This window comes from Gossypium hirsutum, chromosome D03, assembly GCF_007990345.1.
Source record: "Gossypium hirsutum isolate 1008001.06 chromosome D03, Gossypium_hirsutum_v2.1, whole genome shotgun sequence".
NCBI lineage: Eukaryota > Viridiplantae > Streptophyta > Magnoliopsida > Malvales > Malvaceae > Gossypium > Gossypium hirsutum.
The window spans coordinates 4,647,139-4,719,227 of NC_053439.1; the positions used below are offsets into that span (position 1 = coordinate 4,647,139).

General features: G+C 32.6%; 3 protein-coding genes across 4 annotated transcripts; 2 read left to right on the top strand and 1 right to left on the bottom strand.

The window, feature by feature from the left end:
* The first annotated feature begins 9,710 nt into the window (after window positions 1-9,710).
* On the top strand, window positions 9,711-11,473 carry LOC107950452 (linamarin synthase 2). Its single transcript, XM_041089649.1, has 2 exons — window positions 9,711-10,325; window positions 10,461-11,473. The coding sequence occupies exons 1-2, from the start codon at window positions 9,827-9,829 to the stop codon at window positions 11,375-11,377; spliced, it is 1,416 nt and encodes a 471-aa protein (XP_040945583.1). The 5' UTR covers window positions 9,711-9,826; the 3' UTR covers window positions 11,378-11,473.
* A 2,295-nt stretch (window positions 11,474-13,768) lies between these two features.
* On the top strand, window positions 13,769-15,573 carry LOC107950444 (linamarin synthase 2). The gene is made up of 2 exons (XM_016885292.2): window positions 13,769-14,419; window positions 14,555-15,573. Exons 1-2 carry the CDS (start codon window positions 13,921-13,923, stop codon window positions 15,469-15,471), a joined length of 1,416 nt encoding a protein of 471 aa, XP_016740781.2. The 5' UTR covers window positions 13,769-13,920; the 3' UTR covers window positions 15,472-15,573.
* A 4,271-nt stretch (window positions 15,574-19,844) lies between these two features.
* LOC107950446 (UDP-glycosyltransferase 85A8-like) lies at window positions 19,845-31,672 on the bottom strand. 2 transcript variants are annotated; one of them, XM_016885296.2, is made up of 3 exons: window positions 31,459-31,672; window positions 21,288-21,649; window positions 19,845-21,200 (listed from the first exon to the last, which is right to left on the bottom strand). In XM_016885296.2, the coding sequence occupies exons 1-3, from the start codon at window positions 31,602-31,604 to the stop codon at window positions 20,287-20,289; spliced, it is 1,422 nt and encodes a 473-aa protein (XP_016740785.1). In that variant the 5' UTR covers window positions 31,605-31,672; the 3' UTR covers window positions 19,845-20,286. The 2 variants fall into 2 exon arrangements, with proteins under 2 accessions (XP_016740785.1, NP_001314500.1); NM_001327571.1 differs by lacking the exon at window positions 31,459-31,672 and having other exon boundaries at window positions 20,287-21,200; window positions 21,288-21,795.
* Window positions 31,673-72,089: the final 40,417 nt, after the last annotated feature.

The window sequence follows — 72,089 nt, forward strand, 5'->3', positions numbered from 1 at the left end:
TTTTGGTGCCGGCACTATGTTGGTCAGTACTCGTTTTTAGTAAAAAACTGTGATAAGCTTGCAAGAGAGATTTTATTAGATAAAGCAAAGATTGATCGAATGAAAAGGACTAAAATACCAAAAGACGCAATTTTTAGAAAAAAAATTACATAAATAGGCCGAAATTTTGAAAATTTACAGGAATAGGCCGATTTTTGTAAAATGCTTGCGTTTTCAGGGGAAACCCAAAAAAATGCTTCCAAAAGCGTCTTTAGCATATTGACAGAAAAACGCTTCCAGCTGAAAGATTTTTGCCACATCAACATTAAAAGTGGAAGCACCAATTTTTTTATTTATTTTGGTGCCACCTATTAATGTGAAAATAAAACTTACAAAACATGCCTTTATATAGACCCAAAGTCTCATTTCCCCTTTTTTTAAAGCAATGTGAGATATGAGACATGTGTATATATAGACTCATGAATAGATTTGCAGCTTATTCCTAAATTGTGATATTATTTAGATAAAAACTCAAATTATTTAATTTAAATCTTTTTTTTTCACCAAATTTTGAGTATCACAGTTCCAAATTGTTTAAAATAATAATATGTATGGACAAAAGCAAAGATAGTAGGAGGGCCATACTCTTCCAAATTCTTTAGGATTTGGAGTAGCATGGCCCTCCTACTATCTTTGTTTTTGTCCATACATATTATTATTATTTTGTTAAAATAGATTGAAGTCCCTGTATTCTTGATAAGTTTGGAATTTAGGCCTTTTATTTTTATTCAAATAATTTAGTTTCTCTATTTTTTTAATTTAAAAATACAAGTCTAATTGTTAACATTGTTAAAATCATTTTGTAAAATTTATTGGTGCGACTACGTGACACCTTATACCCAACCCAGTTGTTGGATCCGAATATAAAATGCCACATTCCATTGTTGAAGCAACTTACTTTTCTATTTTACTCTTTTTTTTTTAAAAGGAAACGTAGTGGTAAAATTATTTTACAAAAATTTCGGCAACATTTCTACCTATTTTGCATAAAACCCATTGCAAAATTTAGATTTCACAAAATATCCACATTCAAATAATCTCCCAAATCAATTCGCAAAACTTTGATTTCTCAAAACATATCCATAAACTAGATTTCTACCTTTTTTATTTTTATTTTAATATTTTTGTTTTTAACTTAATTTTGATATTATATTTTTTTGTTTGTTTGATTTTAACAGGTTCTTTTGGTTTATGACTAGAGGAAACCCGTTGGATCCATTACTTTTTGACAATGAGATTGAAAAGACTGTTTGTAGAAATCGTAAAGAGGTTAGGGAAGTAAGGTAAAATCAACAGAATTTAGTAGACGATCAAGAGGAAAATAATATTACTGTGGAGATGGGTGATAATCACAATAATCAGCTACCTCCTGCAAAATCATGATCCTCGTACTAGGTATTATTACGCTAAACTTACTCTGATTGGGGCTGAATTGAGTATTGTGAGACCCACCATTACTGTAAACAATTTGAGCTGAAGGCAAACACAATTCAGATGGTACAATAGTATGTTTAGTTTGACAGTTTGCAAGATGAAGATCTGAATACTCATTTGACTAACTTTCTAGAGATTTGTGACACTTTCAAATTAATGGTGCTAATAATGACGCCATACACTCACGGTTCTTCCCATTCTCTTTGAGGAGCAAGACAAAATGGTGGTTGAATTCATTGCCACGAGGTTCTATCACTACCTAGGCGCAAATGACTGAAAAAATTCAGTTGAAGTACTTTCCAACAGTTAAAACAACTAAGTTGAGGAATGATATCTTTTCTTTTGCTCAAATTGATTTGGTGACATTATATGATGCATGAGAGAGATTTAAGGATCTGTTGAGAAGGTGCCTCATCAGGGGTTACCTTTATGGTTGCAAGTTCAAACCTTTTACAACGGTTTGCATCCCTCGACTAGACAACTAATTGATGCAGTAGTTGGTGGAACACTGAATAATAAAACACCCGAGACAGCTCAAGAGTTTATTGAGGAGATGAAATTGAATAACAATCAATGACAAGTAATGAAAACAAAATTGATTAAAGCAGCTGGTATTTTTAACATCGAGAGATTAATAAGTTATTCACAAAATCTTTTCATGAATGATTAAGCCAAACGATATGCAATTGAAGCTTTCATTGACAAATAAAAATGTTTTCTCATAACATTTATAATTACTCAATTTACTTTCGATTCAATAGATTTGGAGTGGGAATGACGTCAATGACGAAATTAAATGGCTTTCCCAAGGTTCGAATAGAGTAGTAAAAAGATATAGTGCCTTCCTTATTAATGGATTCAGATTTTATACAAAATATCGCAAGAGATTGAGAAGAACTCAAAATTGTGGAATAGTTGTTAATTCTTCAATTACAAGTTATGCTAGTGCTTGGGACAGTTGTTGAGAGAAATGTGGAGTATTATGGACTTCTTACTGACATTTTTGAGCTGGATTACCATGGCAAATGGAAAGTTGTCTTATTTCGGTGTGATTGGGCTTATGTTAAGACTACTCGCGGAATTAAAACAGATCAATTTGGTTTTACAATGGTGAACTAATCTCGATTGATTCACACTGGACAACAATTAATAGATAAACCGTATGTATTTTTTTCTTAAGTGAAACAAGTTCTTTACAAGAAAGATTCAACTGATGAGGGTTGGTACGTTGTGCTCCGTAACACCCCTAGAGACTTGTTTGACATGGGCAATGGAAATAGAGATGACATCGATGAAAGATCAGAAACTTTGCCTTTTCCAGAACTAAACTTAAATGAAAATATCCCTAGTACTAGTACACAATTTCAATGGGTTCGCCAGGATGTTGATGAAGATATTTACGAATTATGATGTAGTAAGATTTTACGATTTTTTAATTATATGTAATATCATAATTTAAATCTTGGTCTTGTTAAACATTTCAACTATTTTATATGTACTATTATTGTTGTAATTAGTTACTAAAATTTCAACTTTTTTATGTGTATTGCAGATAAAATGCCTAGAAGAAGATTGCGAGATCTAAGTATTGTTCAAAATACTCCAAATTTGGAAGAAACAAATAGTGAACAACAGACTGCTATTGGATCTTCGAATGTTTTGAATACACCTGACGAACCTGCAGAAATTCAAAGTAATGTTAAATTTAATTTACATGCGTGTTGACTTTTATTATTAATTTCTTTTTCAAATTCTTATATTATAATATACCATTTTTTAGCTGAAAGTGGTGGGATGCGCAAAGGTTGAAGACGTACACTACTTAAAGATTTATACGAGTTAAATCTTGTCGAGCGTGTCAAAATATCTAGAAATAATCTTGGTCAGCTTGTTGGATCAGAAGCTTAAATTTGAGCAGGATATTTGGGCATTATAGCACGAAATGCCAATATGTTGCCTACCAACTACGAGTCATGGCATCAAATGCCTGATAGTAACAAAAACGAAGCTCTCGATAATATTAAGGTAACAAAACGTGAATGTAATTTATAATACTTTGGTTTAAGTTTTATTTATATTTACTTTCTAAACTTGTGTTTTTTGTAGGAGAGGTTTGCTTCAGATAATTATGTCAAGAAGGCCTTGGGAAAAAATGGAGAGACCATAAAAGTACTTTAAAGAAAGAATTTTTTTTTAAAATATAAGCCTCGAAGAGAAATTGCGAAATGTCCCGCCGGGAATGTTGAGGTACCAATGGGAAGATGTGGTTAGATTTTGGAATTCAAAGAAATGAGAGGTATTACGTACTTCCAAACTCTTATAATTATTTCAGTTTATAGTACTTACTATATACGTAATAATAATTTCATAATGTAGGATCGTGAACGAGTTGGAACAAGCAGGAGGCAAAAACAGAAGTTCACTCACACAGCTGGGTCAAAAAATTATGCTTGTGTAGCTGAGGCCGAGGTATTTTGAATTTATTAATTGTTTCAAATATTTATTACTTTCTATTAAATAATATTTTTACTACTATATTGTAGGAACTATCATCTGGTCAAAAAGTTGGACGCCTTCAGCTTTTTGACATTACACATAGGAAGAAAGATGGATCTCCTATGACTTCTGAAGCTGCAGAAATTATGGTATGTTTACTTAATAAAATTTGAATTATTTTAAATATTTATATGGTTTAATTATAAAGGTTTAATTTGTCGTTTGTAATGCAAATAATGCTAAGTTATGTTGCATTTGTTTTTATTATATATTTTGTTTCTAGCTCTTTGATTGATTTATTAGGAGAAACTAAAGGATAAAAAGGCGGAGTATGAAGCGATTGCTCCGAGTGATAGTTCTGTTAATGTTGAAGACATTGATAACTGGATTATTACTGAAGTTTTGGGTCCTGAAAGGTATGGTCGGGTTCGATTTCAAGGATATTTTGTTAACCCAACCGGATATTTTGGATCCAACTCGCAATAATACATGCCTTCAGAGAGTCAGCCTCAAGCTAAAGTTCAGAGGTTAAGAGACCAGATGGCTCAGATGCAAGAGAGAACAGTTGAGCAAATTGCTCAACTTAAAGCGGAGGCAACATTGAGAAAAGCTGTGGTTCACAGAAAATATGAAAAACTCCAGCTACAAAGTAAAGCGGAGGCAGTAGCGAGGGAAGCAGAGCAAAGCAGAAAGTACGACGCACTCCAGCTACAGCTTCAGAATATGATGAAGATGTTTCAGCAGTTGCAAAATCCTCCATCTTAGACATTTGTTTTCTTATTGTAAGAATATTTTTAACATTGTAACTTTTAACATTATTGTAAGAATATTTTGAATTATACTTCAGTTATCAATTTATATCATATATATTTCGTTGAATTTGAAGTATCATTTAAATTTACTGTTTTTGGTTGGATTTCATGCTACAGGAAGGGTTGTATATGGATGAAAATTGAATGTTACAAATCTGCCAAAGTTAGTGGCATTTTTTCATAAACGCCGCTAAAGAACGATGCTTTTAGCGACGTTTGTGAAAAAAAAGCCGCTAAAAGTCATTCTCTATAGAGACGTTTGTGATAAAAGCGCCACTAAAGGTTATGCTCTTTAGCGGTGTTTGTGATAAAAGCGCCGCTAAAGGTTATTTTCTTTAACGACGTTTGTGATAAAAGCGCCACTAATGGTCAAGTTCTTTAGCAGTGTTTGTGATAAAAGCGCCGTTAAAGGTCATGTTCTTTAGCTGCTTAAAAGCGCCGCTATAGGCCTAAAAAAAGCCGCTAAAAGCCTGTTTTGCTGCAGTGAATTAGTTACAGAGTTTTTCAGCGAGAAAAAGAAAAAGAAAAAGAAAACAAAGATAGGGGAGATGAGGAAATTGTTCAAGACGCTCTTGAAGCTAATATTCATTTCCCCAATACCCTGTAATTTTTTTTCCCTTCCTTGATTTTTTATAGATGAATATCATGTTTTTTTTTCTTTTTGTAGATAGAAAGGGATTTCAATTTTAGGTTGGGATTTATCTGCAAAGACTACAATATTTTTCTATTCGCTAATTGCTCTATCAATGCATCAATGATTTCCCTTTGGATTTTCTCTTAATTTGGGGTTTCTTTTGTTTTGGTAAGTTTAAAATTTCATTTTATCTTTTTTTTTTGTTTGTTTTGGGTTTGAAGTTAAATTTTAACAATAATGAAGTTCATTACTTTACTGCTTGAATTTACTTGTTTGCATATTTGTTAGAATGAGAACCGGATCCAAAGGTCAAATGTGTTCTGGTTGAGGGAAGCTCATCGCGTGCGTTTTGTGTAAGTACTTGAAGAAATATTAAGCCTTCTTCTTTAGTTGGGAAAAGATACTTGTACATATCATTTCATGTTTGTAATGAAAAATGTGTATAGATATCATTCTAGGCTATGTTTCGTTTTACTAGTGTTAAGGGAGTTTTGGGGGCTAACTATTCACGAGTATCACACGAATGGATATTAAATGTGTTGTTGCTAAAATCCAGAAGGACAGAAACACTCCTCTTGTGCCAAAGGTTTTTCTTTTTCCTTTCCATTTGTAAATGCATACTATCTAAACTGCAAACTTCTTGTGCTTAGTTGTTTTTCTCTATTATAAATATCACAAACATTTGCAATTTGCTAAAATTAAGCAAACATCTGTAAATGCATACTATCTGATCAAGCATTTTCACTTTTACCATCTTTTATGGATGCGTTCCCCATTGATTTTTGCTTCTTGATATGCCAGTAATATTTATTATAATTCAAACCCAGTATGTAGAAAATAAAAAAATATAAACAATAATTTCTAGTGAGATGTGTAAATGCATAATGTGTATGTATTATTAGTAATTACCTTGCCTAAAATGAAATTTAGTAGCAAGTTTGTGTTACATACACTTTAAGTATTGTATTGAAGGGTAAAGGATGCTGAGGCATGCATATCTTATTGACTATTAAGTTCAGCTCATCATATGCTGTGGAAATATATTAATATGTTTCTACTGTGGAAATATAACTCATGGTTCATGCTCAATATCATTTCAGGTTCAAGATAGTTTCTCTGAAGCAGTTGTTGCTGCTGCACCTTGCCTCTTCTTTTTTTGATGAATTTGATTCCATTACCCTTAAAAGATGACATGACAACATTGGAGTAACTGTTCGAGTTGTCAACCAAGTTAGTATCTTTTTGCTTGCTGCATTTTATTATTTTGCCTTAACTTTTGATGTCTTTCTTATTGTTATTTTGCTTTCAAACATTTCCTAACTAAATTAGATGGTTTTGAAGTTTTGACTAATGTATTTGTGTTTGTTGCAACAAGGTTAGTTCTCATGGAATCCTATTGTATTATTTTGATAGTACCTATCCTTAATCTACGATTAATCCCCACAATGTTGAGTTTGACTCGTTATTATCTTCACGTGATCGATTTTGACATGAGATGCATACCCAAATAAGATAGTTTTTCAAGTAGCACAAAATTTTTAAAAGAGAATACATTTCTTGATTTCAAGGTTTTCCATAAATATATAAGTTTCTTATTTCATGGTTTTTCCTTATGAGTTGCATAGCTATAATAAAAATTTACTTGAATTCTTCTATAAGCAGTAGACCAGTTTTGCTTGATGCTGCATTGCTGGGACTAGGTAGGCTTAATCGCCTCCGTTTATGTGATTTTCCATCTCCGCGTGAAAGGTTGGATATTCTAACCTTTCTTTCAAGAAAGGTTAGTGATATTGTTTTTATGCCTCAGTTTTCTACGCTCTCTTTTATTTTTTTTTTGTTTCATCACAGAAACCGGAGGTATAAAACTCTTCTTCAAGTCTCTTTTATTTTTTTTGATTGTTTATTTGTATGGTTGATTATTTTTTGTTTGTGTTCAATGGATATTTGTATTGATTCTGTAACTTCTGTGTGTAGGGGAACCTACCAGTCGTATTGCAGGTCTCTTTTTGAGGATCCTTTGCTAGAATGCTTTGAGCTCGTTGATGATTTCAATTTTCAAGGTTTGTGGATTATTTTTCTCTATGTTTTATAATTTGACATTGGTCATGACTCGAATGCATTAAATTGGCTTTGGATAGGTTATTTTGTATGGTATGAGTTATTGAATTACTTCATTAAAGAACTCTATAAGGGGAGGGTGTCATAATTTGATAGAAATGTGCTTCTTTGTTTCATGTTGTTTTCTATGTATGTTAAGACATTTGATGTTGTTCAACTTGTTTTAGAGGAGTTTGGTCAAAGCATCGGTGAAATTTTTTAGAATTTTGATGTAAATCCTCTTGGTTCTGCATCAATCGCACAAGTATTACTTTTTCATTTCTTTACCTGGCTTGAAGTTTTATATGAGCATGCTAGGAAGGGTATAGGTTTATGTATTTAAACATATAAAATCTTTGAAGGCTAAACATTTATATTAAATAAGCTTCATGCTTGCCAACATACAATAGGATATGACACATTTGCTGTTTTAATGCTACCATAAAGTTTAACAGTTTTGTGGGCTTCTCGGGTTCCAAAAATAGGATAATGCTTACAAGAACCGAGTGGATATACCTTAACATATGTTCGTATCTGAATTAGATTTATCAAGTAGGATTGAGAAGTGATAAGATCGATGTTGTTATTAAGGTAAGTACCTTTGAAAATGATTTTAAAACCTCATATGTCTATGTGATTTTGACCATTCAAGTTTATGGCAGGTGCAACATCCAGGAATCCAGGATCTTATGATAACTGACATCTGTAACTTGCAAGCATTTGCACTATATATTCAGAAGAATGATATCAAAAATAGGCATATGTATTCACACTGATGTTCCTTGCAAAACACATCTATCCTTCTTTTATGTATTTTTCAGATTATGTAAATTGAGAGTATCGTTCCACTTGGATTTGGATTTCTTTTTTGTTCTGCATGTCGTTAATTATTTATCCTTTGTGCTAATTATTTATCCTTTGTGTTGTCAAGATCGGATATGAGTTTGACTTTCTAAGAGAAGCCAATGCTATGGAGAGAATTTGCTATTTCTTATACGAGAATAACATAAAGAACTATAAGTTTTTTAATAACATAAAATGAGGAATGGCTTTTGAGATAGGGATTACGAATCTCAGCTCCTTCTGTATTTATGTCGAGTTTTCTTCATGTTTTTGAAAAACATGAACTGAGTTTTTAAATGACATAAAATCAAGGACTATGGTTTTTGAATAATAAAGGACTATGACTTTTGATTTTTTATTTCACATATGAAAAGAACTAATGTTACTAAAATTTAGTAATTTTTATGTAAAATTTGAAGGTTTTTATTTCACCAAAAGATTGCTATAAATAATTAATTTGTTAAAGAGTATACCTTTTAATTAATTGTTGTTATCATGTTATTATAAAGGATAAAATAAAATATTAAAAAAATATGTTTTCTATTAAAATTGACTATTAAAATAAAATGTTATTAGAGGATTATAATATCGTATGTTAAACTCATTTTTATATTGGCGATTGTGACCTAAGAGAACAGGTGAGAGGCTAGATTAAAGCAAATATATTAGGCATTGAAATATTCTTAATAATAATTTTATATTAAAATTATTATTAAATATTATTAATAATTATATTAAGAATGTTATTAAATTATATATTATTTTATTAAATTGTATTTAATAATAATTATGTTAAAATATGATTAAATTATTTATTTTTATTTTTATTAAAATATATTTAACAATAATCATATTAAAATTTAATAACAATAATCATCTACCTACAAAAATTCTGTTTAGGGTACTTTGGTCATTTAAGCCTTTTTCTTTATACTATTACAACATCTATTCCATTCAACCAAACATAAGAATTCTATTACAACTTTACTGCATTCCATTCAACCAAACAATTGAATTACTGATTACAACTATATTCCATTACAACTCTATTTTTTTACAGCTGTATTCAATTACAATCCTATTCCATTACAGTGAACCAAACGTACCGTTAGAGATATCATGCAACGAATATACGAAAATAAATTACAATAGTTTTACAACTAAACAAAACTCGAAAAATTGGAGATATCATCTCAATTTAACACACTATAATAATAAATATAGATAACTAATCAAAATCCATTAAAGATTTAGAGATAAAATATTCATACCTGAAACCACTAACCAAATCCGATCTCTTATAATAAACTCCTTAAATGGAGCAATAATTGCCGTCAGCTTTATCTTGTTTATCTCTATCCCCTCACTTTCTGTATATAAACGTCACAAGTTAGGAAGGAATAATCATACATGGTATCTTCAATTTTCACTAGCTACTTGACTTCTTTGCTTAATTATTATTTGCAGAAAGATGAGTTCAATTAAATCGCATGCAGTATGTCTTCCATTCCCAGCACAAGGTCATATTAACCCCATGATGCAACTGGCCAAGCTCTTGCACTCTAGAGGCTTCTATATAACCTTTGTCAACTCCGAGTTCAATCATAGACGGTTGATACGGTCTAGAGGGGAAGAAGCTGTTAAGGGTCTGCCTGATTTCCGGTACGAAGCCATACCCGATGGGCTGCCACCTTCCGATTCCGATGCGACTCAGTGCGTTCCAGCAATATGCGATTCCACACGAAAAAATTGTTTGGCTCCATTCTTGGAGCTACTATCTAAGCTTAATTCATCACCCCAACTGCCCCCTGTTACTTGCATAGTTTGTGATGGAATCATGAACTGTGGTACCAAGGCAGCTCAACTCATTGGGGTGCCTTATGTTCAACTCTGGACTTCTTCAACCGTTAGCTTTCTGGGATTTCTGCACTACAAAGAACTAGCTCAAAGAGGCATTGTTCCATTCAAAGGTTACAAATTTTATGTTTTCTTTGTGCTTTATGTTCATTCATAATAATCTCTTTGAGGTTCTATGTGTTACACGCACGTCCATGCATATTCTTTTGCATATTGAAACAAAGATATGCTTTTTATTTTCCTTGTAGATGAAGGCTTTGTTAGTGATGGGACACTTGAGATGCCCATTGATTGGATCCCTGGTATGCCTAACATGCGCCTCAAGGACCTTCCAAGCCTCATAAGAACCACCGACCCCGAAGACACCATGTTTAATTACGTCATGGAAGTATCACAAGAATGCTTAAATTCATCTTCAATAATCTTCAACACATTCGATGAGTTCGAGAAAGAAGTGCTACAAGTAATTGCTTCCAAGTCCCCTAATATTTATGCAATTGGTCCACTCACCTCCCTAAGTAGGAACCTACATAACTCACTAAATTCAAGCCTATGGAAGGAGGATACAAGTTGCATCGAATGGCTTAACACAATGAAACCCAAGTCGGTGGTGTATGTGAATTATGGGAGTGTAACAGTGATGTCGAACCATCATTTGGAAGAATTTGCTTGGGGACTTGCAAATAGTAAATACCCGTTTTTATGGGTAATTAGGCCTGGTGTTGTGATGGGCGAATCAGCTATTTTGCCAAGAGAATTCATGGAGGCAATAAAAGGAAGGGGCTTCATAACAAGCTGGTGTCCCCAACAGCAAGTGTTGTCCCACCTAGCAATTGGTGTTTTCTTGACACATTGTGGATGGAATTCTCTGTTGGAAGCTGTATCCGAAGGAGTGCCTTTAATATGTTGGCCTTTCTTTGGTGATCAACAAACGAATTGTCGATATTCGTGCACCACATGGGGCAATGGAATGGAAATCAACCCTGACGTAAAGAGTAAGGATGTGGAGGCTCTTATTAAAGAGATAATGGCAGGAGATAATGGGCAAAGGATAAGACAAAAGGCATTGGAATGGAAGAAAAAAGCTAAATCTGCCATTAGCGTTGGAGGATCTTCTATTACCAACTTTGATAGAATGATCAAGGAGGCCCTACGTCAAGGTTGAACATTAAAATCAGAATACTATTGTGTTGTATGTTTTATGTATGTTTTTCTTAATTTTATATTACATTATTAAATAAATTGGTTAGCATTTGATAAATCAATATTATACTTTTTTTAATTCCACAAGTAAACTTAAAAAAATTGTTATGTATTTGGTTTATTTTATAAATTTATTTTTTAATATTTTACTATAGGTTATAGGATAGTTATCATTACTCTAAACCTACTTCTAAAGTCCAACAACCCAATTAACCCTGTACAAAATATCTCCTTAAATATAAATACAAAATAAATTATCAAATGTCAAGATGAATCCAAAAAATTTAAATTTCTTAAAGTCTCATGCCCAAAATCTCATTACCAAATATCATAATTTAAATACAAGACATTTCACCTTCTATAACTATTGTTAAGAAAATCAATGAAATATCTTGTCAGGTTGCTAATTGACTAGTCAAATAATGTCTTCCTAATATGTTAATTTATTTATGTTGATGTTCTTACACCTTATGTGAGGAGACTATTTTTAGAAGACATATTAGGTGATTCTCATGTATAAATAATTTGATTTAAAACCGTGTATTGCTTTCTCTTATCTATAAAAAGAATATAAGACATTTAATAAATATATCATTCTATATTAAACATATTATAATGTTTATTGAAAAGTATTATTTTTTAATATAATGTGCCAAATTGTAGATCATAATGGGATTTCCTTTGTCGTTTCACCTGTTACTTTTATTGCCTCACTTTTATTTTTTATTTGTCTTCTTTTTCTTTGTTTTTCTTTTGGGTCAAAGAAGAAACCAAACATCATAAAGTTCTCTGTAGAGAGAAAAACAGATACAAAAAATATATATATATATATATATAATAAATCTATTGTATTATATTAAATGTATTGAATTTGTTGGGAAGGCGATCTTATCCCTTGGAGAGAGGTTTTAAAGTGTTATTTATCGGATAATTAACTGAAATTTTAACAATAGTAAATATTATTTTTGTGTAGTAGTTTTATTTTTTTCTCCTCCGAGACTTTTGAAAAATACAAGAGTGAACACCTCAAATTGGTAGAGATACAACTTGTTTGTAGTTTGAGTCCTCCAACTCTCAAGTGTATTTTATAATTAATATTACGCATTGATAATTATCCCGTGAGCATTGCAAGTTGTATTTTCACCAAATGAGGTGTTCTCCTTTTATAAACTCTTTAGGATCTTTGATAGAGGCGAAAGACGAAACCTTACTGAGAATATTACTAACCATTATTGAAAATTTAACTATATATGCCTAACAAGTGATACTTGGAATACTTTTTTCGAAAAAGTTAAAAAGGTTGTTCAACAATATTGAATTTAAAGATACTATATAATAGGATGAAAAATAATAGTTATAATGTTTTTATCTATATTGTTTTTATCCCTCAACAAATTATATGTATTTCACCACGTAGGGAGGTTTGATAATGGGTAGCTCATGAACTTGCAAGGGTTGGAATGGGTATGGAAGGGACTCTCTGTTGAGCTCCATTTTGCTTTTGGTAATAGCAACACATTGTTTGATGTAACGTTTTACCAATATTAATGAATTTATTTCTTTTAATAGTAATAAGGCTAAATTATACTAGTAATCACTTAAGTAATAGTAAATTTTTTGTCATTCAATTATAAAAGTTACAAAATTGACATGATAACAACTTTAATCCTCAACATTTATAAATTATGTCCGTTTAGTCTTTATTTTAAAAAAATTTAACCCTAAACAACACATTGTGTAATTTGATCTCTTTTTTATTAATTTTTTGTAATTTTGTGACATTAAGGTTTAATTTTAAAATAATAAGATTGTTGTAACAAGTATTACACACATACATATATTTCCATCGAGGTTATAACTTTTTAATGAGTTTCTTATTTGCTCGTTTATGAATTTATGAACCTTTATGTATTAGCATAAGTAAATTTTAAGAAAAAAAAAGAAGGTAAAAAGACCGCTCCAGTCATCAATTTCAATATTGAGTAAATTGGTCTCTCTAAAAAAAATTGAAGCAATTTAATCATTGTGAATTTCAAAAGTAAACAACTAAGGATAATTTAAAATTTTTTATTGCCAATACGAGAAGGGATTGTATGAACTGTGATTTCCTTATATTTATCTAATTGCATAATGATAAATTAGATTTTTTCTCTTGATTTTTAATTTTTTTCTTCCTAATAAAAATCAAATCCAATTAAAAATGCTAAAAATCAAGAAAAAAAAATCTAATTTATAATTCTCCTATTGAAAAGAGATAAAGATGACATGAAATCACAATTTTATACTATCCTTCCTCTTGCCAATGCAGTAACCTATCAAAATTCTTGAGAAGCAGCTGATATTTTCTCAGCCTCATCCATGACAATTATTTTACACCACAATTGCCAACAGCGTTATCCTGTTTTTCTTTATCCCCTCCACAAGTTAGGAAGGAATACTCATATATAGTATCTTCAATTTTCACCGCCTACTTGACTTCATTGCTTAGTTATTATTTGCAGAAAGATGAGTTCAATTAAATCGCATGCAGTATGTCTTCCATTCCCAGCACAAGGTCATGTTAACCCCATGATGCAACTGGCCAAGCTCTTGCACTCTAGAGGCTTCCATATAACCTTTGTCAACACCGACTTCAATCATAGACGGTTGATACGGTCTAGAGGGGAAGAAGCTGTTAAGGGTCTGCCTGATTTCCGGTACGAAGCCATACCCGATGGGCTGCCACCTTCCGATTCCGATGCGACTCAGTGCGTTCCAGCAATATGCGATTCCACACGAAAAAATTGTTTGGCTCCATTCTTGGAGCTACTATCTAAGCTTAATTCCTCACCCCAACTGCCCCCTGTTACTTGCATAGTTTGTGATGGAATCATGAACTGTGGTACCAAGGCAGCTCAACTCATTGGGGTGCCTTATGTTCAACTCTGGACTTCTTCAACCGTTAGCTTTCTGGGATTTCTGCACTACAAAGAACTAGCTCAAAGAGGCATTGTTCCATTCAAAGGTTACAAATTTTATGTTTTCTTTGTGCTTTATGTTCATTCATAATAATCTCTTTGAGGTTCTATGTGTTACACGCACGTCCATACATATTCTTTTGCATATTGAAACAAAAATATGCTTTTTATTTTCCTTGTAGATGAAGGCTTTGTTAGTGATGGGACACTTGAGATGCCCATTGATTGGATCCCTGGTATGCCTAACATGCGCCTCAAGGACCTTCCAAGCTTTATAAGAACCACCGATCCCGACGACATCATGTGGAATTATGCCATGGAAGTATCACAAGAATGCTTAAAATCTTCTTCAATAATCTTTAACACATTCGATGAGTTCGAGAAAGAAGTGCTACAAGTAATTGCTTCCAAGTCCCCTAATATTTATGCAATTGGTCCACTCACCTCCCTAAGTAGGAACCTACATAACTCACTAAATTCAAGCCTATGGAAGGAGGATACAAGTTGCATCGAATGGCTTAACACAATGAAACCCAAGTCGGTGGTGTATGTGAATTATGGGAGTGTAACAGTGATGTCGAACCATCATTTGGAAGAATTTGCTTGGGGACTTGCAAATAGTAAATACCCGTTTTTATGGGTAGTTAGGCCTGACGTTGTGATGGGAGAATCGGCTGTTTTTCCAAGAGAATTCATGGAGGCAATAAAAGGAAGGGGCCTCATAACAAGCTGGTGTCCCCAACAACAAGTGTTGTCCCACCCAGCGGTTGGCGTTTTCTTGACACACTGCGGATGGAATTCTTTGTTGGAAGCTGTATCCGAAGGTGTGCCTTTAATTTGTTGGCCTTTTTTTGGTGATCAACAAACGAATTGTCGATATTCGTGCACCACATGGGAAAATGGAATGGGAATCAACCCTGACGTAAAGCGTAAGGATGTGGAGGCTCTTGTTAAAGAGATAATGGAAGGAGATAATGGGCAAAGGATAAGGCAAAAGGCATTGGAATGGAAGAGAAAAGCTAAATCTGCCATTAGTGTTGGAGGATCTTCTGTTACCAACTTTGATAGAATGATCAAGGAGGCCTTACGTCAAGGTTGAACATTAAAATCAGAAAAATTGTTGTGTTGAATGTTGTGTATGTATTTTTTTAAAAATTTTTTTTATAATACACTATTAATAAATGGGTTAATATTGTGTAAATTGGTAATATACTTTTTTTTAATTCCGTAAGTAAACTTAAAAAATTGTTATGTATCTAATTTATTTTATAAATTTATTTTTAATATTTTATTATATTTTATAGAACACTTATAATCACTCTAACCTTACTTTGTAAATTGTAGATCATATAATTGAATTTGCCTTATTATCTCACCTGTAACTTTTATTGCCTCACCTTTATTTTTAATTTTTCTTTTTTTCTTAGTTTTTCTTTTGGTTCAAAGAAGAAACCAAACATCATATAGTCCCCATGTAGACAGGGAAACAGATACAATATAAATTAACACATGAACTTACTTAAATATGATTCTAAAATTAATCTATAATTTTTTTCTGCTTTTATATTCTGATTGATTTATTTCTTGATCCATATAATTTACAATGGGAAAATTTTCATTTAGGTTATTATTTATAAAATTTTAAATTAGTAATGATAAAATTACACTTTGGCCCCCTTAAAATGATAAAAATTTGATTAATTCTTTGAAAATTATAAAGATATAAACTAATAAAATGGTGAAATTACATTTTTATTATCATAAAATATCCAATTTAATTCCGCCCTGAAAAACTTTTCTATTTCCACCACTGCTTTATATTTAAATTAATTACTTCCTTTTAAGAGCTTGAACTAGAATGTCACATTATTCTCTCTCTATATATATTTTTACTTTTAGATTTATAATATTTTATATTTAATAGTATATTTTATTTCAAATGTTCCATATTTATACTCAAAGTCATTTAAATTTTGGGTTTGTTTCATAAAATTTTAAGAAAAAAATAAAAATAAAAATATAAAACATAAAACTTTTATAATTTAAAATTTACATTTATCTAACAATCTATTTATATTTAATAATTAATTTTAAGTGATATATCAAACAAAATTTATAATTTAAATTCAATATATGTAATTTTTTAACACTTAATTTTTAATTTATTTTTTATAGAAACATTTTAATTTTTTTATCCATATTCAAATAAATGTGTAATTGAATTTATGAACTTTGAAACTTGAATTGCACTTCATATGTATAGATAAAGCTTTGATTGTATACATTTAAAGAAATGAATACATACATTTATTTTCATATTGGATTAATATTGGTTTTTTGTGCATGCAATATATCAACATAAAATTGTGTTAATTCGATAATATTAGTCTCTGGTTTGTGAATTTTGAATTAAATTAAAATTTCATGTATAAAATTATACAAAACAAAAGCTCATGTATGACATTGCACATTGGATCAAAATTCATGTAAAGCTTTGATAGTTTTCTGTAAAAATTATTTAGAGAGTGCGTTTGGATGGGTTGTAAGTAGTAATATTAATTATTGTAATAGTAATATTAGTTACTATAACGGTGATAATATATATGTTTGGATTTAATCATAGTAGTGAAAGTGGGGTAAAATATAATAAGAAGAAAAACTGATTATTAAACACATAATATTAAAATTTATATGGAAGAGAATTTTTGAAACTATTTGATATTTGTAAAGTTAATAATTATAAATTATTAAGTTTTTTATATAAATATTTTAATGAATATAAAATATTAAGATGGATGGTATTGTTTCAAATAATATTTTTCATCATTTTTATATAGTTATTTAATTTAATAAACTTATATTAATTATATAAATAAATATAGTTTTGTTAGTCTTATCTTATAAAAGTATATTTGTATATACTTTTTTTAAATATTTACTTATTATATAATTATTAACTGAAATAAAGTAATGAAAAAAATTAATATCACGAGATATATAAATACTTTTGTCTTAAAATATTTTCTTAAAAAAATAAAATGATAAAAGGACAAAAAACTGAAAGGACGTGATTGGAAAAACGGAGGCTGCAATGGAGATGAAAATTTTTAATCTTAGCTCACTAGTTGATCCCAAGGACCCTAAATTAATTTTAAGTAAATTATTCATATAGTCACTCTAAAACTATTTCTTTTTGTCAATTAATTTTTTATCAATGAAAGCTATTGACACTATTTTTTTTGATGAAAACAGGGGTCGACTTGGGTTTTGAAAAATGAAATCGAATGTGGGAGTCGCCGCCAATCCTTTTTGATAAGGTGTGATCGGATCACCTTGAAAAGTGGTTGTTTTTAATAAACGATTTGATTTTATTAAAACAACGATTTTGGTCCACGAAATTCAGAAAAACGAGTTCAGGAGTCGGTTACGTACGAAGAAGGATTAGCACCCTCGTAACGCCCAAAAATTGGTACCTAGGTGATTAGTTAATGTCTTAATGTCGAAAATTGAAAACTTTGAAGAAATTTTAAAATATGATCCTTATTTTTTAAGAGAAAACTTATATAAATCAAGTTACTAGTTAAGACCTTTTCGTTTCAGAAAGAGAAAACATCACACCCAATGCGTTAGGGCACGATATTTTACCTCTTCAGAAATAAGTTTGTCTAAAAACTCGCACAATAAAATTTAAAAGGGTATTCAATTGTTTAAGTCAGATAAGAAAAATCGCAACCCAATACGTTAGGGCACAATTTCTCAAAATACTAAACATTGAATATTGTCTATATTATTATTATTATTTTAGAAAAATCCTTATATCGAGAAAACAACGTGTCATATCCAATGCGTTAGGACACAACGTATTGAATTCCCGATAATGAGCTTTTTGATTAAAGAGCATTATTGATTATTTAGATTCAACGAAGAAAATCAAAACCCAATACGTTAGGGCTCAATTCTCTCGAAGATCTCAAATACCGAGTATTACTTATATTTTTTTAAAAAAAATTTGTTTTGGATCTGGGTGAAAATTGACGTAATAGAGTAACAATTACGATGATGTAAGCAAAATAATGCAAGCAATGGCTAGAAAATAAAATAAATATAAAGACAAACTAATATAGTACACAATCACAAGCATATAAGCAATAAAATTAAAACATTCTTTCAAAACAAATAATGAAAATGTAAATAAAGAAATAAACAAAGAAAATGTATAAAACTATAAAACTATATATGTATATACATAAAATTATGGAAATATGAAAAATATATGTATGTACATATTTTAAAATTATTATATAATATATATATAAGTAAGCATATACATATATACGTATGTAACTATCATAAAATATAAAAAGTATATATATAGATATATGTAAATCATAAAATATAAAGAACATATATAAAATACATATTTAAAAATATGAAGAATATGTAAATATATATTTTTACGAAAATAAAATACATATATAGACATGTATATAGATATGTATAAAAATTATGAAATATAAAAATATATATAGGTACGTATATGTATATACATATTACAAAAATGTATGTACGTTTGTATATATAAATTATAAGTATAAAAATATATATAAGTATGTATATATATAAATCAAAGGTATGTATGTATATATAATTAAATCTAAAATTAAAAAGGTACAAATGAGTAACTAATAATAATGATAATACAAGATAATAGTAACAAATTTATTAATTTTAATAAGGAAATAACCAAAATAAAAAAGGGTAAATTGAATACTAAAACAAACTTTTGGGGTCTAAATCTGCAAATAAACAAAAGGTGTGGTGCAGGACCGAAAAGAGGTACGTTTAAGGAACGAGGGACCAACTAGGAAATATTTCCAGCCCTCAGACGCAACGTTTCGGTCTGGACTAAGATGGAACACGCAGAAAATTGAGAGGCCAAATTAAAAAAATAAAAAAGACAAGATTGCACAATAATACAAAATCAGAAGGACTAAAGCAGTAAATATCCCAGAAGAAAAAAAAGCGCGGATCCTGGGGCAGGCAGGTCGGGTCTTCGGGTCTTAAGTCAAAACCACGCCGTTTTGCCACTGGTGACCTCGGCTCAAAACGACGCCGTTTAATGTTGCTATAAAGCCCAATTTTTTTTTAAAATTTTCATTTTTCCTTCTTTCTCAAAATAAAACAGACAAAAGCTCTCAAATTTCCTCTCCCCCTCTCTAGCACTGCCCAGAATCCGGCGAGGAGAACCGCCGTCAACGCCGTTGCGCCGGCCACCGGGAAAATTCAAAGGTAATTTTTTTTTACTTCTATATGTTATTTATGTATATAGTTTAAAAATAAAAGAAAAATAAAAAAAATCGAATACAAACAGTCGAAAATCGAAAACAAAGAGAGAAAAAAAATAATAAAAAGAAGGACCTTTCGTATTGCCCTTGTTTTTGATCTCTTTTTTTTGCTGATTTGCTTGAATCCTTGTTTGAAAGTGTTATGTTTTTATTTTTTGTTCATCAAAAGGGAAAAAAGAACCCCCCATTACAGATTTTTCATGGTTTTTATAGCCATTTTTTTACAACGTTTTTATATTATTTTTTTGTCATTTCTTACAGGCCACTTGAAGGCGGTGGAGCAGTGGCGGTGATGGCAGAGGGCAGGTGAGCGGCAATGGGACGTGCGGCGCCTGGGGCTAAGGGGCAGAAGGCTGCGGCGCTAGGAGCGGCGGTGGCAGGGCAAGTGGGCAGAAAACCTCTTTTTAACTGTTCCAACTCACCAAAGCAAAATACAAACTAAATATGAGCTTCACATGCATACCTCACACAACTGCATTCACTTACAAAGGAAAAAAAGCAGAAATAGAGACATTGAATGATCCCCATTCATTATTTAAGTAATTTCCCACTGACAATAGTATTTCCAGTTAACCATGTTTGAGAGCTTCCTTAACAAATCTGTCGAAATCAATATAAGATGATCCCCCAACTTCAACCGCTTCTTCCGCTTTCTTCTTCCATCCCAATGCCTTCTCTTTCTTTTTCTTTCCTTCCTCACCTTCCATCATTTCCTTAACTAAAAACTCTATGTTCTCTCGCTTCACATCATGATCCACCTCCATGCCAATGCCCCAATGAGTGCAAGCATATCGACAATTGGTTTGCTGATCAGCAAAAAATGGCCAACAAACTACTGGCACACCTTCTGATATGGTTTCCACGGTAGAATTCCACCCACAGTGTGTCAAAAAAACACCGACTGAAGGATGTGAAAGGACCTCATATTGGTTGCACCAGCTTGTTATCAGCCCTCTTTCCTTAATCTCCTTCAGGAACTCTAGATCCAGAATTGCAGAATCACCCATCACGACATCTGGTCTAACGATCCATAAAAATGGGTGTTTAGAGTTAGCCAACCCCCATGCAAATTCTTTGAGATGCTTCGCCGACATGACAGTAATGCTTCCATAGTTCACATACACAACTGAATTGGGTTCCCTTTCGTTAAGCCATTCAATGCAGCTTGTATCTTCCTTCCATAGGCTTGGGTTCATTGACTTGGAGGGATCGGCATGTAGGTGCCTGGCAACCAAATGAAGTGGTCCTACTGTATAAATTCGAGGAAATTTGGCAGCGATGGCGTCGAGCACTTCATGTTCGAACTCTTCAAATGCGTTGAAGATTATTGCTGAAGCTTTTAGGCAATTTTGAGCTTCGGATCCTAAATAATCAAACAAAATGTCATTCGGATCGTTGGCTCTGACGAAGCTTGGAAAATCTCTGAGGCGAATGTTACTCATTCCAGGGACCCAGTCAATAGGTTCATCGAGAAATGTTTCACCTGACACGACAAAGAGTCAAATTTGAGTTCCTTTTAGACAATTTTCTTAGCTATAAAGTTACAAAGTTGAAATAAGAAAGTACTTACTTTGGAATGGAATAATGCCTCGTTTAACCAGTTCACTGAAGTGAAGATATCCCATGAAACTACATGCTGAGGCAGTCCAAAACTGAACTTCTGGTATGCCAAGTTGTTCAGCAGCCTTAATAGCAAAGCTCATAAGTCCATCAGAGATTATGCAAGTAACAGTGGGCACTTGGGGCGAGGAGTTTAACTTAGCTAGTAGATCTACGAATGGTGCCAAGCAATGCTTTCGTATCGAATCACACAGAACTGGAAGATCCTGTGTTGCATTTCGATCGGACGATGTCAGCCCTTCCGGAATTGTTTCGAACTGGAAATCAGGCAGACCTTTAACAAAGTCAGGGCCTTTGGACCTGACCAAACGCCTATGGTTGAACTCAGTGTTAACAAAGGTTATGAAGAAGCCTCTAGAGTGTAAGAGCTTAGCAAGTAGCATCATGGGGTTAACATGACCTTGTGCTGGAAATGGGACGATTACAATGTGGGGTTTACTGGTTTCAAGTGAACCCATCTTTGCAAAGCAATAACAAAGTTGTAAAATTAAGGTGTTTGCAGAGAAGCTTTCCTTGCTTTCTAGCTTCTCTAAAGCTTGACGAGTAGCAACATGCAATATATAGGAAAAGAATGGCGTGAAAGAGTTACGCTACGTCCTTTGTATTCTTTTTTCAATAGAGAAACTGTGGGAAAATTAATTATTTTTAAATTTTTTGTTTTATTTTCAATCTAAACCATACATTTATAAAGAATTTTATATTTTATTCTCAAATCAATATATATCTATTGGAGAATTTTATTTATATTTCTTATATTTTTTATTTTTAAATGAGATATTTGAAATGATTAGTTTGACTCGAATTCTTTTTAAAGATATTAGCTTTAATGTCACATGCGTTGCATGTAATTTTACTCATTTAATATTTAAATTATTTTTAAAAATATTGTACTTAATTACAACAATTAGCATAAAATAATATTTCTTACTTGAATTTTTGAATATAACTAAAATATATGAACTTAACAATTCAAATATATAATAGAGAATTTTCAAGTAATAATTAAAGCATTTTAAAGTGGTAATTAACATAGTTAACTCTATTATTGATTAAGTGATAATTAATGTGCTTAGAATTCTATTCAAATAATAACTATATTTTACATCAAGAAAATTAGCACAATTTTAAAAAATAATATTAGCATAATTATAATTATCTGTAACGCCCCAAAATTTTATTTTTGGGTATTGTGAATATGACACCCAAATATCTGCCTGCTTCAGTAGTTAAGTGTTTTAAGTGTGTGAATGAGGTCCCAAGTTCAAGCCACGCCCTTTGGCGAAATTTTGGAATTTTTTCTGATTAAAGCCTTATCCTTGTTCAGTTGGCTTAAGTTTACGAGTTGGAGTGTTGGAGGTTTTGTGTTAGAATCTTTGCGTGAGCAAGAATGTTAATCTTTTTACTCTGTTTCTTGAAAGAGTTGTGCAGAAGATGGATTCTGAGTAGTGGATTGTTAGTGGGTAGTTAATTGAGAGAAGATATGGGAGTTATCAGGATTATTTTTGTTTTTTATCATTATTATTTTATTCTTTTCAAAATTCATTTCTTTTTCTATCTCTCCAAAATTCTGATGTCAACTTTCTTCTTCACTTTTCTTCTTCAATTTTTTGCGTCTTCCTGTTGGATTTTTCGCAGCCAATCATTGCTCTTGCGTTCGTGCCCTTTTTCATCTAGTAAGTGATCTCTTTTGGCCTTCTTCCTTTGATTTGGGGTCTAGCAACGTCAGTTTATGGTAGTTAATCGATGTAGCATGTGTTTATGAGAAGATCAAGGTGCTGGGGTTTCCCAATCGGCGCTTTAAATGTACGGATTAACGTGCAGATTCATGTTGCTCGACTGAAAGTAAGATTTTAGTCGATTTAAGTGGGTTGTCTATCACTTTTGGTTCGGTTTAATGTCGTTCTAAGTGTTTAATTATGGGTTCGTTTGGTCAATTTTAGGTATTGGAGTTCTCGGGAGTGTTTTTTCAACGAAACAAAACCAGGTGCGTGCCCGAAACACAAAAATAAGGGATTCGGTGAAAAGCCGAAATTGCTTGCTATTTGGACTGCAACAGTAGGCTAACTTTGAAAAATCACCATAAATTATGGAAATCGAATTAGAGGATGAAAAAAATATAGGATTAAATATATTTGAGTCTAGTTTCTCATAGAAGAAACTAAGGGTGGGTTTGGATGGGCGATTGAGTGCGGTGCGGTGCATTTAACTTACTTTTTGTCTCACGCTACAGTATCGCTACAGTTTCTAATCTCACCGCCACCACTGTTTTTACACTAACCACAGGTAAACGCACCGCCCATCCAAACTTACCTTAAGTAAGCAAAATAATTTCATATTATGAGATATTTGAATTTTAGTGAGACAAGATCAGGATAATTTCAGAATCCCCTGTCCTGACTTTGAAAAATTATTCAAAATTGTATAAAATAATTATGGGTTATAATTTATATGCTTAAAATCCTGAATGAGTCTATTTTCAAGAGAAACAAACAAGAACATCATCTGAATTCTGTATGAGAAGATAATTAATTTTTAGTGCAGAAAGGTCGAAACTATCAGACAATTGAATAGGGGAAACTTTAAAGAATAAGTTGTATGTATTGGCTTAACCAAAAATTTTGAAAATTTTATGGTAAGAAGATATGTGAGTCTAGTTTTAGGTAAAATTTGCGGATCTTGATTCGGAATTTTGCAGCTTAAGATACAAATAATTTAGTAATAGTGACTCAAGTAGACAGCTTTGAAGGATCATATGAGTAAATAGTAGAAACACATATGAATAATTAACTAGCACGGGTTACATTAAAATGGATCACGAGGCCAAGGCCAATTTGGGTCATGTGGGCCACAGGAGCGTGTGGGCCAACACAGGCGAACATCATGGGCTTGTAGGCCCATTTTCACTGTTTGACTGATAAGTTTGCAAGGGTCACCAAAGTTGACTGTGAACCTATAGTAGGGTCGGTAAGCTTACCTAGACCCCTAATTGACTGAAATGACTGTATGACTGATATGATTAAGCCTGATGATGTCCCACTAATTTGATACTGTATGCCCTGTTTACATGCATGATATTATGTTATAGCATGTCATATCTGTATATTGCATTGCATTGAGTTGGGGGATTATAATGTTCGGAGGAAGTGTACTGAAAGGCCTTGAGCCTAATTTATTGGCAGCTCAGCTGCAAACTACTGTCTAGTGCCGCATTCGGTACTACTTAGAGTGTAGGGATGAGTGGGTTGATTATATCCCCACATGGAGTGCAGGGTTGGTGTATGGGTATGATTTTTGTGACTACATATCTATTACTGCTACTGATACTGTGATGGGCTAAAGCCCTACTGCATGATTGTTTTTGTACTGAGATGGGCTAAGGCCCAAACAGGACTGATACTGATACTGAAAAGGGCTTAAGCCCAAACTATGATTATCTGTTTACTGTCTATTCATTTGTATGGGGATTACACACTGAGTTTATGTAAACTCACCCCTTCTGTTTAATCTGTACAAGTAATCCCCAGATTTAGGCGGATCGGTGCGGCGGAGGACTTAGTGGTGGCCACACGACTTCTTTTACACTGTTTATTACCTATTTATGATTTTACTTTTATTTGGGAGTATTTTGCTATAATTATGGCCTTTACGGATATTGGTTTAAATTTAGTTTTTATACGGTTTTATAATTTAAATCTGCTAGTGTTAGGTAAAACTCGAGTTTTCAAATGAAATTAATGTTTTATCAAAAATACCACGAATACGCAAACTGTTTAAAAGCTTCCGCAATAAGAAAATGTTTTGAAATTAAATAACGATTTGTAAATGAATAATGTTTTGGAAACGAACGACACGATTTGAAATTAACATAAGATAATGAAAAAAAAGGTTAAATAGAAAAAGAGATTTAGCGACGACATATTTTTCGAAAAGCACTACCTTGTGACATCGTTAGATTCGGCCATAACGTTTAGGCCGGGTTTGGGGTATTACATTATCACAAATTTTTGCGCTATATTTTATGCTTAGAGTTATTTTCAAGTAACCATTTTTATTAAATTATAATTATTTTCAAATGTATAATTATCAAAATTTATATTTTGTTTCAACTTTTTTAACGAATAATTCTAAATTAAATATTATTTGTTTTTAAATGTGAATTTAATAATATGATGAAAAAAAAGATATTCATCAATTCAATAGTTTTTCCAAACTCATACTTTTATATATATTATATATATGATAGATGTAATCTACCTGCTATAATAAAAAAATAAATATTTTTAAAATTATCGGAGTTGATTTAAATTGTTATTGTATTATTGATGGACTACAAGTGGAGTAATAGTACATTAATCTTAGACCATGTTTGGTTCGATGGAATTGCTATTCCATTCCGTCCCTATTCTGTGCGCAACATTAATTCACTAATTTGGTTCATTGTTTAAGTGATTCCACAAAATTCTATTGCACCTTTATTCCATCAACTCTTGTAATAGAAATTCAGGGGCTGGGGGTCTGGATTGCTATTCAAAATCACCCGTAATAACATTTTTCCTTTTTTGGACCAAAATAGCCTACCTCTCTTCTTCATCGTTTTCACTTTCACTTCAGCAGATTTCTTCCTCGACATTTATCCCCAAAGTGAACCCTAGAAGTTGGCTCCTTAATCGACGACAAATCAAGAATTCATTCGCCATCTTCATCTTCATTTTCATCTTCCTTATAGTTGAACCTCCTTATTTATAGTAAGTGCCTTTGATTCCTTTTTTTTTCTCTGATTTTTTTAGTTAAAGTTCTTTCACTTCTTTCAACTTTTCGTTTTCCCCTTTCATATTTGGATATAAACTAGCAAAGCAGATTGTAAAACCTGCAAAGCAAATTATTCTTGGATGATTCGGTGATAAGCAGCTATTTTGGTTCACCGAATCCTCCATTCGACAGAATTTCATTCATCTCCCATTCACAAAATTAGTCGATTCGTTGATCCGATTATTTTAGGGAAATTTAGGGTTAGAAAGCTAAGCTTGTTTTTTTCGAATTGTTAGGCATTTCTGTTTATTGTAAGGGATTTCAGGTTGCTTGTCTCAATAGTAAGGGTAATTTTCAAACTGTGTTCTTAACCTTAAATGCTACTTTTTCTTCCTCTTCTTTCATTCTTTTTCTTAAATTTTGTTAGTATAATGTTATAAGTTGAAAGAAGTAAGAGCATTTATTTCTTTGTATTTTCTGCCCTCTTGGAATGTACCGTATACATTATGTTGTTGTGGTTAACTTTAAAATTTTATTGGAGTGTTTTGAATACTAGGAGGATAGAGGATTGGTGGGAAGAATGATAGAAAATGAATGTACTTTTTCATTCATATGCTCTCTAAGAATGATTTAGAAGTGGAATGCAAGAAAATGATATACCTACTTAGTTTTTGTCTGTAATCTCGCCATCCTTTTTGTTTTGCTGGATTAAATATTTAAGGTTTTAAGCTGTAATTAGAAGATGTCATAGTTATAATTAAGATGTCCTATTGCTGTATCGTGATTAAAATGCAAGTATTCATGCTTTAAGTATTTATGTTGTCTTAAAACATTATCTGAAGTGGATTAAGTGTTGTAATTTAAACGGTCTTAATAATGAAATTGTGGTATCTTACAATGATAAATTGAGAGGAGTTATAGTTGTAATTTATAGTGCTTGGGTGCCGTGGTTAAAATGTATAACTCTGGGATTGATATTGATGATGTGCTAGTAATGAATAAATCGAGTTTTATTTTCCAAATGACATGTTATTTTAGAAATACAAATTGAGTGTTGCTAATGGTGAGTTTTCTTTACACTCCTTTATTATTTCCATGCTTGAAATTCTTATCAATTTTACATGGATGATTCGGCGATAGTTAAATAGGGAAAAAATTGTTCTTTACAAATTTCATGGTTGCTACTGTTTTGTATTGGTTAAACTTGTTTATTTTAGATTTAGTTGTTGTCCAATTAGTGCAAAAATTTCCTGTAGCTCAAGCAAAGTAGATGATGTTGCTGCTTGTTTTTGTACTTTTAAAGCCCTATTTAAGTATTGAAGTGTTTAGTAGTTGGAAATTGAGATGTTTTATTGCTGTAATTGAGGTGTATAAATGTTGTTAATAGAGATGTTAAAGTGCTGCAAATTGAAGTGTTTAAATGATGTAAATTAAAGTGTTAAAATGTTGCAAATTGAAGTATTTAAATGCTGTGAATTGAAGTGTTAAAGTGCTGCAAATTGAAGTGTTTAAATGTTGTAAATTGAAGTGTTTTAAGTACTGAGGTGTATAAATGTTGTTAATTGGGATGTTAAAGTGTTGTGAGTTGAGGTGTTTAAATGCTGTAAATTGAAGTATTTAATTGTTGTAAATTGAGGTGCTAAAATGATGTAAATCGAAGTGTTTAAGTGTTGCAAATAATATATGATTTAATAACATTCTTAATATAATTATTTCAACAAACGAAACAAAAAAAAAAGAAAGTAAAATGCTACAAAAAAATCATGTTATGGTAAGAATTTAATGTATATGGAGTTTTAGATTTTATTTAAATAAAAATAATAACCAAATATTTTAAAAGACATAATTTTTAAGATATTTAACGCACTATATACCTATAATCGAATTGAGTTAATACAAAATAAAAGAAATTAATACCTTATTTTCTTTTCTCATAAAAATTATTAAATTCATATATTTTTTTCCTTTTACTAATTTTAACTATGCAATCAAAATAATATATATTTTTCTATTCACAATTATGAATTCAAATAAAACATTAGTTAATTAAAATGTGAGATGAATACAAACTTTTTAAAAGGTAAATTGATAAAACACATTCGTTTCTTTCTTTTTTTCTTTTTTGAATTGAATACAAACTTTTTAAAAGGTAAATTGATAAAGGTAAATAAAACGTCAGTCATCAATTAATCAAATCCACAAAAACACATTCTTTTCTTTTATTTTTCTTTTTTTCTTTTTTGGGTGATTGATAAAGAAATAAATTTCAAGCTTTTTACTTGCAAAGATAGTTGTAATTTCTATTTTGTGCTTCGTAAAGATTCTTAATATGTATTATTCATTTTTCTTTGATAGTGTGTTATTGCTTCCTCTTCTTCTATGGCTTGTTTGATTGCTTCCTCCACACACAGTTGAGCGTTTTGTATTCACTGAATCACTATAAGTTCTTTCGCTATTAAATTCTTTGATTTTATTTTACTGTTATTGAAATTAGCATTGGAGAAATGTGACCCTTTTACTACGATTTGAAGATATGTAACACTTTAATACCTTGCAGTAATGACTCGTCTGCCTTTAATAGTACAAAGTGTAAGGCGTAAAAGAATTGGTCTTGCATTGTGTAACACCCCAAACTCAGCCTAGACATTATGGCCGTATTTGGTGTGTCACATTGAAGTGTCTCTCAAAATTTAGACTTGTTGATAAAACTCGTTTCTTAAGTTTGGAAACCTCTTTAGTAATGTTTAATGGAACACTTAACCAAATGTTTGCCTTATTAAATATTATTATTATATCAAGTTGATTTAAAACGTGGAAGCATTTGAAAACTCTAACGTTTAAAGTTCGTGCCTTTGAAAACATTAATTATTTTGAAAATTCATTTTCACTTAACTAGTAGTATAAAATATGTAAGCAAAAGCCCAATTAAAATTTAAAACCCAAATTAAAGGCTTTATTACAAAACAAAACCCAACTTATAATTTAAAGTAAAATAAAAGCAAGTGTGAACAGCAGCAGTTATGTGGCCACCTCTGAGCCCCTCGCGGAACCAAATCGCCTAAGACTGAGGATTACCTACACAGCTAAGAGGAGAGGGTGATTTTACGAAAATCAGTGTGAAATCCCCTATCAGTCAATCAATATACAACATGCAGTAGCAGTTTGGGCCTAAGCCCTATACAGCAACAGTATGGGCCTTAGCCCAATACAATAATAGTGTGGGCCATAGCCCAATACAATAATAGTATAATGCAGTAATGCAACTCATCTCAATCCAGCCAACACACCACTCTGTACCACCAACACATCATGTGGGGATAAAATCAACCTACCCAGCCAACACACCAATATCGCAGCAAAGCTGCCAGTAATAGTGATGCAGTAAAGCTGCCAGTAATAGTGATGCAGCAAAGCTGCCAGTAATAGTGACGCAGTAAAGTTACCAGTAAAAGTATATGTGGCAAAGCCACTAGTACAGTATACTTCCCCTATATCAGAAACCCAACCCCGTGCAGTATGTCATGTCATAAACTATACATGTATGCAGTATGTCAGACTCAGTAACAGTCATATATATATTATAGAGCAAATCGGTCCTACACATATTTCAACTCCTAAGGGTATAGCAGTCATTTTACCCTTTGGGGGTATTTCGGTCATTTTACCTTGCCAGGGTATTTCAGTAATTCTACCCTGCGAGGGTATTTTAGTTATTTTACCAGTTGAGGGTATTTTGGTCATTTTACCCTTTAAGGGTATTTCAGTCATTTTACCTTTTGAGGATATTTCAGTCATTTTACCCTTCGAGGGTATTTCGGTTATTTTACCCTTCGAGGGTATTTCGATCATTTTACCTTTTGAGGATATTTCGGTCATTTTATCCTTCGAGGGTATTTCGATTATTTTAGGCCCATTACGGCCTAAGCCCATGAAAACAATCATGGAGGCCTCTACAATCTAACACCGTGTTTCATGAGCTTGATTTACCACACGAGCGTTTGCACGCCCATATGGTCTCAGCACCGTCTTTTCTGGATTTTTGACTTTTGTCGATTTGCAGTTGAGAGAAAGTGTGATTACACACCTGTTTGTGAAAACGTACTAAGATCTACGAATACCTAAAGTCTGCATTCATACAAGTTTTCCATTAGTTACAATCAATAGGGTTAGTCTCCTTCTTTTGCATCTTTAACAAAAAAAACAAACTAATACTTGCCTCAACTGACAAAAGTGGCTTAGCCCACCTAAACCATTGACAAAAATTGACTACAATCTTCTTGACGGATATCTGTATTGCAAACGGATTCATTAAACAAGATTGTAAAATCATGTGGTTGAAATCCGCACATGATAATTTACAGAACCACAGAAACATTCGGCCTACACCTAGAAGGAAGGCTAGCCTACCTACTTACCTTGATCGAGTGATGAGAGAGAGGTTTCGACGACTATAAAACACTTGAAACTCCTTCACTCTTTGAGGAAAATGAACTGTGAGAGAACAGTTGTCAAGTCGAAACAGAATTGAATAGATGAAGAGGGAGAGAAAGGCAATATTCGGCCAAGAGAGAAGCAGAAAGAAAGGCAATATTCGGCCACAAAGAAAATAGGAAAGAACCAAAGGCTATTCGGCCAAAACAAAAAGAGCGTAAAGGGAAAAGCAAAAAAAACAAAACGAACAAACCCGAGAGGTACTTTGAAGTCTTTGCAAGATTCGACACTAAAAGAAAAATGAGAAAACAAAAAATGCTCACCCACCAAGGCAGACAGAGAGAAAAATAAATTAAAATAACAACCAAAAGCCCCTCAAAAGCCAAAAATGACCCCCAAAACTCCCCCTAGCCGAATTCTCAAGGTTGAATAATCCCCAAACGGCACAACACTCCCACTTCTCAAATTCCTTGATTTTCTCCTAAAAACTCTCCCCTTATCCTTCCTTGATTCACTCCACTTATTTCTCCTATACTCCCTTTATGACCAGTTCAAACTCTATTTAGCAGTGTTCTAGTCCAACTCCACCACCTACCCAGCTCAAGTAGTAAAATAAATACTCCCATGCGTAACCCAGGACTTGAACCTCTGACCTCACAGTTACACCACAAGCCACCTTGCCATTAGACCACAAGCTATTTTTGTGTCATAAAACTAATACTAATATTTATAAGGCCTATATGCGTATGTCCAGATTCATTTAAGAGCAAAACTAAAAATTATGCAAAAGCCAAGACTTGAACCTAAGCAATGCTTTCGTATTGAATCACACAGAACTCGAAGATCCTGTGTTGCATTTGGACCAGACCAAACGCCTATGGTTGAACTGGAAATCAGGCAGACCTTTAACGAAGTCAGGGCCTTTGGACCAGACCAAATGCCTATGGTTGAACTCAGTGTTAACAAAGGTTATGAAGAAGCCTCTAGAGTGTAAGAGCTTAGCAAGTAGCATCATGGGGTTAACATGACCTTGTGCTGGAAATGGGACGATTACAATATGGGGTTTATTGGTTTCAAGTGAACCCATCTTTGCAAAGCAATAACAAAGTTGTAAAATTAAGGTGTTTGCAGAGAAGCTTTCCTTGCTTTCTAGCTTCTCTAAAGCTTGACGAGTGGCAACATGCAATATATAGGAAAAGGATGGCGTGAAAGAGTTCATTTGTATTCCTTTTTCAATAGAGAAACTATCAGAAAATTCATTATTTTTAATTTAGGCTCTTTATAATTTATAAAATTTTAAATTAGTAATGATAAAATTACACTTTGGCCCCCTTAAAAATAATAAAAATTTGATTAATTTTTTAAAAATGATAAAGATATAGACTATTAAAATGGTAAAATTACATTTTTACTATCATAAAACATACAATTTAATTCCGCCCTAAAAAACTTTTCTAATTCCGCCATTGTTTTATATTTAAATTAATTACGCTTGAACTAGAATGTCACATTATTCTCTATATAATTTTTTTTTTTACTTTTAGATTTATAATATTTTATATTTAATAGTATATTTTATTTCAAATGTTTCATATTTATACTCAAAGTCATTTAAATTTTGGGTTTGTTTCATAAAATGTTTAAGAAAAAAAATAAAAATATAAAACATAAAACTTTTACAATTAAAAATTTATATTTATCAAACAATCTATTTATATTTAATAATTAATTTTAAGTAATATATCAAATAAATTTTATAATTTAAATTCAATATATGTAATTTTTAACACTTAATTTTTAATTTATTTTTTATCCATATTTTTCTTCCCTTATTGTGGGAGATTCGGCCCCACCTTTGAATATTCAAATATTATTGTTATCATATAATAGTTTATAATTAAACTATTGTTGATATAATAAATTTATGTATTTATATTCCAACTCCATTATATATTTGAAGTTATTGTTTAAATTGAAGATTTTATTTTTCAAAAATAGTTTAATAATTTTTAATATTTCCAGGAATTAATTTATGAACCATTTTAATTTTAGTTGGAATAACAAAAAAAGAAAAAGAAAGAAAAAAAACTATAATATCTTCTTTCGTAGCTAATTTTTGTACCTATTTTTTTTATAGAATTTACAATTATTTATACTAAATTATGTCACATGTTGCGACTCTTTACCATTAGATCAGACCATTGCCACTATGTTACGTCTTTTTAGTTAATCAATTTGAATATAAATCATAATTATTCTCAAGTTAAGATGGATAAATGATGGACAAAACCGGCTGTCAGCGTGTTGTAATGTTCTATGAATGTTGAGGCTAAAGTCTTTGTCGTATTGATGGAGTTTGTCCTTCATTGTCGACAATGGATGTTTTTTTTCTTTTCCCCAAATTGTATGGTCCCATTTGTGGAACAAATTAATAAAATTTTCCTTTCAAATGATAATAATTAAATATAGAGGTAGTTGCATCAGGTGTAACACCCCAAACTCGGCCTGGACATTATGATTGAATCTGGCAATGTCACATGATAGTGTGTTTGAAAACCGATGCTCGTGTTGAAAAAACCGTAACTTTGCTTAAAACATTTTCCGTTTAGATCTCGTCGTTATCTTTTATTAATCCTAAAATAGTGATTTTTATTCAGTCGTTAGTTTGCAAAATATTATATGTTGCAGAAGCTTTTTAAAGTAGTTTGTGTCCTTGTAGGTATTTTGCTAAAACACATGCATTTCTTTTAAAAACTCGTGTTTTATCTACCTCTAGCAGATATAAAACATAAAGCAATATAAAATCCAAAATTTAAGCAAAAACTCATAGCGGCCATTATTACAGAAAAATACCCCAAATAAAGCCCCAAATAAAGCTTTAAAAAATAAACCTAATTAAATACGAAACAGTAAAAAGGAGTCGTGTGGCCACAGCTGAGTCCTCCGCTGTTCCGATCCGCCTAAGTCTGGGGATTACCTAAATAGATGAATCAGAAGGGTGAGTTTACGAAAACTCAGTGTGTAATCCCTACATAAACAAGCAGACAATATGCAATCATAGTTTGGGCTTAAGCCCATTTCGGTAATAGTTTCAGTTTCAGTTAGGGCCTTAGCCCATTACAATACAGAAGCAGACGTGCATTTGGCCCTTGGCCCATTACAATATCAATACTCAGTACAGTGACAGATATGCAGTGTCAAATCCTACCCAGCCAGCTTCTACACTCCAGCTCTGTCCAACCCTACACTCCATGTGGGGATATGATCAACCCACCCATCCCTACACTCTAAAAAGTACCAAATACGGCACTAGACAGTAGTTTACAGTTGAGCTGCCAGTAATTTAGGCTCGAGGCCTTTCAGTACACTTCCTCCGAACAATATAACCCAACCCCAATGCAATGCAATATATATATGACATGTTAAAACATAATAACATGTATAAAATTAGGGCATACAGTATCAAACCAGTGGTACATCATCATGCTTAATAACATGCATAATCGTATCAGTCATACAGTCATTTTAGTCAATTAGGGGTCTAGGAAAGCTTATCGACCCTACAGTAGGTCCACAGTCGACTCGGGCGACCCGTGTAACCTTAGCAGTCAAATAGTGAAAATGGGTCGACGACCCATGTTGCATGCCCATGTGGCCCACACGGCCTAAAATGGCCTTGGCCGTGTGGATCTCATGGCTTGGCCCAATATTCCCACACGCCCGTGTAGTTCTCCTGTGTGGGGCCCACGCACCCGTGTGGTCCACACGACCTAATTCAGCCCGGCCCATGAATCGTACATGGCCAACCTCATCGATCACGCGCCCATATTCAATCACACGGCCTACCACACTGGTGACCGCACGCCCGTGTGGCGTCGACAATCACATTTTTTGGCTTTTCACCGATTTCTGTTTTCAGAGTTGCGTTTACACACCTGGTTTCTATTCGCTGAGAAGGAAAACACCGAGCCTTTGAAACCTACATTTGACCAAACAATCACCAATTAATCACTTATACCCTTACTCAATCAAAAACACACGAGTTGACCAAGTGTTAACTAGCAACAATGTTACCTTCAATCGAGTAAAGAGGAAGGTTTTGCCCACTTAATCACCAATTAATGATCCTCCACCCCTCGAATAACTCCTAGGCACCAACCAAAATCAGATAAGCATTGATTCATTAGGCAATAAGATAACAATATACTATCTACCCTTACCAACAACGTAAGAAGAGTACCAATTACGAAGTGCAAGAACTTATTAGCAAGTAGATATTGATAACCAGAAAGACAGCACAGGAAAAATAGTCAGCTGTAAGGGAAAGAAAAGAATCGACAAAAAGAAATGAAAGGAAAGAATGAAAAGAGGGGGAAGACTCGGCCAAGGGAAGAGGGGAACATTTTCTTACCTTTTTCTAAATAGTAAATATTTTGGAAAGCCAAAAGAGAGAGACCACAAGAACACTAATTCGGCAGAAAACAATAAGAACATAATCAACACAATGAAGGTAGAAAAGGAAATCGGCAAGGAAGAGAAACTAGCAGAAGTTTCAGCAGAGAACTTTCAGAAATCAAAAAGAAAATTTCGATAATGGGGAAACAAAACAACAGAGAGCAAATTGTTAAAAATGAAAGAGTGAGGGGAAAGTCGAACTTGCAACTACAGTTTGAATGCTCTCAAACTCCTCACTCCTTAATTTTCTCACCATATCCCTTAATCCTCTCCCCAAAATCGTCCACCTCTCCCTCAACCACCTAATTCAAATTCCACTCAAACTCTTCAATATTTCGACTAAACTAGAACACCCACACGGCACAAGCAACAAAATAAAACACTCCCTTGCATATAACAAGACTCAAACTCAAGACCACCAACACTTTACCACTCCATTTATCCACTAGACTAGCAAGCCCATTCTGACATATTTCACCAACATTTATTTATAAGCCTACTGATTAGAGATAGGAGTTTATTCATTTAAGAACAAAAATTTACTCAAGCTAAGAGTTGAACTTAGGACCTCCCAAACACTCCCAGAACACTTAACCACTGAAGCAGACAAATATTTGTATCACAAATATACAAAAATAAATATATAAAGGATTTTTGGGGCGTTACATCGGGTATCCCCGAACTATGATTCTCATTTTAATTTGGTTTCCAAACTTCAAAAACGCTTTTAATTACATATTCAAACTATCAATGTTATATCAATCATGCCCTTCTATTATTAAAATCATTAATTTAATCAGTAAAGGACACTTCAAATCTTATGTGACATAATTTAAAATGAAAGTTTTAAAGAAAAGTAAAACATTACCACATAAAATTTTAAAGTTAAAACTAAAAATAAAGTAAAACCGGAAAAAAGAGATAGTGAACAATAAAGCTTTTGTAAAAGTTTCAAAAACCTCAAAATCAAGATTTTTACAACATCCATTTTTACAATATTCATTTTTCTTTAAAAATTTCAATTTAATCTATGCCATATAATATTTGGTAATTAATTTAATGGTTAAATTAACAATTTTAGTAAAAGGACATTATTGATATAACCACAATAGTTTGAAGATGTATTGAGTGTTTTAAAGTTTGGGGACCAATTTAGAATAAAGGTTCTAGGTTGAGAATATATGGTAAAACAATTGAAGTATATTTAATATTATTGATTTGATGTGTTTATTTATTTAATTTATTTTTATTCAAGATCTAAACTATTTTTTATTTTAGTTTCGTAGATATTACATATGGGGTATTATTATTAGTTTCAAAACTTACGTTTAATATTCTTAATATGATGTAATTACCTATTTAAATTTTATTTTACTTTCAATTTAAACTAATTTTTATTTTAACTTTGTACATGTTGCTATTAGTTTCAAACCTTACGTTTCATTATTTATTATACATTATTTTTTTAACACATACGCGTGTTCTAAATGCACAGTTTCTATGCACATACATGTTCTAGGATATTATAATCGTATTTAAATATATCGTGTCTTATTTATTATGTTTTAAAGTTTATTAAATGTATTTTATTTATAATTTTATATTATGTTTAAAGTTGGGTGAAAGTACCTTTAAAGTCCCTATATTATAGAGTTTGGATCAAATTAAGCCCTCTATGATTAAATGGATCAATTCAATTATTCTACGATTAAAAAGAATCAAATAAGGCCAAATTGGAACAAATTTATAATTTATTGTTTATAAAATGACATAAAAATATATTTTTTTTCATTTATAGTTCATCTTCAAACAAAAAAATTCATCTATAAAATCATAAGAAGCTTTCAAAATATAACTTTGTTAAATAGTAAATGACATCTTTTAAACAATAAATGTTAATTATGTTCCAATTTTGCCTTATTTATTTTTTTAATAGTACAAAGACTAAATTGATCCATTTAATAGTAGAGGGATTAATTCGATACGACCCCTATGATAGAGGGACCTGCTAGATACATTTAGCTTTAAAGTTGTGACTTAGCGAGACTATTTCGAAAACTAGTATCCTTTAAAATAATGTTTCTATTCCACGATCTAACTTGATTAATTAGTTAACATGACCCGTCAACTGACAAGATACTAGTGTCATAGATAAATGGTAGAAATATTCATTCCAATAAAAAAAATTAATATTAAAAATGATAAATACACAATAGTTACTTATATTTAATAGAAAATTTATTGAATTACTTTTTTTCTTTTAAGATTATACCATCCTTTTAAGGCAGTAGCGGAGCTAAGGGGTTGGTAGACCCCTACCCCTTACAATGGGAAAATTTTCATTTAGGCTCTTTATAATTTATAAAATTTTAAATTAGTAATGATAAAATTACACTTTGGCCCCTTTAAAAATGATAAAAATTTGATTAATTCTTTAAAAATTATAAAGATATAAACTATTAAAATGGTAAAATTACATTTTTACTATCATAAAATATACAATTTAATTCCGCCACTGTTTTATATTTAAATTAGTTACGCTTGAACTAGAATGTCACATTATTCTCTATATAATTTTTTTTTTACTTTTAGATTTATAATATTTTATATTTAATAGTATATTTTATTTCAAATGTTTCATATTTATACTCAAAGTCATTTAAATTTTGGGTTTGTTTCATAAAATGGTTTTAAAAAATAAAAATATAAAACATAAAACTTTTATAATTTAAATTTTACATTTATCAAACAATCTATTTATATTTAATAATTAATTTTAAGTAATATATCAAATAAATTTTGTAATTTAAATTCAATATATGTAATTTTTTAACACTTAATTTTTAATTTATTTTTTATCCATATTTTTCTTCCCTTATTGTGGGAGATTCGGCCCCACCTTTGAATATTCAAATATTATTGTTATCATATAATAGTTTATAATTAAACTGTTGTTGATATAATAAATTTATGTATTTATATTCCAACTCCATTATATATTTGAAGTTATTGTTTAAATTTAAGATTTTATTTTTCAAAAATAGTTTAATAATTTTTAATATTTCCAGGGATTAATTTATGAACCATTTTAATTTTAGTTGGAATAACAAAAAAAGAAAAAGAAAAAGAAAGAAAAAAAATATAATATCTTAAAAAAAATATAATATCTTCTTTTGTAGCTAATTTTTGTACCTATTTTTTTATAGAATTTACAATTATTTATACTAAATTATGTTACATGTACGTGAAAACTATTATATAATAAATTTATTAAAATTGATATGAAAATTAAATATTGCTTGGAGTAAATTTGATGAGAATTTGAGTTTAAATCCCATTATATATATTTTCTTGGATTCTATAGGAAAAAGACAAAATCCTTAAAATATTATTTACTATTTTGTTAAAATAATGGTCTTTAAGCTAATTGTGTTGAGACCCGATAGAACAGTTACACCAACTCAAATAAATTTTTTATAAATAATAGAAATATAAAATCATACTCAATAATTAATATACATAAAGATTTTTATTTCCATTTATGGAATAAAAAACATACTCAATTATTGAAGTTCAATGAATTTGGTGTGAAGAAAGTAGAAAGGGCCGGGCTGCCTCAAATAAAACTTTTCTGCCAATTTGTTTGGCTTCCAACATGACACGTGCCAATTAGGAAATACGTACGTAAACGGAAGGTAAGAAAACAACAGGTTGCGACTCTTTACAATTAGATCAGACCATTACCACTATGTTACGTCTTTTTAATTAATCAATTTGAATATAAATCATAATTATTCTCAAGATAAGATGGATAAATGATGGTATTTGTAACTTTCACTTATCACTAGTAATTCTTTTTCGAAAAATGGGTTGATAGTAGATATTCGATTGGTGACTTTTTTTCAACTTTTTAATTGATTTCTATTTGAAGAGTTTTTTAAAATAATAAATGCTTTCACGAATCGATTTAAACTCTGTTGTCTTTTAAGTCTTTACCTTAGAAAGTTTTGTCTTGTCTTGTACAAGCTTTTTAGTCTTGCTTTTGTAAGTAATTTTAGAAATGATTTTTCGTTGTCCTCTCCTGTTTGGTGGATACTCGGTTCTTTTGTTGGTTCTGCACATCGCTTTGGACCATTGGGGGTTGATTTCTTTATCCTGATAGTTGCTTGCAATAACTTCAAATATGCCGTGCTTGAGTTGTGACAAAACCGGTTATCAGCGTGTTGTAATGTTCTATTAATGCTGAGGCTGAAGCCTCTGTCGTATTGATGGAGCTTATCCTTCACTGTTGACAATGGATGTTTGTTTTTTTTTCTTTTCCCCAAATTTTATGGTTCCATTTATGGAATAGAGTAATGAAATTTTCCTTTCAAATAATAATAATTAAATGAAGAGGTAGTTGCATCGGGTATCCCCGAACTATGATTCTCATTTTAATTTAGTTTCCAAACTTCAAAGCGCTTTTAATTGCATATTCAAACTATCAATCTTATATCAATCATGCCCTTCTATTATTAAAATCATTAATTTAATCATTAAAGGACACTTCAAACCTTATGTGATATAATTTAAAATGGAAGTTTTAAAGAAAAGTAAAACATTACCGTAACTTTTAAAAGTTAAAACTAAAAATAAAGTAAAACCGGAAAAAAGAGATAGTGAACAATAAAGCTTTTGTAAAAGTTTCAAAAACTTTAAAATCAAGATTTTTACAACATCCATTTTTACGATATTCATTTTTCTTTAAAAATTTCAATTTAATCTATGCCATATAATATTTGGTAATTGATTTAATGGTTAAATTAACAATTTTAGTAAAAGGACCTTATTGATATAACTACAATAGTTTGAAGATCTATTGAATGTTTTAAATTTTGGGGACCAATTTAGAATAAAGGTTCTAGGTTGAGAATATATGGTAAAATTAACTCTTAAATGTATTAACCTTCTAAAACAATTGAAGTATATTTAATATTCTTGATTTGATGTGTTTATTTATTTAATTTATTTTTATTCAAGATCTAAACTATTTTTTATTTTAGTTTCGTAGATATTACATATGGGGTATTATTATTAGTTTCAAAACATACGTTTAATATTCTTAATATAATGTAATTACCTATTTAAATTTCATTTTACTTTCGATTTAAAGTAATTTTTATTTTAACTTTGTATATGTTGCTATTAGTTTCAAACCTTACGTTTCATTATTTATATACATTATCTTTTTAACACATACGAGTGTTCTAAATACACAGTTTCTATGCACATAAATGTTCTAGGATATTATAATCGTATTTAAATATATCGTGTTTTATTTATTATTCTTTAAAGTTTATTAAATGTATTTTATTTATAATTTTATATTATGTTTAAAGTTGGGTGAAAGTACCTTTAAAGTCCCTATATTATAGAGTCTGGATCAAATTAAGCCCTTTATGATTAAATGGATCAATTCAATTATTCTACGATTAAAAAGAATCAAATAAGGCCAAATTGGAACAAATTTATAATTTATTGTTTAAAAAATGGCATAAAAATAATTTTTTTTCATTTAGAGTTCATCTTCAAACAAAAAAATTTATCCATAAAATCATAAAAAGCTTTCAAAATATAACTTTGTTAAATAGTAAATGACATCTTTTAAACAATAGATGTTAATTATGTTCCAATTTGGCCTTATTCGATTTTTTTTAATAGTACAAAGACTAAATTGATCCATTTAATAGTAGAGGGACTAATTCGATACGACCCCTATAGTAAAGGGACATGCTAGATACATTTAGCTTTAAATTTGTGACTTAGCGGGACTATTTCGAAAACTAGTATCTTTTAAAATAATGTTTCTATTCCACGATCTAACTTGATTAATTAGTTAACATGACCCGTCAATTGACAAGATACTAGTGTCATAGGCCGCACAAATAAGCCGGCGACCAAGGCACACTCTAATGTTCCCTCTTGTTCATTGGGGGTCATTCGGCCCGATAAGACTGATCCATTGCTTGGAAGAGATTTAAGGCCTATCTACTTGGATCCTGGTTAAATTGTAAACATTGTATTTTACCAAGGTAATTATTGTAAATCCTAAAGGATAAACATGTATAGGATTTAAATCCCTTAGAACTCTCATATTGTAGATGGAAGAGACTAAAGTTCTAACCCTATGACACTGGTACTTTTTAGGCTTTGTCGAGTCGACATTGTGAGCAGAAGCTGATATTGTTCTCTTTAGATACTCCACAAATTCCTCAAGGTTTTTCCGTTTGAAGGTGCAACTCCTGAAGTTCGAACCTAGGACCCTTATATTATATTCCTTCTTGCAACCATCTTAGCTTGATTAAATGGTATGATGGTTGTGAAAAAGGATGGGGAGGTCTTAGGTTTGAATTTGAGGAGACACACCTTTAGGGACAAAGACTTCAGAGACCTATGGCGGGTGCCCAAAGAGGATAATACTAACTTATGCTTACAACTTTGGCGATTGATGGGTTGTGACATTACTAGGCACACTACAATAATTTTTTCTATTAGTGGCGTCTAATGTCATTAAAAATTATATTCATATCACTATTTATATTTGGTGACGTAAAATTCATTGTCATGATGTTCCTCCTGTTAAGTGTGTCACTAAAGGTTAAGAGAAACATTTATTATTTTTCACTACGTATTGTCAAGAATATGGTGATGATATTGTATAATGTCACATTTTAATTAATATTCAATGACAACTACTATCATCACCAAATTATATAAGATCTCATCATTGGTTATTCGTATCATCATCAATAATGAAATAACATTCTATATATAGGTGACGAAAGCAACATCGTCATGGTGTTAATGACGTACTATATCGTCACTTAATATGATCAAATAATAGCATGAATGGCGATAATTAGTAGTTGGTTATAGTTGATTTCGTCACTAAATCATATACATAATTGACATTGGTTATAAAAATTATCACAAAATAAGCATCGTTGCATAGTTAATGGCGTAATATATCATCACTTATATGCTAAAATAATATGCAAAAAGGACTCCTATATGGGGAGGTCTTGGGTTTGAACTTGGGGCCCAAGTCCGGGGGACAAAATCTTGAGAGATGACAAAAATAGAGTAATCTCTTGAATTTTATTGATAGACCTCAAGGGTATATATATACAATAGTAGTTATGTTGGAATCAAATTGCTAAAAGATAATATCTCATAGTAATATTCTATGGGGGTGCTTAAAGAGGACAATACCAACTTGTGCATACGACTTTGGCAATCGATGGGTCGTGACATTACTTGATAAAACTCTAGAATAACGTATTTTTATGTATTAATTATGTATTTATTCTGAGTATGATTCTGCTAATTTGAGTTATTTATTATCTTTTATCTCATAGGGATTAAATTTGAGGCAAAAACAAAATTAAGGGCCAAAAGCGTGAATTTAGAGATAAAATGGGCCAATGTGCGACACAAGGAAAAGTTAGTGCCAAAAGTGCAAGCATGGAGGAAACAAGGGTTGAAATGCAAAAAGAAGAGATTTTATTTTATCAGACTCTATTTTAATTATATTAGGATAATTAATATTAAGATAATTATTAAGGATTATTTAATTTTAGGATTTTATTTTATTTATCTTTATTTATCTTCAATTAAATGTATTTATCTTTTAGGAGTTTAAGTAGGATTAGACTATCTCTCCTAGCACTATAAATATGGGGTGAAGTGACTCAAGAAGCATCCATCTTTTTCTGTAAACACTCTCTCCCCAAAAGTCTAGGCTTTTGTTCTTCTCATATTTCCTTTCAATAAAATCTCCATTTTCATTTTATTTATTTTCTTTTCCACCACAACCATGAGCCACTAAACCCATCTAGCCGAAAGTTGTCGATATTCCCCAAAAAGGGTTCTTGAGGCTTAGAGTCCGTACTTAGCCTCATCGCTGAGTATTCATCGTTTCTCCGCACTACGGGGGTGACACTTCCATCTATCTCCCTTAAGAAGTAAGCTTTTCAACGTATGCAAAGGCGGTCGCTTTGTATGTTTTGGGAAGGTTGCACAGTCGGTTCGTTAGCTTACTGCGTCAGAGGTTCGTGAGCCCAAGAGACAAAATGGCGTGGGATTCGCCATTGAGAAGCACTGATCTAGCATAAGACGATCCCACAGAAGCCATTATTGGCTAGAGTCAGGTTCCACTAAATCGTAAGTCTAAATCCTTGAGCTGGTAGTCATAGGCATCCTCTTCCACTATAACTGGCTTATTCAATTTGGGAAGGATCATCAAAAAGCCGAGGATTGAACCCAATGTGGAACGAGACAACTAGAGGCTGGAATCTCCCATAAGAATTTTCTTTCTCTTAACTCTATTTTTAATTTCTCAAATTTTTGATTCAATATTCTTAATTCTGTTTTTATTTTATTTTATTTTTTTAGATCCAAACCTTTAATTTTTTTATTTTATTTTTTTCCAGGAACGCAGGTTTTCTTGGGCAAGATTCTGCTTGGGATTTCACGGAACAAGATATTGTACAAGTCCAGTCCTTAAGGATTTTACCCTACTTCCATTTTACTATTCTTTTTCATTATTTATTAGGGATAGGATATTTTTGGTGCTTTCAACGACCGCATCAAATTTACTATTCTTTTTTCGTAACTTGTTTTTTGTTTCTTATGACCAGATCTGATCCAGGTACTCTTGCGTTCGATTCAGAAATTGAGAAGACTACTAGAGCCAATCGCAAGGAGACAAAGTTACGGAAAAATCAGTCAGCGATGGTTGGAACTCAAAGTAACCCACCGCCAGAAATCGAAGTCGACGACGAAGCTGAGACTAGGGTTAACAAAAACCCTACTCAAACACTTGAAAGTGAAAAAGCAGAAGTCGACACACTAGAAGAAGTGTTTAACGCTAGGGTTAACGAAAACCCGAATCTAGCATACCAACCAATGGCTCAAACGATTCGGCAACTAGCCGAAGCTTCGACAGAACAACCGCCATTGTGCATCGCGTATCCTACTGTGGATACCGATTTTGAGTTGAAGTCAGGTTTAATCCAGTTACTGCCAACTTTTCGTGGGTTGCAAAATGAAAATTGCCACAAGCATCTGAAAGAGTTTCATATGGTTTTTCTTAGCATGAAACCTTAGGGGGTAATTGAGGATCAGATTAAATTGCGTGCTTTCCCTTTCTCCCTAGCAGATTCTGCTAAGGAATGGTTATTTTATTTACCCCCTGGATCTATTACAACTTGGGTTGATCTATCTCGTTTGTTTCTGAACATGTTTTTTCCAGCGTTTCGAGTAGCTGAACTAAGAAGAGAGATCGTTGGAATAAGGCAAAAAGAAGCTGAGTCCCTTTACAATTATTAGGAGCGGTTTAAAAAGTTGTATGCAAGCTGCCCACAACATGGTATAACGGAGCAATCTCTCCTCTAATGCTCTTTCGAAGGTTTGAAGCCCATGGAGATGAATATGGTAGATGTCGCTAGTGGAGGAGCATTGGTCAACATGACTCCCCAACAAGCGAGAGGCTTGATCTCCACGATGGTTACAAATTCTCAGTAGTTCTGAGCCAATACTGAACCCCTAGAAGGGTTCACCAGCTAAGTAATTCAACCTTAGAGGATAAAGTTGATAGACTTACTAATATGATGAACTCTCTTATTATAAAAAAAGCGAAGACAACCCGGTTATGCAGAATATGTGCTACACCTGATCATGCAACTGATGCATGTCCCAATTTGTATGATGATACCATGGCCCATCTGGATACTGTGGGAAATTTTCCTGGGCCGCCATAAAGGCAATACGACCCCTACGCTAATACCTACAACCCAGGGTGGAATAACCACTCCAACTTAAGTTATGGCGCCAATCCACGAAATAACCAGCCATACCAAAATCGATTTCCGCAAAAATCGTAAGGTTCAGGTAATTTTCTAAAAACCATGGTCAATAAGTTAGCAGTTAATGTTCTTAATTTTCAACAACAAACTCTTAATTTCCAAAAAGAGAGGAAGGATTTCCAACAGAAAACTGAGACGTCCATCAGAGAGTTGACCACATCGATCGAGAAATTGACCTCTCAAGGGAAGCTGCCGTCACAAACAGAACCAAACCTAAGACAAAATGCAAATGCAGTGACGTTACGAAGCGGAAAGGTACTGGAACTGATTCCTGACAGGAATCTTGACCAAGAAATCGCCCAGGAAAAACTAGAGAAAGACGAACAAGTCCGATCGAAGCCTCCATTGCCTAAAATTCAACCTCTATTTCCAGAACGATTTAACTAGTGTCGAAGAGGTAAAGAGGACAAGGAAATCCTTGAAACATTTAGGAATGTCGAGATCAACATTCCGCTTTACACCAATAAGCGAAAATTAATAGGTAATGAAAGGGTGAATATTGGTGAGAATGTATCTGTAGTGTTACAGCGGAAAATGTCGGCAAAATGCAAGGATAGGTGCATGTTTGCAACACCACGTAAAATAGGCCATCTGGGGATTAAGAAGGCTATGTGTGATCTAAGGGCTTCTATAATTGTAATGCCATATTCTATTTATGAATCACTTAACGCGAGTTTTTTAAACCAAAATAGGTGTTATCATTCAATTGGCGGACATGTCTGTTGTGCATCCAGAAGGAGTCCTTGAGGATATTCTAGTAAAATTTAACGAGCTTATTTTCCCTGCAGATTTTTATGTGATCAAAATGGAGGAGGATAGCACTCCTGGATCTTCAGATCTCCTGTTGGGTATACCGTTCCTTAGTACAGCTAGTACTAAAACCGACGTTCAAAGTGGAACTTTCACGATAGAGTTTGATCGGGAGATCGTAAAATTTAATGTCTACAACGCCATTAGCCATCCAAGCGAAATCTTGAGCGTAAATTGTATTGACACAATTGACTCTTTAGTGGAAAAGAATTTTGAGTCAATTTATGGAGATAATTATAAACTTGATAAATTTGAATTTGTCAATGAGTTATTATCTCCAAATACTAAACTGTTACCTTCTGTTATACAGGCACCAGAGTTGGAGTTAGAACCCGTAGGAAAGGCAAGGAAATTAGACATCCAAGAGTTAGAAGAAATTTGTAATAATGCCTACGAGAATGCTCGCATTTATAAAGACAAGACAAAGTTGTTTCACGATAAGAGAATAGCTCAGAAGCATTTTTCGGTAGGACAAAAAGTTTTACTTTATAACTCCGTTGTAGAAGCCCAAATTTGCCAGCCCATACCAGCAAAACAAAACCAAACAAAATGTTAAAAAGTCCAGATACATTAAACCCAAATTCAAGCCCAATTGCCCAAACCCTAAGCCCAAACCTAATAGCCCATAACAAATTTTTAACAGCAGCAAACCCTAGCCCCTACTGCCCTAGGTGCACCGCAAGCCTCTGCCAACCTCCCCCGCATGACGCCACTGCCGCTACTCGCCTATCGCCCCATCCACGCGTCTGACACCTGCAAAATGAAGCCACACGCAACAGCAAGAAAGCCAAATAGCAAAGTGACAAAAAAATAGAAATAACAAGTTGTAAAATGGCTATAAAAAGCCACAATGAACAATAGTTCCTTCTTCTGGACGTTTTACGAATATCAGAAATAAAAGAAATAAAAGGTCGCTGTTTGTGTTCTTCTTCTTCTTTTTTGTCGATTTATTATTATTTTTTATGAAATCGCTTTCTCTTCTTTTTAAAAAAATAACTATTAATAAATAAAGAAATAAAAAGGGAGAAGAAGGGTCACCTGAATCGCCGCAAGCCCCGTCGCCGGAAGTCCCTCCTTTGTCGCCAGAATCGGGCTAGAACGGGTGTGAGGAATCCTTTTTTTTTTTTGGGTTTTCTTTGGATAAGAAGGCTTGGCCTTTGAGCGCGCCGTAAAACGGGGCTGAAACACCCTTTTGCGCAACACCGGCCACCGGCCACGGCAGCGCTTCGGCGGCTCATGGCCGGAAGCCTTAACCGGATTTTAGGGGGGTTTGAGAGAGAGTTTGAGAGACTCTCAGTTTTTTTGTTGAAAAAAATGAAGCTAATGATTTTTTTGTTTAAATTTTGATATTTATATGGTGTTCAAAACGACGCCGTTTTGATTGTAAGAAACAATAGCCAAAACGACGTCGTTTTACGTCTGACCTGGTTCGACCCGACCCGAATGGCAAGGAATCCGCGCGTTTTCAAAGTTCAAGGGATATTTGCACTGTGGGTCCTTCGCTTTGTCGTACGCTTTCAATTGGATCCTTTCTGTTCCTTCTTTTGAGTTTCTTAATCTGCCCCGATGTTTTTGCGCTTATTTCATTTCAGTCCTGAGTCACACCTCTCATTTATCTACAGTTTGGACCCCCCAGATTTTGGTTTGATTTTATTTTCATCCTTTAATTCGTTTATTTACTTTTAAAAAAGAGAAAGAGAGTTCCTTTATTATTTATTTTAAGTTATATATATATTATTTATCTAATATTGTTCTTATTATTTGTATTATTTGATTCAAGTCAATATAAATACATGTATGCATTTTTATAATACACGTACATATTTTTCCCAATTTATATGTATACATACTTATACATATATTCTTTATATTCTATATAATTTTTTATTTCCATATATATATACATACGCACTCATATATTTTTGTCTATATACATCTTTCTATTTTCACGAATATATACATACTTATATATTTTTTATATTCTATAATTTTTATGTACATATATACATTTCTTTTAAATACGTATATACTTTTTAGGTCTTATAATGTTAAAATACATATATACGTATATACTTTTGATATTTTTTTAAATATATAAATTGTCATTATTTACTTACTTATATTTTTATTATTTTCAAACTTTGATGTGTACTTACATATATATCTTCTTACATTCTTTACAATTTTATCTATTTACGTTTTCATCATTATTTTAAAATATTTTAATCTCACTTGCTTATATGTTTGTTTTCTTGTATGTCGTTGATTTGTCTTTTTTTATTTATCTTATCTTTGATGCTATTGCTCGTATTATTATTTTACTTACATCTTCATCATTGTTATTCTATCACGCCCATTTTTACTCAGATTTGTAAAAAAGGAAGATTTCGAAAATAAAGGCAATACTCGATACTTGGGATCTTCAAGAGAATTGGGCCCTAACGAGCTGAGTTCTAATTTTTTCGTTGAATCTAAATAATCGAGAATGCTCTTTAATAAAAAAATAAATAAAAGCTCATTATCGGGATTTCAATACGTTGTGTCCTAACGCATTGGATATGACACGTTGTTTTCTTGATACGAGGATTTTTCGAAAATAAAGGCAATATTCCGTATTTCGAAAATTCGAGAAATCGTGCCCTAACTTACTGAGCTTCGATTTTTCTCGCGTTGATCCTAAATAACTGAATATCCTTTGAAAATTGAAATAAATGAGGTTTAAATAAAAAATAAAAGGCAAGCTTACTCTCAAAAATACGAGGTGTTGTGTCCTAACTTACTGGATGTGACATCTTGTTACTTCGAGATAAGGAGGCATTTTCCATTTTGATTTATTTGAGTAATTTTAAAAATAACACAATATAAAGAGGGATCGTATTTTTAAATTCTCTTCGAGTTTTTTTTTAATTTTCGACACCAATACATTAAGTAATCAACTAGGTACCAATTTTGGGCGTATCGAGGGTGCTAATCCTTCCTTGTTCGTAACCGACTCCCGAACCCATTTTTTTGAATATCGTAGACTAAAATTGTGGTTTTAATAAAATCAAACCGTTTATTAAAAACTACCACTTTTCAAGGTGGTCCGATCACACCTTATCAAAAAAGATTGGTGGCGACTCCTTTTTTTCGTTTTCATTTTCAAAATCCAAGTCGACCCCGTTTTTATCAAAAAAATGGTGTCAACAGCTTGGCGACTCCACTGGGGACACTTAAAAAGAGAGTCAAGCCACGTGTTGATTATTTTTGTCTTCTTGTCGAAAATAAAAAACTTGGTTTAAATGTATGATCATTTCGTTGCATTTCATTCGTCTTTATTTCGGTTTTATCATTGTGATTTGATTGCTGTGGTTGTTTAAGTTTTGTATACTGCTGCATTGCATTGCATGATCGGTTGATCTTACCCTTTTAAGTGGGAGTGAGAAACTAGTCCTTCGTGAGGTCTTCACCTCCGTGCAGGATAGTGGATCGCTTTCGGGATACATCCGTACCTATGTCTTCATGAGATTTTCATCTCCGTGCAGCCATAGGGAAATGTATTCCCTTGAACTGAACTTGGTCCGTATGAGCCTATAAGGGGTGAGGATCGAGGAATCTGCTGGTTCGGGTACCTTTGCTTTAGAACCATGCCACATGTAAAAGACTTTAGGAGCCCCCTAGGTAGAGCCACTCCAAACCCCTAGTGATCACCCGAACAGGTGCTCTATTTGTTTCTTTCTTGCTTATTTTTGCTTTGTACTAACCGTTTCGTGTTGATGTGGTTATGGTTACATTGCATTTTTCATCATAAAAGAGGTGTTGATTCACGTTCAGTATCTAAATAGAGAGCTTGTCATAAGAAAATGCGTTTCATGATAAAGTGGAAAATAATACGGTCGTCCTAATATGTCTAAGAAAACGTAACGAGGGAAGGATAAGTGCGTAACTTTGCTTCGTTGCTAGAAGATTCAAACTGACGAAGATTATTCGAGAGCTACTAACGGAGCTAATGACGTGAGGATAAATGACCAATGGGGCACGACCCAGATCAAGCAAACATGGTGATAGAAGAGGCATCCATTTGGAGAGTTCGTGAGATTCGATCTTAGCATTTGGACGTAAGGATCGATGTATTCACTTCGAGTATTAGGGTAATATGTAAATATCTGTTTTATGTAAAGATTTGTTTTCTAGAAAAGTTGTTCTAATTGAATTGAACCAAGAATCAACGTCTCTTTTTGCATTCATGCATCTGCATTACATTTCATTGCATGCACCTTTTCATTCATTAACATTACAATTCATTGCATACAATAATTTTCCTAAAATCCAAAAGCACATTGAGTTCAGAAATCTAGTACAGAGCCAGATCAATGATAAAGAATTAGAATTCTTTGAAAATATCGATGGTTCAGGAGGTAAAGATGTTTGTGCCTTTGAAGAAGGTACTAAAAAAAACCTATCAGGAATTTGTTTCTATATCCCTAGAGGCGTTCTGGACAACGGGAATGTGGAGGAGATTCTTGTGTTTTCAGGACCAGTTCAGAGTAATATTCAGAACACTCTTATTGCTCTAAGCCTGGGAGCAATAGAAAATCCTTTTGTGAAGAAGGCACATGTCCACTATTCTTTATTTCAACGAAATGCATCTTTGTGTCTTGTTTTGGCAAACATTCTTTTGTTCCTTCCATTTCATTCATACTCATACCACACAAATAATTCCCCTTTGATTCATTAGTTCTTTGAGTCTTCTTTCGTTCCCTAGAACATGTCTCCAGATATCAATGATATGAGCGACACTGCTACTGACTCAGAACTTTCTTTTGAGCAAGATATGTTTCTAGAGGAACCTCCAAACTTCGAAGATGATCGAGACTGTAGCTTATCTCCTGATTTGTTAAGGATGGTAGAGCAAGTCAAAAAATAGATCCTAGCTTACAAAAAAAAATCAGTTGGAAATTGTGAGCTTAGGAGAAGAGCAAAAGGTGAAAATCAGAGCCTGTATCACTGCAGAGACAAAGCGGGACGTCATTGAGTTACTCTGAGAATTCAAAGATGTTTTCGCATGACCAAGATATGCCTGAGCTACCAAGGCGTGTGGATGCTGTTGAGGCTAAGAAAGTATTAGAAAATGTCCATAAAAGTGTCTAAGGAACACATGCATTGATTTTGCAAAGGCCAAGTAAATCATGAGATTTAGGTACCGCTGGTCCACCATGGAAGGGGATTGCATCAGTTATACCAAGAAACGCCACAAGGGCCAAATTTACAGAGATAAGATTTATGTGCTTCCTTTATCTCTTCATGTTATGACTTTTCCATTGACTTTCTCTATGAGGGGCATGGATGTTATTGGGCCGACCTCGCCAAAAGCTTCTGGAGGTTATCGATTCATCTTTGTGGTCGTCGATTACTTCATAAAGTGGGTAGAGGTTGTTTCATATGCCAATATCGCAAAACTGACAATCAGCAAATTTCTTGAAGAATCATATGTCAATATGGAATGCCAAAAAGGATCATATTAGACAATGCATTGAATTTGAATAACCGTACAACATTAGAAGTTTGTAGTCTGTTCAAGATTAACACCATGTCGCCCCAAAATGAACAGTTCAGTGGAGGCAAAAAAAACCAAAAACCAAAAACCAAAAACACAAAAACAAAATAAAAGAACAAAATAGACAAAAAAACAAAAAAAAACCTCTATTGGGGCACCTCATTTCTCATTGGTATATGGAATAGAGACAGTCTTACCCATCGAAGGTGATATTTCTTCCCTTCGAGTCTTGTCAGAATTAAAATTGGATGAAGCAGAATGGATCCAAGCCCGATATAATCAGTTAAATTTGATCGAAGAGTAAGGGTTGAAAGCTATCCGTCACGGTCAGATGTACCAAAAGCGAATGATACGAGTTCACCAAAAAAGGTTTGCTCCAGAGAATTCCATGAGGGGGACCTAATATCGAAGAAGATCCTTCTCATATAAAAGGACTTTAGAAGAAAGTGGATGCCAAACTAGAAAGGACCTTATGTGGAAGGCCTTATCTGAAAAAGCATTGATATTGACCAAGATGAATGGCAAGAACCTGCCTAATTTTGAGAATTCTGATTCAAGTAATAAATACTTCACTTGAAAAAAAAGAAACACAAAAAGGAAAGAAAAAAGAAAAGAAGAAAAATGAAAAAGAAAAAAGAGAGGCCAAGGTGAAAACCAGCAAAAGGCACCTTGAGACCAAAAGGGGTTTTGAATTGAAAACCCAAAAATGGGTAGTTCAAATTTCGATCAAATGCGGGGCATACGGTAGTCTTGCCCTCTCTGAATTAATAAGAAGGAGAGATGCTACATCTTGGGGCATCAACAAAGTCTTTTAGGACTTCTAAACACATGTCAAGTTCAAAAGGGTCCTCAAGAAGTTTGGAGCAGAGAAGCTCATACTACGATATCGGGGGCACCTATTTCCATTTTATTCATTTTTTGTATTTTGACAAAATACGCCATCTTGATTAATTTATTCTCATTTTGTATTCTATCAAATTTTGCTATCTTGATTAATTTATTCATTTAGAGCTTTGCTCTCAACAAATTTTCATCTTATCTATTATGATAATCTTTTTCATCTTATACATCTCGTATCTCAGCAAAATTTGCTATCTTGATTGATTTGTTTGTTTAGAGCTTTGTTTTCAACAAAATTTCATTTTGTCCATTTTGATAATCTTTTTCAAGCATTTTTCATTGAAATAACGATTAATGGACTGACAATACTCATGCAGAAGGAGTTCTGCATATTACTCTGAAAGTTTCTAAATAATACGATGACCTGAAATAGGACTATTGTTTAGAACTGACCAAACCTGAGGGTTGAAAACATTTGAGAAAGGATAGTCTAATTTGAGACTATTTCTTTGAATCTTCTGTTAAAGATACTTGCTGAATGCGAAAACATCAGTGATAGAACCTTGATGAACAACAAGGAACGACAACCCAAACATTAAAAAGGGATCATTCTCGAAAAATGACATTCTGCATTCATGCAAATATCATACATACAAATCTAGTTAGGAGCATTTGATTCATTCTAATCATAACATCCTAAACACTAGGCATAAATAGGTCTATGAAATGGATTTTACAGGTCATGTTCCCCAGAGAACAGATCAAAGAAACAGATCCTGTACCCCTGAAGTTGCAGTGGGATGGATTGAAGACATTAAAGCAGATCTTGTCTTCATGTATTGGCGTGAAGTAGATCGAAGATTACAAGTCCTGTCTTCCTATATTGGTAGGAAGTGGATCGAAGATGCAGGTCCTGTCTTCCTATATTGGTAGGAAGTAGATCGAGGAAAGCAGATCTTGTCTTCATGTATTGGCGTGAAGTAGATCGAAGATGGTAGGTCCTGTCTTCCTATATTGGTAGGAAGTGGATTGAAGATGCAGATCTTGTCTTCCCATACTGGTGGTGAAGTAGATCGAAGAAAGCAGATCTTGTCTTCATGTATTGGCGTGAAGTAGATCGAAGATGGTAGATCCTGTCTTCCTATATTGGTAGGAAGTGGATCGAAGATGCAGGTCATGTCTTCCTATATTGGTAGGAAGTAGATCAAAGAAAGAAAATCTTGTCTTCATGTATTGGCGTGAAGTAGATCGTTGATAGCAGGTCCTGTCTTCTTATATTGGTAGGAAGTGGATCGAAAATACAGATCTTGTCTTCCCATACTGGTGGTGAAGTAGATCAAAGAAAGCAGATCTTGTCTTCATGTATTGGCGTGAAGTAGATCGAAGATGGTAGGTCCTTTCTTCTTATATTGGTAGGAAGTGTATCGAATATGCAGATCTTGTCTTCCCATACTGGTGGCGAAGTAGATCAAAGAAAGCAGATCTTGTCTTCATGTATTGGCGTAAAGTAGATCGAAGATAGCAGGCCCTGTCTTCCTATATTGGTAGGAAGTGGATCGAAGATGCATATATTGTCTTCCCATACTGGTGGCGAAGTGGATCGAAGAAAACAGATCTTATCTCTCTGAAGTTGCAGTAGAGAAGATCTTATCAAACCTTATCTCTCTGGCGATGCAGTGGGGCAGATTAAAGCTATGATGGCAAATCTTGCTTCCCCGACATTGCAATTTAAAAGATTGAAGCCAAAACGGTGAATCTTACTTCCCAGGCGATGCAGTGGGGCAGATTAAAGCTATGATGGCGAATCTTGCTTCCTCAACATTGCAATTAAAAAGATTGAAGCCGCAACGGTGAATTTTACTTCCTTGGTGGTGCAGTAGATCAGATTGAAGCTACGACGGCGAATCCTACTTCCCTGACATTGCAATTAAAAAGATTGAAGCCGCAACGGTGAATCTTACTTTCCTGGTGGTACAGTGGAACTGATTGAAGCTACAATGGCGAATCGTGCTCCCCGACATTACAATTAAAAGGATTAAAACTACCGATCTTATCTCCCTAAGCAGTAGTGGAGTAGATCGAAGATGGCGTATTTTACCTCCCTAAGATTACAGTGGAGTACATTGAAGCCAGTAGTTCTATCTCCCTGGGCAGCATGGAATAGGTTGAAGATTGTAGATCTTATCTCCCTAAGCAGTAGTGGAACAGATCGAAGATGGCAGATTTTACCTCATTGAGATTACAGTGGAGTACATTAAAGCCAGCAGTCTTATCTCCCTAAGCAGTAGTGGAGCAGACAAAAGAAACTAGATCTTATCTCCCTAAGTAGTAGTGGAGCAGATCACATCAAGTCTTATCTCCCTAAGAAGTAGTGGAGCAGACGAAAGAAACCAGATCTTATCTCCCTAAGCAGTAGTGGAGCAGATCACATCAAGTTTTATCTCCCTAAGCAGTAGTGGAATAGACGAAAGAAACCACAGATCTTATCTCCCTAAGCAGTAGTGGAGCAGATCGCTTCAAGTCTTATCTCCCTAAGCAGTAGTGGAGCAGACGAAAGAAAACCAATCCTATCTCCCTGAACTTGCAGCGGAGTGGAATAAAACCACAAATCTCATCCCCATAGAGTTCCAGTAGAGTAGATTTAAGTCGTATCTCTCTGAAGTGCAATGAAGTGGATTGAAGCTATAAGTCGTATTTCTCTGAAGATGCTGTGAAAAGGATCGGAGAAATAAGACGCAGTGGAATAGAAAGAGGCTACTTGAAGAAGATGAGCACAAAGAAGTCAAGACTCGGTAAGCCCGGGCAAATTTGGTCTTTCTTGGTCTTTGCTCTGTTCTCGTTACATGAAAACGAGCAAAGAGGGGCAGCTGTAGAAGCCCAAATTTGCCAGCCCATACCAGCAAAACAAAACCAAACAAAATGTTAAACAGTCCAGTTACATTAAACCCAAATTCAAGCCCAATTGCCCAAACCCTAAGCCCAAACCTAATAGCCAATAACAAATTTTCAACAGCAGCAAACCCCAGCCCCTACTGCCCTAGGTGCGCCGCAAGCCTCTGCCAGCCTCCCTCGCATGCCGCCGCTGCTGCTACTCGCCTATCTCCCCATCCATGCGTCTGACACCTGCAAAATGAAGCCACACGCAACAGCAAGAAAGCCAAATAGCAAAGTGACAAAAAAATAGAAATAACAAGTTGTAAAATGGCTATAAAAAGCCACAATGAACAATAGTTCCTTCTTCTGGACGTTTTACGAATATCATAAATAAAAGAAATAAAAGGTCACTGTTCGTGTTCTTCTTCTTTTTTTTTGTCGATTTATTATTATTATTTTTTATGAAATCGCTTTCTCTTCTTTTTTAAAAAATAACTATTAATAAATAAAGAAATAAAAAGGGAGAAGAAGGGTCACCTGAATCACCGCAAGCCCCGTCGCCGGAAGTCCCTCCTTTGTCACCGGAATCGGGCTAGAACGGGTGTGAGGAATCCTTTTTTTCAGGTTTTCTTTGGATAAGAAGGCTTGGCCTTTGAGTGCGCCGTAAAACGAGGCTGAAACACCCTCTTACGCAATGCCAGCCACCGGCCACGGCGGCACTTCGGAGGCTTATGGCCGGAAGCCTTAACCGAATTTTGGGGGGGTTTAAGAGAGAGTTTGAGAGACTCTCAGTTTTTTTGTTGAAAAAAATGAAGCTAATGATTTTTTTTGTTTAAATTTTGATATTTATACGGTGTTCAAAACGACGCCATTTTGATTGTAAGAAACAATAGCCAAAACGATGTCGTTTTACGTCTGACCCGGTTCGACCCGACCCGAATGGCAAGGAATCCACACGTTTTCAAAGTTCAAGGGATATTTGCGCTGTGGGTCCTTCGCTTTGTTGCACGCTTTCAATTAGATCCTTTCTGTTCCTTCTTTTGCGTTTCTTAATCTTCCCCCATATTTTTGTGCTTATTTCATTTCAGTCCTGAGTCACACCTCTCATTTATTTACAGTTTAGACCCCCCAGATTTTGGTTTGATTTTATTTTCATCCTTTAATTCGTTTATTTACTTTTTAAAAAGAGAAAGAGAGTTCCTTTATTATTTATTTTAAGTTATATATATATTATTTATCTAATATTGTTCTTATTATTTGTATTATTTGATTTAAGTCAATATAAATACATGTATGCATTTTTATAATACACGTACATATTTTTCCCAATTTATATGTATACATACTTATACATATATTCTTTATATTCTATAATCTATATACATTTTTTATTTCCATATATATATACATACGCACTCATATATTTTTGTCTATATACATATTTCTATTTTCACGAATATATAAATACTTATATATATATTTTATATTCTATAATTTTTATGTACATATATACATTTCTTTTAAATACATATATACTTTTTAGGTTTTATAATGTTAAAATACATATATACGTATATACTTTTGATATTTTTTTTAAATATATAAATTGTCATTATTTACTTACTTATATTTTTATTATTTTCAAACTTTGATGTGTACTTACATATATATCTTCTTACATTCTTTACAATTTTATCTATTTACGTTTTCATCATTATTTTAAAATATTTTAATCTCACTTGCTTATATGTTTGTTTTCTTGTATGTCGTTGATTTGTCTTTTTTTATTTATCTTATCTTTGATGCTATTGCTCGTATTATTATTTTACTTACATCATCATCATTGTTATTCCATCACGCCCATTTTTACTCAGATTTGTAAAAAAAGGAAGATTTCGAAAATAAAGGCAATACTCGATACTTGGGATATTCGAGAGAATTGGGCCCTAACGTGCTGGGTTCTAATTTTTCTCGTTGAATCTAAATAATCGAGAATGCTCTTTAATAAAAAAAATAAATAAAAGCTCATTATCGAGATTTCAATACGTTGTGTCCTAACGCATTGGATATGACACGTTATTTTCTCGATACGAGGATTTTTCAAAAATAAAGGCAATATTCCGTATTTCAAAAATTCGAGAAATTGTGCCCTAACTTACTGAGCTTCGATTTTTCTCGCGTTGATCCTAAATAACCGAATATCCTTTGAAAATTGAAATAAATGAGGTTTAAATAAAAAATAAAAGGCAAGCTTAGTCTCAAAAATACGAGGTGTCGTGTCCTAACTTACTGGATGTGACATCTTGTTACTTCGAGATAAGGAGGCATTTTCCATTTTGATTTATTTGAGTAATTTTAAAAATAACGCAATATAAAGAGGGATCGTATTTTTAAATTCTTTTCGAGTTTTTTTTATTTTCGACACCAAGACATTAAGTAATCAACTAGGTACCAATTTTGGGCGTATCGAGGGTGCTAATTCTTCCTTGTGCGTAATCGACTCCCGAACCCATTTTTTTGAATATCGTAGACCAAAATTATGGTTTTAATAAAATCAAACCGTTTATTAAAAACTACCACTTTTCAAGGTGGTCTGATCACACCTTATCAAAAAAGATTGATGGCGACTCCCTTTTTTCGTTTTCATTTTCAAAATCCAAGTCGACCCCGTTTTTATCAAAAAAATGGTGTCAACATCTGTGTTAAAGTTATTCCCAGGTAAACTTCGATCACGATGGCAATGACCTTTTATTGTTACTGAAGTGTTCACACATGGAGCGATTGAAATAGAGAGTAAAGAATCTTCAAAGCAGTTCGTAGTCAATGGCCAGCGGTTGAAGCCATTTTATGAGAATTTTCAAGCCCACACGGTTGAGAAAATCCATTTGGAACCACCATTGAACCAATAACGGCGTCAAGCTAACGACATTAAACAAGCGCTTGTTGGGAGGCAACCCAATTTTTATTTTTATTTATTTTTTATTTTATTTTCTTTACTTTAATTTATTTATTACTTTAATTTATTTTATTTTATTAATTATTACTTATTTGGATACTAATAAATTTCTCTTCTTTTGCTTAGATAAAATAAAGCGAAAATGCGAAGAAAAAGGGAAAAAGCTAGAAAAATAGAACCAAACAACCCTATCCATGGTACCAAACAACCTCTATTCCAGATACTATTCTAGCCCAGAATGCCTGCAGCCAAACTACCCTATTCCTGCAGCCAACCACCCTTATCCCTGCACCTAAGCACCACCCCTCAGCACAAATTAACCCCCCAACCCTAAAATTTTAAAACATTTTTTTCTTTCCTTTTCCCACAAAACCACCCTAGCCGCCGCTCTTCCCTCCACGATTCTCCCTCACTATCGATCGCCACCACCACCATGGTTTGGACCCGTAGCCGTGTCGCTGCCGAGCCCTCCTTCACCATGAACCCACGACGGTACCGTTTCTCCGCACCTCAACCATCATATACGATCGACAGTAACAACACGAGAAGTTTTTCTAAACTTTTCTACCTATTTATTTCTTTTCGTCCACATTGAGGACAATGTGCTTTCAGTAGGGGAGGTACTCTTTGTTAAAACTGTCATTTTCTGCTGTAATTTTGGTTGTTGTTGCTGTTGTTGTTGTTGTGATTATTTTTGGCTAGTGTTGCTGCTTGAGGCTCCATTTTGTCCATATTTTTTTTTATTTTTTTAGAATCTCTTGCCTCTTTTCATTATCAAGATTTTTACCAAGAATTGCCTACTGTTGACCTACAAGCATGATTCTTATTTTCTGAGGAAATTACGGATTTTCCATAATTGATGCCATCTCTACTGTTTTATTCTTATTAGACTAAAAATAATTGTGATTCATAGAGTTAACTTTATCTTGCTTTTCGTAAAATTAATCAAGTTTAATACAAAGTGGACACTTAATATGTTTGCATGCTAAAATATGTTCATGACTATTAAGGTAATTACTGAAACTTATTTTTGACACTTGATTCTTTTCTCTCTAAAGTCCTCATAAAAAAGTTATTATTAAAATGTCATTTAATGTTTTCGTGGTTATGAGTGCAGCTTAAAAACGTGACTGACTAAGTAACCGGGGTAGGGTGCTTAGGTTGTCATCCTATTTCGCTTCAAAAGGTTGTGTGACGTGTTAGGTAAAACTTCGCTAACTGGAATTAATTTTTAAGAACATGTTGGGCTGAGTAACCGGGGTGAGGTGCTTGGCTGTCATCTCTCTTCTCGTCAAAAGGTTCGATGTGTTCTTAAGAAAAAATTATAATAAATTAGGAGTCTGCTGGGTTGAGTAACCGGAGTGGGGTGCTTGGCTGTCATCTCTCTTCGCGTTAAAAGGTTCAGTATATTCCTAAAGCATAAATAATATAAATAATAAATAAAAATCAAAATAAATTAAAAAAGGGAAAAAAAAGAAAAAGAAAAAATATATAATTTGGGGACTAAAAGAGGAAACAAATAGGGTGTCTTGGTAGGTTTGGTAATTTACCTAATTTTCATTAAATAATTCAAGTCGATTCTAATTTTTTTGTGTATTCATTGGAAAACTTTTTCTGTTTTACTTAAAGCAAGCTTAAGGTTCTCTTTATTTTTCAGAAGCATTTTTGACTGATTTTTTATAAAACTTTGGAGTGGTATTTCTTTTATGGCAGAATCTAACTTTCACAGTAGAAGGAACCATACTTGAGGATAAGCATGGGCTAAGTAGGGGGAATTTGATAACACTCTAGAATAACGTATTTTTATGTATTAATTATGTATTTATTTTGAGTATGATCCTGCTAATTTGAGTTATTTATGATCTTTTATCTCATAGGGACTAAATTTGAGGAAAAAAGCAAAATTAAAGGCTAAAAGCGTGAATTTAGAGATAAGATGGCCCAATGTACAACACAATGAAAAGTTGGTGTCAAAAGTGCAAGTATAGAGGAAACAAGGGTTGAAATGCAAAAAGAAGAGATTTTATTCTATCAGACTCTATTTTAACTATATTAGGATAATTAATATTAAGATAATTATTAAGGATTATTTAATTTTAGGATTTTATTTTATTTATCTTTATTTATCTTCAATTAAATGTATTTATCTTTTGGGAGTTTAAGTAGGATTAGACTATCTCCTCTAGCACTATAAATACGGGGAGAAGTGACTCAAGAGGCATCTATCTTTTTCTATAAACACTCTCTCCCCAAAAGTCTAGGCTTTTGTTCTTCTCATATTTCCTTTCAATAAAATCTCTATTTTTATTTTATTTATTTTCTTTTCCACCACAACCATGAGCCACTAAACCCATCTAGCTGAAAGTTGTCGATATTCCCCAAAAAGGGTTCTTGAGGCTTAGAGTCCGTACTTAGCCTCCTCGCTGAGTATTCATCGTTTCTCTACACTACGTGGGTGACGCTTCCGTTCATGTCCCTTAAGAAGTAAGCTTTTCAACGTATGCAAAGGTGGTCGCTTTGTATGTTTTGGGAAGGTTGCACAGTCGGTTCGTTAGCTTACTGCATCAGAGGTTGGCGAGCCCAAGAGACAAAATGGTATGGGATTCGCCATTGAGAAGCGCTGATCTAGCATAAGACGATCCCATAGAAGCCATTGTTGGCTAGAGTCAGATTCCACTAAATCTTAAGTTTAAATCCTTGGAGCTGATGGTCGTAGGCGTCCTCTTCCACTATAACTGGCTTATTCGGTTTTGGAAAGATCATCTAAAAGTCAAGGATTGAACCCAAGATGAAACGAGACAACTAGAGGCCGGAATCTCCCATAAGAATTTTCTTTCTCTTAACTCTATTTTTAATTTCTCAAAATTTTGATTCAATATTCTTAATTCTATTTTTATTTTATTTTTAATTTCCAGATCCAAACCTTTAATTATGTTATTTTTTTATTTTATTTTTTTAGGAACGCAGGTTTTCTTGGGCAAGATTCTGACTAGGATTTCACGGAACAAGATATTATGCAAGTCCAGTCCCTGAGAATTTAACCCTACTTCCTTTTTACTATTCTTTTTCATTATTTATTAGGGATAGGATACTTTTGGTGATTTCAATGACTGCATCATTACTAGACATGGAAGAAACATTTCGATTTGTTATTTGCTCAAATATCAACCGCAAAAAAGCTTTATAGTCATATGACCCTGGTTTCGAAGATTGAATTTCTCTTTATTGAGAGCTCATCCTTAGGTAATTTCTAAGCGATAAGGGAAGCCCTAGGATGCTTTTAAAGATCGAAATAAGAATGGTAGCACTAAACCAAAAAGGAGTTGGTCTTGAATTAGGAGATTTTGATTTTGACTTGGGATTAATTTATTGGCAATCATCCTTATTATGAAAAGTCAAAGATATGAGTATCAAATATTGGAAAGTCAAAGATATAGGTATCGAAATATTGGCATAAGAAATCTGAGATATTTGCAATATTTGGTCACTAATTGTATAGTGACTTTGCAAGTTGATCCCTGAACCACAACTATAAATAGGCCTAACCATATCTCATTCATAGTATCCTATATTTGCCATTCTCTACTTAAGGCATTGTTCTCTCTCTCTCTCTCTCTCTTTGTAAATTTTCACTTGTATTTTGGAGTGAAATATATTTGGTAGTTCCCAAGGACATAGGCAAAATTTGCTGAACCTCGTTAAAATTCTTGTGTTTTCTATGGTATTATTCTGTATATTTTGTGAGTGTGATTGTAGTGATTTATTATGCTATTAAATTACGATTGAGGGATAGTCTGGCTAGGAAAGACCTGGTACTAAGCGATCATTGTGATCCACTTCTCTTTCCTGGGAATTGAACTTAGTGTAATTTTTTAGTACAATAATTTTACTCATTTACACGCTTTTGCACAATAATTGGTATCAGAGCTAGATTCGTACTAGGGGAATACGATTATTCACGGCACTGTTCACGTACAGTAGTTGGGATTGAGGAGAAAAATAGAAAAGGCATCGTCATCAGCAAACACTGCTGTGACTAATCAAAATTTGAAGTAGAGAAATTTGATGGTACCAATAATTTTGGTATGTGGCAATGTGAGATCGTGGATGTCTTATGTCAGCAAGAGCTGGACATAGCCCTTGAAGAAAAAAATGACAAGATGGATGACAAGGAGTGGGCCAAGATCAAAAGACAGGCATGTGGAACAATCTGCCTATGTTTGGTCAAAGAGCAGAAGTACTCTGTCATAAGGGAGACATCAGCGAAGAAGTTGTGGGATACACTAGAAGAAAAGTTTCTAACAGAAAGTCTTGAAAATAGGCTTTATATGAAAAAGAAACTTTATCAATTCACGTATGCACGCGGTATGTCGATGAATGACCATGTGAACTCATTCAATAAAATTTTAGCAGACTCGCTAAATTTGGATGAGAAATTTGAAGATGAAGGCAAGGCATTATTGTTGTTGAATTCTCTTCCTGATGAATATGATCATCTTACCATCATATTGCTTCATGGGAAGGATACGATCACATTTGATGCAGTCTGTAGTGCGTTGTATAGATCTGAGACTCGAAAGAAAGATAAAAGAGATTACAGAGATACAACTGCAGAAGTCTTAACAGTAAGAGGTCGTTCGCACAGCAACAAATCTGGTAAAAAGAGTAAGTCCAAAGAGATATCTACCAAAGATGAATGTGCTTTTTGTCATGAGAAAGGGCATTGGAAAAAGAATTGTCCTAATTTACAAAAGGGCAAGGGTATTTCTAATGCATGTGTAGCAAAGCATGATGAGGAGTCAGACTTTAGCTTAGTTGGCATTGCAATGGCATGTCATACAGATGAGTGGATTTTGGATTTTGGATGTACTTACCATATGTGTCCTAATAAGGACTGGTTTTCTAGTCTTAAAGAACTAGAAGGTAGAGTTGTTTTTATGGGCAATGGCAGCGCTTGTAAGACAATGAAAGTAGGTACGAATCACAATGGCTCAATTCAAGTCTTGACAGATGTTCGCTACATACCTAGCTTGAAGAAAAATCTCATCCCATTAGGGGTCCTAGAATCTAAAGGGCTCACAATCACTTTGAGAGATGGATTACTAAAGGTAGTAGTTGAGGTATTGATGGTGATGAAAGGCACAAGAAGGAATAACATGTACTATTTAAATGGAAGTATAGTTATTGGATCAACATAAATAGCTTCTGTGAAAGATACAGATTCAGAGGCTACCAGGTTATGGCATATACTGAAAAAGCTTTGCAGAGTTTGACGAAACAAGGCTTGTTGAAAGGTGCAAATTCTTGCAAATTGGAATTCTATGAACATTGTGTTCTGGGCAAGTAGACGAGGATAAAATTTGGTTCAGCAATTAACAATACAAAAGGAATTATGAACTACGTTCACAATGATGTGTGGGGACCTACTAAAGTGGCTTCTTTGGGAGGTATGCATTATTTTGTTACTTTTGTTGATGGTTATTTAATAAAAGTATGGGTGTATCTAATGAAAAGAAAAAATGAAGTTTTGGATGCATTTCTGAAATGGAAGAAGATGGTGGAGACCCAGACTGGTCGAAAGGTCAAATGACTTCGATTAGACAATAGTACTGAATATAAGAAGGATCCATTTCTACAAGTATGTCAAGATGAGGGCATTGTGTGACACTTCACTGTTCGGGATACACCACAACAGAATGGGGTGGCAGAATGTATGAATCAGACTATACTAGAGAAAGTTTGATATATGTTGTCCAATGCTGGATTGGGCAAGGAATTTTGGGTTGAGGCAGTTACATATGCGTACCATCTAATTAACCGGTTGCCATCAGTTGCAATAAATGAAAAAACTTCTATGGAGAGGTGGACTGGTAAACCTGCCACTGATTATAATTCTTTACATGTTTTTGGTTCCACTTGCATATTATCATGTAAAAGAATCTAAGTTAGATCCAAGAGCAAAGAAATCATTATTCGTGGGTATAACTGGTGGAGTAAAAGGATACCGTCTCTGGTATCCTAATACAAGGAAGATTGTTTTCAGTAGAGATGTGACTTTTGATGAATCAACCATGACGAAGAACAAGGATTCACAAAATGATGACAAAACCAGTAATACTTTGCAGCAGGTGGAGCTTGAAAAGGTTAATGATGATCCAGCTAATATTGAAGGAACAAATGATGAAGAATTTTTGACCCAAGAACTTCTATAGTAATAATATTCAATTGCATATAGGAGGCCAAAAATATAGATTCGTATGCCTGCTCGCTTTGATGATATGGTGGCCTATGCACTTCCAATTGCAGATAATGATGTTTCTTCTACTTACACAAAAGCAAGAAGTAACATTGATGGTGTAAAGTGAAAGCAAGCTATGAATGAAGAAATGCAGTCTCTTTATAAAAATAGGACTTGGGAGTTGGTGACACTGCCTAAAGGAAAGAAGGCAATTGGATGCAAATGGGTATACGCAAAGAAGGAAGGATTTTCTGGTAAAAATGAAGTTTGATACAAGGCTAGATTGGTAGCAAAAGTTTACGCTCAGAAAGAAGAAATACACTACAATGAAGTGTTTTCTCCAGTTGTGAAGCATTTGTCTATTCGGATTTTGCTAGCCTTGGTTGCGTAATATGATCTTGAACTAGTTCAGCTCGATGTGAAGACCGTATTTTTATATGGTGATTTGGAAGATGAAATCTATAGGACTCGGCCAGATGGATTCAAGGTTGCTAATAAAGAAAATTGGGTTTGCAAACTGACAAAGTCGCTTTATGGATTGAAACAATCTCCGAGGCAGTGGTACAAGCGATTTGATCAGTTCATGAAAGGGCAAAGGTACACAAGAAGTAAATTTGATCATTGCGTGTATTTTCAGAAGCTCCAGGAAGGAATTTTCATATACTTGCTCTTATATGTTGATGACATGTTGATAGCATCTAAGAGTAAAGTTGAAATTGAGAGATTAAGACTCAACTCAACCTTGAGTTTGAGATGAAAGATCTAGGTGAAGCTAAGAAGATTCTTGGCATGGAAATATGTAGAGATAGAGCTCATGGCAGAGTTAGTTTGTCTCAGAAGCAATATTTGAAGAAGGTACTACAGAAGTTTGGCATGAACGAGCAGACAAAAGCTGTAAGTACCCTGTTGGCTTTTCATTTCAAGCTTTCTGCACAACTATCTCCTTCGACGAATACGGAACAAGAATACATGTTACAAGTTTTGTATTCTAATGCACTAGGTAGTTTGATGTATGCAATGGTGTGTACAAGACCCGACATTTCACAGGCAGTTAGTATAATAAGCAGGTATATGCATAATTTTGGAAAAGGACATTAGCAAGCTGTGAAATGGATTCTACGATATATTCAGAAGACCATAGATATTGGATTACTGTTTAAGCAGGATACTACACTTGGTAAAGGTGTTATTGGGTACGTTGATTCTGATTATGCCGGTGTTTTGGACAAACGAAGATCAACCACCGGTTATGTGTTTACACTTGCTAGAGGACCAATAAGTTGGAAGTCTACATTGTAGTCTACAGTTGCGTTGTCAACCACAGAAGTCGAATACATGGCTGTAACAGAGGCTGTAAAGGAAGCTATTTGGTTACAAGGTATGGTTAAAACATTGGGATTGGTTCAGGAACATATTAACGTGTATTGTGATAGTCAAAGTGCTATTCATTTAGCAAAGAATCAAGTCTATCATGCATGTACAAAGCATATCGACGTACGTTTCCATTTTTGTGCGGGAAATTATTGATGAGGGGAAAATTCACCTTAAGAAGATTAAGACTGCAGATAATCTCGCAGATATGATGACCAAGGTGGTAACAACAATCAAATTCGAACATTGTTTGAACTTGATCAATATTCTGCAAGTTTAATAGTTGAAGAAGGCACTATCAAGTGTTGTTGACAAATGTAGAGAGAATTGTGTAAAGATAAGATTATTCGAATCAAATCTTCAAGGTGGAGATTATTGGCAATCATCCATATTATAGAAAGTCAAAGATATGGGTATCAAATATTGGAAAGTCAAAGATATGAGTATCGAAATATTGGCATAAGAAATCTGAGATATTTGCAATATTTGGTCCCTAATGGTATAGTGACTTTGCAAGTTGATCCCTGAACCTCAACTATAAATAGGCTTAACCATATCTCATTCATAGTATCCTATATTTCCAATTCTCTACTTAAGGCATTGTTCTGTTTCACTCTTTTTATAAAATTTCACTTGTATTTTGGAGTGAAATATATTTGGTAGTGCCCGAGGACGTAGGCAAAATTTGTTGAACCTCGTTAAAATTCTTGTGTTCTTTATGGTATTATTCTGCATATTTTGTGAGTGTGATTGTAGTGATTTATTGTGCTATTAAATTACGATTGAGGGATATTCTGGCTAGGAAAGACCTGGTACTTAAGCAATCCTTGTGATCCACCTCTCTTTCCTGGGAATTGAACTTAGTGTGATTTTTTAGTACAATAATTTTACTCTTTTACACGCTTCCGCACAACATAATTTGAAAATTGGAAAACAAGAATTGAAAATCAATATATAAATTAAAGGAATTCAAATTGAAAGAAAGGTGATTCGACGAGAAAATTATAAAAGTCCTTGAATTAAGTATTCGAATTTGAGGACTTAGATTTGAAGTAAACTGAGTCGAATTTGAACAAATTTCCTTCTTGTAATTCTAAAAATTTAAAGATAAATAGTTAGAGCAATTCAAGAAAATTCATAATTAAATAATTGAGATTGAATATTGGAGAAGATAGATAAAATAAATTGTCCTACCGAACCCTTTGAAGGTGAACTCTCCAACAAATCCAACAAAATGCTCTAATCAATTCTCTAAAAAAATAATCTTAGTCAATTAAAGACTGAAGACTCCCACCACAAAATATTGAGGGCCTGTTATTTAGTGCTTAAAAAAAGCATTTTAGACTCCAAAAGTACTTTTGGAAGAAAAGCTGTGCAGAACAAGCTGCTTTTAGCTGAAAGCACTTCTGAAAAGGAGAAGCTAAAAATTTTAGCTTTTCCTCTCCCAAAAGCATTTTTGGTGCTTAATTACTTTTTCACCCCTCCATTAACATAGTACTTTCCTTTTTTTTGTGCATAATTACAAATGTGTTAAAATCATTAATTAAAAATAAAAAATATTTTTTAAAATACTAATTACAAATATTTAATGGTTATATTTAAATATTTAAAATATAGTTTATATATTCTAATTAAATTTTATAAATAATTAATATTTATTGCTTAAAAATATTTAAAATTTATATTTCATATATTAAAATATTAACAACAAGTTATAATAATTTTTTTATATTCTTACTAAAATATAATAATATTAACTAATTTAAATATTATTTAAATGCATATTTGTTACTTGATAATAACATGTCTAAAATGAACATTTTATTTCTCAAAATCACTTTTTGACAGCAATGCTAAACATTCAAATTTTAAACCAAACTTTTCAAAAGCACTTCTCAAAAGCACATTTCTAGATCACTTTTCAAAAACACTTTTCAAAAGCATTGCCAAACTAGCCCTGAATCTAACTTCTGAAAATTAATAGTAAATGAATCTTGCAAACCTTGATGTGGTAGCCACATATACTTAGTGTGATGCCACCATGTTAACAGCTAAATTAAAAATTATAATTTTTAAAATATATATGATTTTTTTTAAATATAAAAGTTTTTGAAAACAAATTCAAAGTTTCAAAAATTATAAATAAACTAGTTTTCTTACTCGTGCGATACACAGCTTAATTAGTGTATAAACTAATTATATTCTAAGAGTTATGAAAATCTGTCCAAATTTGAATCTAACAATAAGTTATTTAATAAGTAAATTTAATGAAAAATAGGGAAGAATATGTGAGTGTTCTCTAATCAATGTGAGATCAAAATTAACTTTTTAATTTCTTAAACTATATCTAAAAAAATATATTTTTTATCTTATTAATTTATATGTAAATTAAAAAATCTATTGAAGATGTCATCAAAACTTAAGTATGCTTCTTTTTATTTTATTAATTTATTTTTAAATTAAAAAATTTAAAAAAAATATTCTATTGAGTATGCTTATAATAACTTTTTAGACTAAAAAAATAAATAAATGATAGTTGTAGGTTATTTTCGAACCAATAAAAATATTATTATTTGAGGAGGACATCTACATGCAACAACTGAAAGACTTCAAATTTGAAGGTAAAGAAGATCATGTTTGTCTCTTACAAAAGTCTTTGTATAGTTTGAAGTAGTCTCCTCGACAATGATATAAAAAGTTTGACTCCTTCATGTTGAGTATTGATTTTTTTCGAAGTAAGTATAACAGTTGTGTTTATCTACAATGTCTTAATGATGGTTCTTTTATATATTTGCTACTTTATGTTGATGATATGTTAATTCCGGCTAAGAATCCATTTGAAATTGACCGTCTTAAAACCATGCTTAACTCTAAGTTTGAGATTAAGGATTTAGGTGTAGCAAAGAAAATTTTGGGGATGAAAATTTTGAGAGATAGACATTTCGGGAAATTATTTTTATTGCTACAAAGTTACATCAAGAATATCCTTGAGAGATTTGAGATGCAAGATGCAAAACAGGTAAGTAATCCTTTAGTTACACACTTTAAACTCTCAATTTTAGATTCCCTACAGAATGAAGAAGATAAACGGTACATGTCAAAAGTACCTTATTCAAGCGCAGTTGGAATTTTGATGTATTCAATGGTATGCATTCGTCTCGATATTTCACATGCTATTAGTATTGTTAGCCGATACATGACCAATCCTGGTAAGTTTCATTGGCATGCAGTTAGGTGAATTTTTAGATATTTACGAGGTACTTCTAGCATATGCTTAAAGTTTGGAAGAACTCAAAAGGGTTTAGTTGGATATGTTGATTTTGATTATACAAGAGATTTAAATCGAAGAAGGTCTCTCACAAGTTACCTATTTGCTTTTGGGAATTGTGTCATTAGTTAGAAAGCGATTCTTCAAGCTACAATGGCTTTGTCGACTATTGAAGTAGAATACATGGCAATTAAAGATGGAGTAAAAGAAGCAATTTGGTTAAAAGGCTTGTCCAATGAACTGGTAAGTGAAAAAAGGACAACTGTCGTATATTGTGATAGTCAAAGTATCATAAACCTCACTTAATATAAAATGCATCACGAGAGAACGAAGCATATAGACATTCGTTATCATTTCGTTTGAGAGATGATCATTCAAGGGGATGTTAAGATTCTTAAAATTGGCACAGAACACAATCCGGTCGACATGTTGACAATGAGCCTTCTAGTTTCAAAGTTTGAGCATTGCTTGGATTTGGTAAGTATCGGATGAAGAATCAGTTAAGCTCGTAATAGGGCTTGGCAAGAGAGTTGGTCCAAATATGAGTCAAGGTAGATATTTGTGAGAGAATGCCTCTTATTTTCACCAAAGTTTATTTTGGCTTTTCTTCTCCTAATTAAACTCTGTTTTTAGTTTCTCACTTAAACTCTGATTAACCTAGAGTTGTTGTAGTCATATATGCCACGAATTTCAACTTATCACGCAAATTTTACGTGGAAAAATTCCTTAAAGAGGATAAAATCTACGGGCAAAAGAAGATTTCACTATAAAAAGGAGAGTACAAAAGATGGAGAAAATTAAAATAAAAACCCAAAGCCCCACAAGAAAAACCCTTCAAAACAAAAAAACAAAATTCTCTCAAACTAAATATTTTGTTGTGTAAACTTAGAGTAACTAAAACCTATTTTTTCGATTCTTATTTATTTACTTTGTTCGTTGTTTAATTGGGTTTATCCCTTACAAGAAAAATAATTGTCCACTTTTATTGTGAAATGATGAATTGAAAAAAGAATTAAATTTAAATAAATATAAAATATATTAATATCATGCGTAAATTTCACTTGTAATATGAGGTTTTGGTTTGTTAATTGAGTTTGTGCTTTTTCGTCTCTATGCTTTTATGTTGTCCTTTATGTTAGGACTCTGTTTTTATTTGTTCGGTTTCATTGAAAACTCAAATTGTGGAAAAACAAGAAGTTTCTCCATCTCGTTTTGAAGTATTTAACATACTGACGGTTGCATTGTAATGCCAGCTTTCCTATTGTCCTTCCGGTGGGTCACAAGGCAAAGAAATATTACTCATTTCTTCATAGGTGGAGCTATTCCTATTATTGCGTCCGGATGCATTATCCTCTCGGCGCTTCTATTTTGTCTTTACACGGACTCTCTTCTGTTTGGCTACAATGAAAACTCAGCTTTGGAAACAAAATTTTCTCAACTTCGTGGTGGACTGATTTGATATAGCGGAGGTTGTATTGTGCATGTCAATTTTCTCGGAATATCACCCATCACTTACTTTTCATATTGTTTTGTGAGATTCTTACCCTCCTTTCAATATTCAATTTTTTTATTTTGTTATATTATTAGTTCCCAACAATGTACATATCTGTTTTTAAAATTCATTAAATAATAAATTTTTATAATTTTAAAAAAATATAGTTGTTAATTAAATGAGTATTTATCTAATTTATAATAAAAGTCTATTAATTTTTAAAAAATAATTTAGGGAATAAAATAAAAATTTTAAAGTAAAGAAAATAAAAATATGAAAAATAATTGATAATAAAATATTAAGTAATTAGATAAAATAATCAATAGTTAGCAACATAATATTATTAAAATCACAAAACAATGGTAAACAACATTATTAATAAACATTACTTTACAGAGAACCCTTACTTTTAATATAATATTTTACAATATAATGATAAATAACATTTTCAATTATGTAAATATTATTAAAAACAAATATTAGCAAATAATAAAAAAATCATATATATCTTTTGTGATAGAAACAAACCCTATGTAAAATAATTTTTTTCAATAATTATTGAGACGTTATTTTGAATGAAAAAAATTATTAATGCATATATTTATAGTACTAAATATTAGTTTTAATTTATATAATTATTTTAATGTCATTTAATATGAATACAAGCAATCAACACTATACTTATGTGTTAAATATAAACACCGTTCATTTCTTTCTTTTGTTCTTTTTTGAGAATTTTTTTTTTCAGTTTGAAAGATGACACGTGAATTTGACAATCCAACACAACTTTAAATGCACAAACAAATACAAGTACAAAAATGAAAAGACAGAAAAGAACAGGTTAGCGGTGGCGAAATTAGTGGAGCTAGCGGTGGTCTCCGACTCCCCTAAAATAAATTTTTTTCATATAATCTTTTTAAAATTTTTAAAATTTTAATTTAGTAAATGTAAAATTATATTTTAACTCCCTAAAAATATAAAAATTTAATTTAATTCTTTAAAAATTATAATGATATAATTTATTAAAATGATAAAATTTTATTTTTTATCGTAAAAATTACAATTTAATTTAGTCTCCAATTTGTTTTTTGATTTCGCCATTGCAAATTGGTACTTAGTAATTATCCATTGGATTATAGACACCATTTTGTCATATATTTTAGGCCTTTTCTATTAGATTGTTTATTCAATCAAATTAATTACATGTATTAACATTTCAATGCTACCTTTAGTAATGATGTTATTTTTACATGTATTTTAATATATGAGTTAGTAATAAATTAATTTAATTTATAATATTTAGTTATTCTCATAACTTAGTTTTAGTAAAGAAAATAAAATATTTTTATTTATTTTGAAGATGTTTTATTTTTTACAAGAATTTTTATTTATATTTCTATTTTCAAGTTTAAATTTATTATAACTATTCTTAGTTTGATATTTAACTATTGTAATACATGTACCCAATAAGATTTTTCTTCATGTTATTACATTAATAACCAAATGAGGCATTAATATATTTATATTAAGAGTTAATTTCACCATATTTCCTTAAACTATAACCTTCATTCTAAATTAGTCCTCAAATTTTAAAATATTTTAATTACATCCCAAACTGTTGATGTTTTATCAATAAGGTCATTCCATTACTAAAAAATAATTAATTTAACCGTTAAATGAAATGTCAAATCTTATGTGTCATGTTTAAAATAAAGAATTGTAAAAAAAAAGAATGTTATAAAAATATTGGGTTTGAGGCTTTTGAGGCTTTTACAAAAGCGTTATTGCTTACTTTCTTCTTTTTTCAGTTTTACTTCATTTTTAATT

What these genes read in the sequence shown, in the direction of transcription:
- LOC107950452 (XM_041089649.1), top strand. Translation starts at nt 9,827, where the DNA reads ATGAGTTCAATTAAATCGCATGCAGTATGTCTTCCATTCCCAGCACAA. An exon ending in AGGCATTGTTCCATTCAAAG is followed by an intron (nt 10,326 to 10,460) that starts GTTACAAATTTT and finishes TTTTCCTTGTAG; the next exon opens with ATGAAGGCTTTGTTAGTGAT.
- LOC107950444 (XM_016885292.2), top strand. Translation starts at nt 13,921, where the DNA reads ATGAGTTCAATTAAATCGCATGCAGTATGTCTTCCATTCCCAGCACAA. An exon ending in AGGCATTGTTCCATTCAAAG is followed by an intron (nt 14,420 to 14,554) that starts GTTACAAATTTT and finishes TTTTCCTTGTAG; the next exon opens with ATGAAGGCTTTGTTAGTGAT.
- LOC107950446 (XM_016885296.2), bottom strand. Translation starts at nt 31,604, where the DNA reads ATGGGTTCACTTGAAACCAATAAACCCCATATTGTAATCGTCCCATTT. An exon ending in AACACTGAGTTCAACCATAG is followed by an intron (nt 21,650 to 31,458) that starts GCATTTGGTCTG and finishes GTTCAACCATAG; the next exon opens with GCGTTTGGTCAGGTCCAAAG. An exon ending in AGGCATTATTCCATTCCAAA is followed by an intron (nt 21,201 to 21,287) that starts GTAAGTACTTTC and finishes TTGTCGTGTCAG; the next exon opens with GTGAAACATTTCTCGATGAA.